The following is a 72,089-nucleotide window of genomic DNA, read 5'->3' as shown; positions in this document are numbered from 1 at the left end:
TAGTAATTGGTGACTTCGTGTTTGCCTTGCTTGCTGATTTCAATAAGTTTGAACCTCATTTTTGGTTTTTTTTTCAAATTTAGGCAAAAACTTCTTGGCAATCGACTTTGTGAGTTACTATACTTGGATGCAACCCACATTTTCGTTGGCTAATTAATGTTTTCTGATTCCACAACAATAGGGCACATCCCTATATCATCCCAAATTTTGAATTCTTATTAGTTTGGTTGATGACCACCATTCATATCCGAACTTAATTAATTGGAGTACAAATGATGGTTTCATGGTAAGCTAGTTTGACAAATTAGCCTTCGAAATGGCGATTCGCCTACCATGCATGCATGTTTGGCCTACCCGTGAAATTTTGATTTGTGGTATTGTGCACACACTGCACATGATAGCGAATAAACAAAACACATATTTGGACCCCTTTGGCCAGCAAGGGCATGTTTGGTTCCTAGCCACAATTTGTCAAGAAGCCAAAATTTGGCAGCCATGCATATAGTTTATTTGGCATGTGTTTGGTTTTTGCCACAATTTGGCTTATCACACTTCATTGCATGTATATATGGTCCATTTGTCATAGACTCAACTTTTTTTACAAAGTTTTGACAAAGTTTGGCTTTAATATTTTAAGCCACAATTTGGTGGCTAGCCATACTAGCTTTTTTTGTTGCTAACCACACTTTGGCTTTGGAAAAATGTGGCTACCAAACATGGGTCCTAATAAAAGAAAACAACACACTAATGTGTGGTAAACCAAAAATCCCTACTTTGCAAAGTTGCATATGTGCAAAAGGGGGCAATGCATGCATTATTCAGAAGTTGACTGTGGTTTTCGTAGTGTAACCAATTAATTAAGCTTACATATGGGAAGAGGCTAGCGAGGCGAACTCAAGCAGCTATGGTTCCAATGTTGTCAAGTTTGAAGTGGACACTGCATGAAGCTTGCTCAAATTAATGGGTAGAAAGCCAAAAGTAGTCCATATTTATTCTATATGTGTGTGAATAATAACTCTTCACCCCAAACCTCTATGTATGATAGGGTTTTATATTTTTTACTTGTTAGTAGTAAGTACATGTCATGTGATGGCTCCATGCACATGTTTCACAACTATTTTTTTGATTTGTTTCTACCTCATTTGGTTGGTTTCAAATTTGCTCAAACTTCCTATATATGCGCGCAATGTTGTACTATTGGGACCCATGTTTGAGCTTTGTTTGTGGTACCACACTTGCAGGGTACCTCCAAGTATTTTATTCCCAAAAATTATGAATCTAATTAAATGGTGAACTATAAACTGATCATCTAAAGTTGGAAAATAAAATCCATATATAGCTACACATCGAGATATGTGTATAAGGTAGACAAACTGCATTGCCACACATGCCTTATATAAGTTTGTTTTTTCTAGCGGAGTGGATTCCCTAATCACCCCACGGTTGTGACATTGTCAATGTTGTCAAGAAAAAGAACCTTGCGAGACTTTCCATCTTATTCTAGTTTGGACAAATGATTGTCCCATTATGGCAACCGGCCCCATTCTATTTTCAAATTAAGTAAACGTTATAGGATGAAAATTCATTGAAGTGACAAATTTTCTAGATTTCTAACTATTTTAGCTCATTCAAACAAGTTTGCAATAGGCCGACCTGTTGTCCAAAGGACAATTTTAGAGTACAATTTGATCAACATCACAAAAAAGTGCTTTTAAGGCTCGTAAGTAGTATCATACATGCCATGTTGGCAAAAATCTAATGTGTCACATCAATTATCAGGTGAGAGATGAGAGTAGTATTATAACACATAAACCTAGAAAACTTAGAAAACTTCATGACAAATACATCATGTACACACATTTGCATTGAGATTCTACAAAACTTTAAATATGACATAAGTATGAACCATATTATGATACTATGCATTGTGGAGGTAGTATCACAAACTAGTAGTGTATGATACTACGTACTACGTACTTCCCATTGTGACTAGTCTTAATCACTCTGACCTCGCCGTCTCGCCGTCTTACTATAGTACATACTACACCCCAACTCCGTCTCTCATACATCGCCCCACTCGTTTCCCACTCCGTCTCTCATACAGCGGCTGCGCCTGTAGATATCTTCGAGGATCTGGGCGATTTTGACCCGCTTTTCGGCGCTCGCCGTTTCAAGGTGAAGACCCCAATCTTAGCATGCATGTTGGACCAATTAGGAGTACAAAATTATGTTCTAAATGTTGCTCAAACTTTCCATACAACTAATATATAACTTATACTACGTAGGTTACACCATCGAAAAAGGTATGACCAGTTGAGAAATGGGAACAATAACTTGGAACCTTTCTTACTATCGAGTGGGACGTGTGATATTGGTGTGACCCTGCTTTTTTCTTCTTCTACATAATGGCTACATGATGGTTCTAGAAAGAAGTGTATGCTGTTGTGGTATCTCTTGACGCGAATCCCTCTAATCACAAGCGTTAGATTTTGGAAACCAACGGTTAGTACCTCGTTACATGTCTAGTTCAAAACTGGTGCATTTTGTATGTTGTTGTAGTAGTCTAGTAGATAGATTCAGATGCATGGTCAGAGTGCAAACATTTCGCAACTAGTTGATCCCTCATCTTATTGTCGGATGTCACATTTCGAGTTTGTAAAAAAATGTAAATTCAAATCATAGTCACGGGTTATGTTGTATCTTGCGCACATCTAAACATTTGTTTCAAAAAGTGACCATATGTGAGCTGTGGAAAAAAGAAGAGACCAAAGTGAATAATATTCCTTAACTATTCACATATCATTTGTCTTTTTTGTGCAAGCTAGAATTTTTTTTACATACTCATCTGCGACCTGTGGAGCAATACACAACATAATATGTGTCCCAGTTTTGTTTTTCTTCATATTTTTTAAAAGTGCAGAAGTGTGATATCCGATAATAGGATGCGAGTGCAACAAGTTGCAAATGAGATGCTAATGCATGCTGATATGATACTACCTCTGTCCATAATTAGATGTATGTCTTTTGTCGTGGCCCCATCCTACTTCTGCATTTTCTTTACGGCCATTTTTGAGTAGTTGGGACCTCGGACGTGATCGGACTAGTCGATACTCGATAGTAGTCGTAGTACCGTACAACTTCGCATGTGGCGTCACCTCTAGAGTAGTAGTACTAGCTAACGGATAGATTATATCTGGAGAAACCGACATGGCCATTGATATGACAAGACTATACCCGGATTCGGACGCATTGTAGTGACTCCATCAATGTTCCGCTATGATGGTGTATTTTATCGCTACACCGCATTGTCGACGCAGAGGATTCCTTGGCTTCCGCGCAAGACCCTTCCCAAAGAAGGCATCCGCTCCGGCCCGTTGATTCTATGTGGACGGTTCCAGATTGCTTTATGTGTTTTTGTACAAGATCGTATACTAGGTTTTCCTTCCCTCCATATTAGGGGTTGTTTGGTTTAGGAGATAGGTTTATGGGGTGAGAGTATCCCCAACCACCTGGCTAGGGATAGCCAATTTTTGTTGTTTGGTTGTGTAGGAATTGAGTGTAGGACGAGAGGTGGGTAGTGGTATAGATTTTTTTTTTTGCTCAAAATGTTAGGGGTGGCTATAAGATGGTGAGATTATCTCTACACACATCAAATATACCACACCTCCTATTTTTATAGCCCAAAAAAATACATAACCGGTGGTATGTGAATTGATCCTGTAGAAATATTACACAACCGTACAAATATTCAAATCCTATAGTCAAATCCTACATAACTCCTATAGTCAAATCCTACATAACTCCTATACAAATTGTACGAATCAAAGGATATGATTTTCCCCCTATATAGCTTGTTTGATTTGAAGAATTGAATCCTCCAAAATTTCTATGTATTGTTTTCTTATACTAGTACAACCCTATGGGATTTCTAATAAGAGGTTAGACCTCTTGGAAAAATTCATATGCATCTGTGACAACTATGCTATGCACTCTCAATCTATATAGAAATTTCCTTTGTCTTTCCTATGATACCATCACGCACCTAGCTCTACCGATTCCCGTAGATTTCTTTCCCGTAGGATTCAAGGAGGCATATGTCATAGCGATTCTCCATTATTCTATCATATGAATCTAACATGCACTCTCAGTTTGAGTGATGCAAAGTGGCCACTATAAGATTTATTTAGTCAGATTAATTGGTCATGCATACACTAGTTGTTTTCTATCTTTCCTACACATGTCAATTAGCGTAATTTATAAGTAAAATCCTAAAATTCAAATAAATTGCTGAAAATTGGAAATAATATTACGCTTGTAGCAAATTACTAAATCGATCCGGTAAAATATGTACATGGCTTCAAGAATCTTTTTGCCGAACTGAGTAGTCCGTAAATGATGTCCTTGTGGTAGTTTGTGAGTTAAAGAACGTCCATTTCGTCAAACTGACAAGGCCTTTGATTTGACAAGAGAACACTAATATTTTGGACCTGAATTAGAGTGGTAAAGGCGTACAGCTCGATCAATGCAATGGTATGATGGCTATGCAGCTATACCTATATAGGAGTAGACTACTAGTAGACTTTGGGACACAGAGATTTGGCTTCCGTGGCCGACCCCGAACAAGATTCTTTTACATTGCCCATCTTTTCACTGACATTGAATCGCTGAAACTTGGGGTCCGCCTGTGGAAGGACCAGCCCGTCAATGGCCCAAAGTCTTATGTGCTCCCGCCTTTGATTTTGGATGGACGGACAAGATTGCCCACCCCATCCCCTGTCCTGTTCGTTCCAGCTTTCATCCTCCTCCCCGGGAACCCTCCCCGGAGAGCTCTACACCGACCCCTTCTATCCCCACCTGCTTGTCCCTTCCTTCTTCCTCCAGCGATTCATCCATCGTTCAACAAGTTGTCTAAGAAGAACATGAAGAAGTGTAAGAAGAGGCAGGAGGGGTTGTTGTCCGAGACTAAATCCGCGGTGAAATCCATCCCGCCGAAAGTCCCGCAAACTCCGACTTTGAAAGTGTACCAGCGGCGCCGGCGGACAGGCATGTTCTGCGCTTCCATCGCAAGCTCGCCTGCGCTTCCATCGCAAGCTCACCGTTTCGGGCTTGTTGGGTCGTGGCAGAGTAATCCAGAAGAGTCCCGGTAGGTTTTTATCGCCATGTGCTTTCTTTGCCCCCATGAACGCAGATTACAAAGAAGGCAAACAGATCCAACTATTTTTTTTACCCGGGAGAACCAGCTATTTGACCGTCTTTCTTCCAGGGCCGCCTGCTCAAGTGTCGCCCTTCCTACCGATGCCGAGAAATCGACCGTGTTTCGCCAAGATGGTGGGTACGTAGCTCCCTGCATGTTTCCATGCCGAAGTTTCTCTCGCCTTCCGGCTGGCTAGCGGATCAAACAATTTAACCGTCTTTCTTCCATGGCGGCTGGTTTCAGCGCCATTCCTACCCAAGTTGAGAAATCGCTGCTTCTCGCCAACCTGGTGGGTACAAAGCTCCTGGTATGTTTCCATCGCCATGCCGGATTTTCGTTGAGTCCTTGTCGGCATGTGCGGTGCCAACTAAACCGGCTATCATCTTCCAGGGCCGACGGTTCCTGTGCTCGTGCTTTCTACCGCAGGATCCACTTCGTACTTAGCTATCGAGGACCCATTGTTTGATGAGCACTTGTTAGCTCTCAAGAGCATTAATAATGTATGCACTATAATATACGAAGTATATCCATTGCTTTTTTTTCTTCCTCTTCATCTCCGTACTGCATGAGGGCTTCTTTAATTCGTAGGACTTCTATAAGAATTGTGTAGCATTTAGATCCTATGGGTTCTTCCCTACATTAGTTGTTTGATTTATAGAAATATATCCTATGTTTGTTCCTTTTTTCGAAATGGGGGACATATCACAGCCTCTGCATCAAAATGATGTATATGGCTGCTTTATTGCTTTCTTCAGTTCATACACAAATTATAACAACTTCTCACGGATCAGCTAGAGTCGACACAAAGATCCACCAACGAAACATAGAAAACAGCAGGTGCCAAAAAGGCAAAAACACATCAGTAAGTAATTCTATGAGGAAACTGCCAGCCACCCTGGCCGTAAAAATCCCGTGCGGTCGTCTCTAGTCGGGCTGCACCTGCACTCCCCGATATCCCGCCGATCCTCGGGCCGGAGATAAGAAACATACGGATCTAGTGAATAATCATAGGGATAACCTGCAAGAAGGGATGAGATTTGGGTTTATTAAACACGACTTCATTTTGTACATTCCAAAATAGCCCATAAAATAGCGCATACACCCTCTCTAATGTATACAAAATCCTATGAATGAAAAAGGATCCCTGATTCGTTACTGGTGAATTTTTCCATGCAGGAAGGGATTATGAGATTAAAGGGCCACAACACCACCCTTCAGAACAGAAACCTCAAACTCTTGCATAGGTTTGGTATCCTGAATGCGTAATCGAGACGAATGCTCGCCTCCGGAGAGGAGCAGCCATGCACGTCTCCGTGCATCTTCGGCCGTGTATGTTTCCATTGCCGTGCCGCAGCTTTCATCGCCTCCTTGTTGGGCTGCCGCATCCAACTACTTAACCGTCTTTCTTCCAGGGATGGCGGTTCCATAGTTGAAGAGGTTCCTATGGACAAGGACTTTGCAGCTCTCAGGCATATTGAAGAGGTTGGCACTCCATTTGTTTATTTCTCCCCCTCATCTGCACTCTGCATACTTCATTGCTGTTGAATTTGCAATGCAGGATGTGATAACACGATTCTCCGCGAAACTGGACCAGATCAAGGGCCACAACACCTTCCTTCATAAGAAAATCCGCCACCTCGTGGGCAGGGGCATTTTAAATCGTGCCATATCGGCGGAGAATGCCCGTTCCGAGCAATCTTCTTTTGATAAACGGTACTCAGATGTTCTCGCGGAGTGTAAGAAGTTGAAGAAGGAAGTCGACGAACTACGCGCCCAGCCACCGATGAGTGTGGTCACTGACAAGGCTGGTCAGTGTGATTGCAACTGTGACTGTGAAAGTTTTCAACAGGAAGTGGAGTTGCATGCTGAACATGCGCAATATTTCGAGACGAAGTATTTTGAAAGTTCGCACAGAGTGCGATAAGTTGAAGAAGGAAGTCGAGTGTCTCCGCTCCCAAAGAGCCAACTATTGCGACATCAGAGACCAGGGTGTGCTAATTGCAGCCAGAATTTTGGAATCGATGAAAAGTTGAATTTGGCTTTGTTGTGCAATATAGCAAGACCTGTTCCTCCTCCTCGCCTTCGTCTTTTGGCATAATTGCTTTGTCTTCGCATTGACTCGAATGATTCGTATATTTCTGACGGTTTCTGAATTATGTACAACTTTTGTAATATTGGTCAAACTAGTTTTGACCAGGGTTTGTGTAGGGTGGTTGAATTTTTTTGGTTGGTCCAAATTGTGTTGTGTGGTCCAAATGTGATGTTTCATCACACCACCATGTGCCCCGCCACCCCCAGGTTTTGGTAATGCCATTCTGATACATGCTTCATAGAAGGAACATACATTTTTTCCGTTAGGGCATGACAATTTTGAAAAATTCAAACAAAAATGGGAAGAGAGAATGGTAACATCATTTTCCATGTGATGCCCCTGTGCCAAATTTTGGTTCATTTTAAGAATGTAAGGTGACAAATTTACTCGAGGAAGCTAGTTGGAGTAGACGGGCATGACCGGATTGGCATAGGGGATTTATTTTTTGAAGGATGTTATTTTTCATGGACAATATCTGACACAAACAATAAAATGTTAAGGTCTCATATTATTCTGAATGATTGTGAATTACTTATGACGTTTGGAAGTATTGGTATACGTGAGAATCGAGTACATGCACGACTTCACGCGTCCACAACTAATCGGCCTCATCGTCTGTCGCGTCCACAACTAATGCCATTCTTATACAGAGAGTCAGAGGCTATAAAATAATCGGCCTCATCGTCTCTCGCGAGCTCGTCCTCTCCCCTCCCATCAACTCACCGCACCTCCGAGGCATCGACTTCCTCGTTTCCAACCGCAGCAGCATGAAGACAGGTCTTGCGTACGAGGCGGAGCAATCGGCGGCCGCTCGCGCAGAGGATGCCTCTGCGGTAGTGGCCGTCGCGGCGGGTGAGGCTTCACCGGGCACCCAGGCCGCTCGTCTCCTCTGCTTGTCTGATTCTTCGACCTCGATCGAAATGGGCGTCCTGGCCGTCGAGGAGAAGGTGGATAGCAACGCCGTTGCTCCCGCCGAAGATCCGCAAGGCGTTGCAGGCCACCACGGCGAGGTCTTCCTAGACCCGGTGCTGGACGCGGACCTCGACCCCTTCGACGATTTCGGCCCAAACGTTCGGGCCTGTGAGGATGTCGAGGGTGACGACGAGGAGGTACTGCTCTTTTACCGAAACTGTCCCGATCCTTTTTGTGTCATATTACTGTTCGCGTGGTTTGTACGAACCTGGTTCTTGATTGATTTGATCCCCTACCTTGTCTTGTAGACGTACTTGATTCTACGGTTCGTACGGTCAGATTCTAGTTTAATTTCGACTAATCTGCCATGTAGTTGGCTTGATTTGTCATATAATTAATTTATGTGTTCATACTTAGTGGACTTGCAATTGTTGTGGCTTATGTTCATTGCTGTTCATAGGGTTTTCTCGTGATTTAGTATGATTTCTTCTGCCATTTACTTGTTCTACACATTTAATTTTGGGATTTCTATTTTCGTGCCCTCAGGTCCTTAGTTGTACTCAGTTTTCCCCAGCTCCTTAGTTTTTCCTCAGTTTTCCCCAAGCCCTTGTCTGAACCGCAGAAGGAGCTCGGACGGAAGGAATCCGTTAAGTTGACCGTTCCGTGCTGACGAGTGGGGTCGTGTCGTTTGTGGGGTCGCGTCGTGTGGGACCGCGTCGTGTGGGGCTGGTAGGAAGGGACCGCGTGGGACAGGACGAGGCCGTGTTTGTGTGGCCGTAGCGTGTGGGGCCGTAGCGTGTGGGTCCGGGACGGGGGCACGAGTGGTTTCTGTCTCTTTCGCCCAGATTAGCAGTTTTCAATGTACCTTTTTCCTCTCTATCGCTCGATCTCATTCATATTTGATAGCCCAAATTGGTAGCAAATCTAGAGCAGCTTCTCCTTCTGTTTTTTAACGCCATTCATTTCTTTATGCCTTCGTTTTTACCCAATCAGGTAGGAAATCTAGGGCACAAATCCAGAGAAAAAATATAGGATAAGCTGCATACAGCAACCAACATAGCATAGATATATTCAGGACAGATCCAAAAGTAGTACCGATAGATCCAACATAAGCTACATTTTACATGAAATTAAGCTGCTCTACAGATAGAGCAGTCACATACAGAGAGTGCAGTAGGCACGTTCAACGCCTCCAGGTAGCGCGTGTGACTCGCTTGGAGGTTGCGCAGGTGAATCCCAAGTGCTTTGTGTTTGGCCATGTACGCATGCACGTTCACGGTCCTTCCAACTCTAGCGCCACATCCGCCAATGGATTCAGCATGGTTCACCAGGGAGTTGAAGTCGGTGGCGCGGAGCTTCCTCGTTGCAGAAGGGGCACTTGTAAATGCCTCGAGCAAAAGGGCCATCGTAATGGCCGGACTGCAACCTCCCCGAGGACGTGACGAGTCTTGGTGTGGAAGGACTCGTCGCCGCCGCCGACGTCGTCGCCGCTTCCGCACCGTCACGTAGCACCAAAGATCGTGCAAAAAACACGGAGTCAATTGCAACGATGATGGAACAGAGAGTGAACAAAAATCATGCATGATAATATGGGCTCGAAAAAGAGGTAGCCACGCTACATTGGACACACTTATATCCAGGATTTGAGTCAAGAAACCAAAGATCATGCACAACAAATTTGTACACACCAATTGTTTACCGACCAAACCCTGAATCAATTTATGCCCAAATATTCATCATCATCGGCACAAATCTTAAACAAAAGCAAATCACAAACACTAATAACGCAAGATCTAACACAAAAGGATCGAACTAGGAACAGACGATTTAAAGAATAACGCAAGATCTAACAAAAAAGGATTGAACTAGGAATGCATTTAACCGTAATAACGGTAGATCTAACACAAAATGATTGAAATGAGATAAGAACAAGGGAACAAAGGGTTACTCTCCGGCTCGTTGTCGACGATGGTGGTGTCGTAGGGGTTCTCCGGCGCGTCGTATCGCACCGGTTCGTACGGGTCCCAATCGACGGGCGGCGGCCGATGCGCCGGCCGCTACGATGGAAGCAGCGACAGGGCCTGGACGGGGCGGCGGCTGATGTGCCGACAATGGGCATCTCATTCTTCTCCATCGCCGGCGGTTTTCTTCGGGGTTTTTCTTCGGTTGTGGAGAAGATGATGGGACAGAGAGGCGGTTGCGGTGAGCCAAAGGAGAACGTGCGTCGAGGGAGAGAAAGAGGGGCTCTATAAAGACGAAGGTGGCGTGTACCGCAACACGCGTCCGCTATGCACGGCAACACGCGTCCGCTATGCACGGCTGCAGCGTGCACCGCTACCCGAGTCTAACCCCGGGACGTTTGGTGTACTCAGTTATAACCTCGTGCCTTATACGTAAATTTTATCTCGTACTCAGTTTTCCCCTCGAGGACTTAGACCGGCAAGTGCAATATACTCAGTTTTACCCTCGTGTAGCTGGTCAAAAGAGAGTCAACAAATGAGATTAACATAGCTAATTGAGTCATTTCATGCGCAAAAATCCAAAAATAAAAACATAGTGCCAACTACTCATGGAGTCTTCGTACGCAACCCGCCACCTAGAAAACCTTAACAAACATATATAAATCAAGTTTTACCACAAATTGCCACTTCTCGTAATCACTAGTGTAGCTATGAAGATGCATGGTTTTCCACCCAAACCCCTTTGCAAAACATCTTTCCCAAAACATAGTTTGTCTAAATGATGCCATAATTGTCACACTCATGTATATTTGAATTGCAAATAATTTGATGTAGCCCAATATGAATTATATTGTACAAAACACACATTTTTCATTTTGTAATTCTTTTGTTTGAATCCCTTAGTCTATTTACTATTTATGTGCCCTTGGATTCTTAGTACTACTCAGTTTTGCCCTCAAGTACTGTCACAAATGCTCGAGAAGCCCAAACTTATCCCGATTGGTTGAGCCGTTGTCACACGGATCGACTCCACGAACCGTTGATCCACCGATCTAACGGCAAGTATACCCCTATCCGTCTCTTCGTGGCAACCTCTCTCTCTCTCTCTCTCTCTCTCTCTTCGTGGCCACCCATCTCTCTCTCTGTCGGTGGAGAATGCAATGACGAGTTTGCCACTTAATATAGTTTGGGATATAGTATTGGTATAAACATGAGGCATACATATTTGCGGATTTCGGTGATTGCATTATTTGTCAGCCCTCTAACAATTATCAACTATCTTGAGCTGTCCTTTTCTTTTAGGGAATATAGTTTGGGATATAGTATTGGTATTTTGAAAAGGCCTAAAAGTGGTATAATTTTGTTATAAACATGAGGCATACATTTTTGCGGATTTCGGCGATTGCATTATTTGTCACCCCTCTAACAATTATCAACTATCTTTAGCTGTCCTTTTCTTTTAGGGAATATAGTTTGGGATATGGTATTGGTATTTTGGAAAGGCCTAAAAGTGGTATAATTTTGGTATAAACATGAGGCATACATATTTGCGGATTTCGGGGATTGCATTATTTGTCACCCCTCTAACAATTATCAACTATCTTGAGCTGTCCTTTTCTTTTAGGGAATATAGTTTGGGTTATAGTATTGGTATTTTGAAACGGCCTAAAAGTGGTATAATTTTGTTATAAACATGAGGCATACATTTTTGCGGATTTCGGCGATTGCATTATTTGTCACCCCTCTAACAATTATCAACTATCTTTAGCTGTCCTTTTCTTTTAGGGAATATAGTTTGGGATATGGTATTGGTATTTTGGAAAGGCCTAAAAGTGGTATAATTTTGGTATAAACATGAGGCATACATATTTGCGGATTTCGGTGATTGCATTATTTGTCACCCCTCTAACAATTATCAACGATCTTTAGCTTTCCTTTTCTTTTAGGGAATATAGTTGGTAATTTCGGTGAATGCACACACTAACTTTGAAAACAACTACAAGTACATGTAATCGAATAATGGATTTGTAACAAGGTATCCCTTGTAACAACTTCTAGCGCCTGGTGAGCAATGATAAGAATCCGATCGTAATTATACAACAAAAAAAACAACCAGCCATCAGATTAGCTTGCTTCTTCAACTCGATCACCTGCCTTAATCGCTTGTTCATTTTCTTCAGTTCTCCCTTCACTTCCACCAGCTTCCGCATTGGGAGCATTAGGCATAATCGGAAGGTCCCTAATCGGAACGGCTCCTCTCTCCGCCGCATTCTCTACAAAGAAGTCCCCCTCCCAAATTGCGCCCAATAGCGCCAATTGATTCCCGCAATCGAAGCCTCTCGAACGTACACATCGATCCACTCGAAATGCCTCGCATTTCTTCAAGATCTGAAAACAACAACGTGAACCCTAAATCCCAAATTCGAGGGAATAACAAGAAAATCGAGAGAAAACAGAGAAATTGGAGCGAGATCTAACCTTATCCCCCTCTCTATATGGCAAGCTCTCGCATGCAACGAACTCACGTCCACGGTTGCCGTTCTCGTCCGTCTTGGCGTATCGACCGCTTCGAGGCTCTGGCGTGGGCGATCAGGGCATCTTGTCAAAGGCACGGGTCCATACTGCGGCCATGAAGAACGGGAGGTCGAAGAGAAACTAGACATCACCCGCCTACCGGAGAAGGGCTGCCGCTGGCGGAGAAGAAGAACAATGGGGCGCGGAGAAAGAAAGGCGAAGCAATGGCACGGGCACGGGCGCGGGGCTGGCTCGGGCTCCCATTTTGCAACGGTCACCTGGGTAAGCTGTGGGTCCGGCGCACTTAACGTGGACAAGTTGTGGGTCCCACGATGATCTGGATAAGTGAAGACGTGTCCACTGCGGGGCACCAACAGCGGCCCCACTTGCCAGCACCAACCAACGTCAACTAACGGGATTCCTTCCGTCCGACCTCCTTCTGCGGGTTTCAGACAAGGTTTTGGGGAAAACTGAGGAAAAACTAAGGGGCTGGGGAAAACTGAGCACAACTAAGGAACCGAGGGCACGAAAATAGAAATCCCTTTAATTTTAGGGTTTCTAAGGTTTGCTTATGATAGTGCAGTATTTATTCGATCTTTCATTAAGCACCTGATTATTATGTACTTTATAATTCACAGGAATATTCTGATGACATGGACGACAACAAGGAGCGCAGGGACCAGAAGAGCCGCTACGTTCTGAAGCGGCTGAAGGGTGGTGAAATTCGTTTCCGCATGCGCGGGGAGCTATTTTGCCCATTCTGTGGCAAAATCCTCCGTAAGGACATCCGCAGCCGATCCAAGATGCGACGGGTGTAGGCCTAAGTACATCGGGGAAGCACCGCCCTGCAACCAAGGCCAAGCACGCAGCATATGGCCTCTTCCTCCAGAATTACGTCTTGCCTGGCTTGTTCCCAGTCAACGCCCCTGCTGCTGGCCCTCATGCTCCTAGTCCTGCTTAAAGTTCATATGTGTAATCTTATTCCCTTTGGAAGTTCAGTATTAAACTCTACTAGTACAACCGTGGTGGTCTTGTGATGGTAGTACTCTTTTGATGCATTTGTGATGTAGTAGTACGAAGTACTAGTATTTTTTTTGAAATGGTATAGTACTATCTAAGAAAAGTACTCCCTTCGATTCACATTCATTTTACACCAAGAAATATGGATCGGAGTGAGGGAGTAAATTAAACATGGCATCTTGTGCATGAAGCTCGACATATCGACCAGGTTGGCTAGAATGGCAATACAATGCTGCTCATTAGGCAAATGCATGCCATGTAAAGAAGTCTATACTGACATAAAAAAAAGACTACATTGGGGATTAGAGTCAATTGGGGCATCTACAATACGTAAAATCTTGCTTGTAGCTGAGTTTGGCTAAGAGGTTTTTACTCACATTACACCTGCCACTTTCCTTGTCTGCAAAACAAGTACCAAGCAAGTAAGAGGAAAGAAAAGGACATTGTGGGCGAGATTGAACACCTTTTTTATGTGTTAAGCTGAGGCCTCGTTTAGCTGAGGATTTCGACTTAGGCCTAACAGCTCAGCACACCCACAAATAAATCTCCTTGCGCGCACCACTGTCAGCAAAAATAACAAAATTAGCGCGCAAGATTAAGAACGAAGTGAATTTAATTAACTTGGTTAGCTTTTCAAGCAATATATTCAGAGAAAGAGCACACATGATCGGCTCGAAATAATCGTAAGAGAAGAACAATAAATCTAAGGCACCCCACTTCATCGGAAGAAGGGGCGCGACAACGCATGGATTCATACCTTGAGTCGACGCTGGCTCGTAGAAGGGCGGCCACGCCTCGAGGATGCCGGCGACGTCTCCACCTCGGTATCACATGTGACTGCTTCTCGAAGGGCGGTGCGCCGCGCCATGTAGAAGATCTATCAAAAGAGGAGAGCCCGATGACGCTACTGACGCCTCAACCTTGATAGCACCGGCCTGTTGCTCCGCACTGAGATGCGCCACATGCAAGATTTAGCGGATCCGCCAATTTTAGAGATATGTCATGATCGTTGTAACAAATTTCACCGTGATGATGATTTGATCCTGCACTCGGCCTTGAACACAAGTACTAGTACAGTCTCACAATTTTTTTTATCATTATACTTTGCGAGATTTAGCGGATGCGCCAATTTTAGAGATATGTCATGATCGTTGTAATGAATTTCAACGTGATGATGATTTGATCCTGCACTCGGCCTTGAACATAAGTACTAGTACATTCTCACAATTTTTTTATCATTATACTTTGCGAGATTTAGCGGATGCGCCAAATTCAGAGATAGATCATGATCATGGTAACACACTTTTCAATGTAATGATGATTTGATGTTGCACTCGACCTTGAACATAAGTCCTAGTACGGTCTCACAATTTTTTTATCATTATACTTTGCAAGTTTTAGCGGATGCGCCCATTTTCAGAGGTAGATCATGATCATGGTAACAAATTTTAAACGTGATGATGATTTGATGTTGCACTCGACCTTGAACAGAAGTACTACTACTGTCTCACAATTTCTTTATCATTATACTTTACCAGATTTAGCGGATTCGCCAAATTTAGAGATAGATCATGATCATGGTAACAAATTTTCAACGTGATGATGATTTGATGTTGCACTCGGGCTTGAACATAAGTACTAGTACGGTCACTCAAAATTTTAGCATTATACTTTGCAACGGATGCACCAATTTCAGGTGCATGTCACCAGATCTGTGTCCGATGATGATCATGGTAGTAACCGATGTTCAACTTGATGATGATTTCATTTTACAGTCGGCCTTGAACAGAGGTACTAGTACGGTCTCACAATTTTTTATCATTATACTTGGACCTTAGCGAAATTCAAAATCTCATAGCGGCAAAACTTCCCGCCCACAAAATACAAAAATTTCACACGCTTCCAAATTCCGATTCTACCCCTGTGGAGATGACAGCAAAGTCGGTTGGTGGGGGGTCTAGCCGTCATTTTTTGGATCACCACCTCCCTAGCCCCGGATACCCTCCCAAAAAAATTCATTTCCCTCAGTCTCTCATCTGAGACCACCCACCGGAACTTCTCAAGTCCCTCTCTCTACCACCTCCACGACCACCGCACCGAACATCCCCGCCGGACTTCCCCGGCCTACCCGAGCCCTCGCGATCCTCGTCATCCGGCTGCCCGCCGGAGCCGCTTCATCGACGCCGTCATCAACCGGACCGGATCATCCCCGCCGAACCTCGAAACCATATGCTCATCCAGCAGTCTACCGCAGCCGCTTAAGCTGCGGTATCGTCCCACCCCACCGGAGCCGCTTCGCCGGATCCGTCGTCCACCGCATCGGATCTTGCTCACCGACACCGCCGTGCATGAACCGGATCTGCTTCACCCGCGCCGTGCATGATCTAAACTCTTCTACTGTCGCTTTTCTATTGCTTGCCCTGCAAGTTCTTGTTTAATCTTGGGGAACTCGTTTGTGCTAACGACGCGCCGTTACGTTTTTGCAGATGAGATGAGTAATCATGAAGTGTAATGGCCGTCTCTCCAACCCCAAGTAGCACATGTAGCGTACTTCATCACCGGATCTATCAACCCCAGGAAGATCTCGCTGTGACTCCCATGCAGTGCTTCTCCTAATGTAAGTCCCTTGTTTTAGCGCCATGTTCGGGGTTCGGATGCTTGTTTGTCCGAAGCTCTTTTAGTTCATTCCTAGCTATGACCGTAACACGTTGCTATTTTCTACTTCATTGCTAACTTTAAGTGATTGAACATTTTGGTTTGCATTCCCTGCTCGTAGATGTAGCCATCATAACTTCTATCTTGCTCGATCGTTGTTACAAAAATTATAGGTATTATAGTAACATCCTCGCTATTATTTAGTTCACGGCCAATTTTAAGTAATTGCACATGTTGGTTCGCATTCCCCGCTCTATAGCTTTTGGCATCGTAACTTATATATTTGGTTTACATTCCCTGCTCTGTAGATCTAGCCATCATAACTTTATCTTACTCAGTCGTTGTTACAAAAATTATGGCTTGCTACTATGTTGTTTGTGCCAATTTTTTACTCCATGAACATGTTGGCTTGCATTCCCTGTACTACGGTGATGCCATTGTTTTGTATCTAGTTCATTGTAAGCTAACAAAGTAAGGACTTAGTTTGGCATGCTATCACTCGCTTATCTAGCCCGTAGTACAAATAAACTTGTCATACTACTAGATAATAATTTTGCGTGCCATCTTGTTCTTCAAAAGCTGCATTATTGACTTGTTTCTCCGACTTGGCATGACGCTCACATATGGAAAGCTGAACATATTGGTTTGCATTCCCTCTTATACAAGTTCACGTGTGATCCCACTATATTCTCGTATCCTGGTCCATCCTAAGCTCCAGCATTAACTATACTCTATGTGTTTCTCATTACAAGTTTATATCCCGAAACATCTTGATTTGCATCCCCTTCACTATAAGTTCAGGAGTATTATTTAGTTCACGGCCAAAATGAAGTAATTGCACTTGGCACATGTTGGTTCACATTCCCTCCTCTTTAGCTTTTGCCATCGTAACTTCTATTTTTGGTTTACATTCCTGCTCGTAGATGTAGCCATCATAACTTCATCTTGCTCGGCCGTTGTTACAAAATTTATAGCCTGCTACTATGTTGTTCATGCCAATTTTGTACTCCCGAACATGTTGGTTTGCATGGGACTCGACGGTAGTAAGTCTGTCGTTTCATTCTAACATGCTCTGTTATATTGGTCGTTGGTATGCGGCATGCACTCTTTGTTTGCTTATTGTGCGCATTACAATGATCTTGTTATAACGACGAAATGATGAGTTCCAAATTCTTTGGCAAACAATATTGCGGTGTCTTTGCGTTTCCATTGTTGTTGTCTTAACTTGTAATGTCTTTGTTTCAGATATAGGTGCCGCATGGACAACTTAAAAGATTGCCGGATCGCTTCATTGTATTATAGGTTTAATTACCATTCAATTTCTCTGGGTTCTGTAATATTTTTCAAAGCCTTGCAAATGATGTAATATTTAGTTAGTTTTTATAGTTCTTTCGCGCATTTTTTTCTTTGGTGCTTGTGGTAAGTGAGGCTATCCGATAGAAATCAATGCTGCGTAAATATTCTCGATATCTAAATCATGAATTCCCATCCCTTAAACGGCCCAATTAAGCGAAATCACATATGTGCCGCCGCAAAATCCTAAAGCGCCTATTACGCTCGCATATAAACAAGAACTAAACGGGCTGGCCCACTTACTTATTGGGCCAGCCCACTTGATTTACCGTGGACCCCACACTCTAAGTGGTGGCCCACTTGCTTTAAGGTGGACCCCGCCCACAACCGGGCCGGCCCACTAACTAGTTGGGCCAGCCCAATTGCTTTTGTGGTGGACCCCACATACTAAATGGGCCGCCCTTTAAGACCAAAGTGGGACCCACTAGGGTTTTTGGCCCGCCCACTCTCTTGTTGGGCCGCCCACTTGCTATATGGTGGACCCCACATACTAAACGGGCCACCTTTTAAGAGGAAAGTGGGACCCACTGTGTTTTTGGCCCGACCCACTAGCGTGTTGGGCCGCCCACTTGCTATATGGTGGACCCCACATACTAAATGGGCGGCCTTTAACAGAAAGTGGGACCCACCTGTGTTTTTGGCCCGCCCACTATCTTGTTGGGCCGGCCCACTTGCTATATGGTGGACCCCACATACTAAATGGGCCAGCCCTTTAACCGGAAAGTGGGACCCACTGTGTTTTTAGCCCGCCCACTATCTTGTTGGGCCGGCCCACTTGCTATATGGTGGACCCCACATACTAAATGGGCCAGCCCTTTAACCGGAAAGTGGGACCCACTGTGTTTTTGGCCCGCCCACTATCTTGTTGGGCCGCCCACTTGCTATATGGTGGACCCCACATACTAAATGGGTGGCCCTTTAACAGAAAGTGGGACCCACTTGTGCTTTTGGCCCGGCCCACCGGCTTGTTGGGCCACCAGCTTGATCTAATGTGGACCCCACGTACTAAATGGGCCGGCTTAGATAGCAGAAAGTGGGACCCACATGCTAATTGGGCCGGCCCAATAATTTTTTTGGCCGGCCCACTTGCTTTAATGTGGACCACACTTTGTAAATGGGCTCGCCCGATAACAGGAAAGTGGGTCCCACATGTCTTGTGGGCCGGCCCTTTTGCCTGTTGACCGGTCAAACGAGTGCATTCGGCCCGGCCCACATGCTTAGTGGGCCGGCCCATTAAAGTTTTGACCAGTCAACTTTAGAGGTTAGGCCCGGCCCACGTAACTAATGGACCAACCCAGCTATATAGTTGACCGGTCAAACTAAGTCACTGCCCGGCCCAGAACTTAATGGGCCGCCCGCTTAAGACGTGGCAGTGCCTCGTGTGGGCCTACCATCTACCACGGGGTTTCGGCGGTTAACGCCGTTAATCGCGCTTAACGGCGTATGCCACGTGTCAGTTTGCATGACGTCAGCAGTCAACGGGCTCCCGGAAACACTTGGGCAACGGTCCGATTTTCCGTGGCGGAAGGGCGCCCAAGCGCGACGGACTGAAAAAATCGTCGTAGGACTTTGCCTGACGCAGTTTCCACAACAGAACCCATATCGTCGGGTTAGGCCCATAGGCGACGAAAAATACCCCTTAGCGGACGATTTTGAGACATTGTCTATCAGAACTTTTCTTGTAGTGAACCTTTGCGCCGGTTTGCTGAAGACATGAGAAAGATCATTGGAGAAGAAGTGACCAAGTTGCTGGTTTCCGGTTTCATCGTGGAAGTACTGCACACTGAGTGGCTAGCCAATCCGGTGCTGGTCGAGAAGAAAAAAGAGGAGGACCCCAAGACTCCAAATGTGTGGCGCATGTGCATCGACTACACCAACCTGAGCAAGGCTTGTCCTAAAGATCCATTCCCGCTACCTCGGATTAATCAAGTGATCGATTCCACTGCCGGTTGTGAACTGTTGTCTTTTCTGGATGCTTACTCCAGTTTCCACCAAATTCCCTTGAAAACGGAAGATCAAATAAATAATGCGTTCATTACCCCGCACGGGGCTTATTGCTATGTCACTATGCCTTTCGGTTTGCGCAACGCTGGTGCAACGTACCAGCGTTGTATGCAAAAATGTTTGTTTGATCAAATCGGTAAAAATGTGCAAGTCTATGTAGACGATATTGTGATAAAAACGAAGGTAAAAGACACCTTAATCGATGACCTGAGAAAATGTTCGATAACCTGCGAAGGTTCCGGATGAAACTTAATCCGGCAAAATGCACCTTCGGCGTCCCTGCCTGAAAACTACTTGGCTTCTTGGTATCGAGCCGCGGTATAGAGGTGAACCCGGTAAAAATTCGAGCCATTGAAAGAATGACAATACCGCAAGGTCCTAAAGATGTGCAGAAGTTTACCGGAAGCTTGGCATCGTTGAGCCGGTTTATAAGCCGGTTAGGAGAAAAGGTTCTACCGCTATATGCCTTAATGAGAAAATCGGATACTTTCGTCTGGACCCCGCAGGCAGACGCAGCGTTTAAGGAGCTAAAGCAAATGTTGGCCACGGCCCCACTATTGGCTTCACCTTTGGAAAGGGAACCAATGCTGCTCTACATAGCTGCAACAAACCGGGTTGTAAGCGTGGTGGTTGTGGTAGAAAGAGAAGAGGAAGGAAAAACCGTGCAGAGGCCGGTATACTACCTGAGCGAGGTGCTCTCCCTCTCAAAGCAAAACTACCCGCACTTCCAAAAAATGACTTATGGCATGTTTATGGCCGCCACAAAACTCAAGCACTACTTTGAAGAACACCCAATGAAGGTGGTGAGCGAGGCAACTATCTCGGAAATCATGGGAAACAAAGACGCCAGCGGCCGGATCGCCAAATGGGCAATTCAGCTGTCGCCATACGTACCGGCTTACGAAAGGAGAGATGCCATAAAATCGCAATCATTGGCAGATTTCCTGGTAGACTGAGCTGAGATGCAATATAAGCCGCCTAAACCGGAAGTGGACTACTGGAAGATGCACTTTGACGGATCCAAGCTCAAGGAGGGTCTAGGTGCCGGTGTGGTTCTCACCTCACCAAAGGGGGATCACCTGCGGTATGTTCTGCAAATACACTTCAGGGCATCGAACAATGTCGCTGAATACGAAGCTCAGGTCCATGGGCTCAAGGTCGCAAAATAAATCGGTGCACACCGGATCATTTGCTATGGTGATTCGGATCTGGTAGTGCAGCAGTGTTCCGGGGATTGGGATGCAAAAGATGCCAACATGGTCGCATACCGGTTCCATGTGCAAAAGATTGCCGGATTCTTCGATGGATGTGAATTTCACCATGTGCCACTGATACGTCTCCGACGTATCGATAATTTCTTATGTTCCATGCCACATTATTAATGTTATCTACATGTTTTATGCACACTTTATGTCATATTCGTGCATTTTCTGGAACTAACCTATTAACAAGATGCCGAAGTGCCGATTCTTTGTTTTCTGCTGTTTTTGGTTTCAGAAATCCTAGTAACGAAATATTCTCGGAATTGGACGAAATCAACGCCCAGGGTCCTATTTTGCCACGAAGCTTCCAGAAGTCCGAAGAGGAGACGAAGTGGGGCCACGAGGTGGCCACACCCTAGGGCGGCGCGGCCCCCCTTGGCCGCGCGGCCCGTGGTGTGGGGCCCTCGTGCCGCCTCCGACCTGCCCTCCTTCCGCCTACTTAAAGCCTCCGTCGCGAAACCCCCAGTACCGAGAGCCACGATACGGAAAACCTTCCAGAGACGCCGCCGCCGCCGATCCCATCTCGGGGGATCCAGGAGATCGCCTCCGGCACCCTGCCGGAGAGGGGATTCATCTCCCGGAGGACTCTACGCCGCCATGGTCGCCTCCGGAGTGATGTGTGAGTAGTCTACCCCTGGACTATGGGTCCATAGTAGTAGCTAGATGGTTGTCTTCTCCCCATTGTGCTTCATTGTCGGATCTTGTGAGCTGCCTAACATGATCAAGATCATCTATCTGTAATTCTATATGTTGCGTTTGTTGGGATCCGATGAATAGAGAATACTTGTTATGTTGATTATCAAAGTTATGTCTATGTGTTGTTTATGATCTTGCATGCTCTCCGTTACTAGTAGATGCTCTGGCCAAGTAGATGCTTGTAACTCCAAGAGGGAGTATTTATGCTCGATAGTGGGTTCATGCCTGCATCGACACCTGGGAAAGTGAAAGAAAGTTCTAAGGTTGTGTTGTGCTGTTGCCACTAGGGATAAAACATTGATGCTATGTCTAAGGATGTAGTTGTTGATTACATTACGCACCATACTTAATGCAATTGTCTGTTGCTTTGCAACTTAATACTGGAGGGGGTTCGGATGATAACCTGAAGGTGGACTTTTTAGGCATAGATGCAGTTGGATGGCGGTCTATGTACTTTGTCGTAATGCCCAATTAAATCTCACTATACTCATCATAATATGTATGTGCATGGTCATGCCCTCTTTATTTGTCAATTGCCCAACTGTAATTTGTTCACCCAACATGCTGTTTATCTTATGGGAGAGACACCTCTAGTGAACTGTGGACCCCGGTCCAATTCTCTATACTGAAATACAATCTACTGCAATACTTGTTCTACTGTTTTCTGCAAACAATCATCTTCCACACAATACGGTTAATCCTTTGTTACAGCAAGCCGGTGAGATTGACAACCTCACTGTTTCGTTGGGGCAAAGTACTTTGGTTGTGTTGTGCAGGTTCCACGTTGGCGCCGGAATCTCTGGTGTTGCGCCGCACTACATCCCGCCGCCATCAACCTTCAACGTGCTTCTTGACTCCTACTGGTTCAATTAAACCTTGGTTTCTTACTGAGGGAAACTTGCCGCTGTGCGCATCACACCTTCCTCTTGGGGTTCCCAACGGACGTGTCAACCACACGCATCAAGCAAATTTCTGGCGCCGTTGCCGGGGAGATCAAGACACGCTGCAAGGGGAGTCTCCACTTCTCAATCTCTTTACTTTGTTTTTGTCTTGCTTAGTTTTATTTACTACTTTGTTTGCTGCACTAAATCAAAATACAAAAAAATTAGTTGCTAGTTTTACTTTATTTGCTATCTCGTTTGCTATATCAAAAACACAAAAAAATTAGTTACTTGCATTTACTTTATCTAGTTTGCTTTATTTACTATTGCAAAAATGGCCAACCCTGAAAATACTAAGTTGTGTGACTTCACAACCACAAATAATAATGATTTCTTATGCACACCTATTGCTCCACCTGCTACTACAGCAGAATTCTTTGAAATTAAACCTGCTTTACTGAATCTTGTTATGCGAGAGCAATTTTCTGGTGTTAGTTCTGATGATGCTGCTGCCCATCTCAATAATTTTGTTGAATTATGTGAAATGCAAAAATATAAAGATGTAGATGGTGACATTATAAAATTAAAATTGTTCCCTTTCTCATTAAGAGGAAGAGCTAAAGATTGGTTGCTATCTCTGCCTAAGAATAGTATTGATTCATGGACTAAATGCAAGGATGCTTTTATTGGTAGATATTATCCCCCTGCTAAAATTATATCTTTGAGGAGTAGCATAATGAATTTTAAACAATTAGATACTGAACATGTTGCTCAAGCTTGGGAAAGAATGAAATCTCTGGTTAAAAATTGCCCAACTCATGGACTGACTACTTGGATGATCATCCAAACCTTCTATGCAGGACTAAATTTTTCTTCGCGGAATTTCTTGGATTCAGCTGCTGGAGGTACCTTTATGTCCATCACTCTTGGTGAAGCAACAAAGCTTCTTGATAATATGATGATCAATTACTCTGAATGGCACACGGAAAGAGCTCCACAAGGTAAGAAGGTAAATTCTGTCGAAGAAACCTCTTCCTTGAGTGATAAGATTGATGCTATTATGTCTATGCTTGTGAATGATAGGACTAATATTGATCCTAATAATGTTCCGTTAGCTTCATTGGTTGCACAAGAAGAACATGTTGATGTAAACTTCATTAAAAATAATAATTTCAACAACAATGCTTACCGGAACAATTCTAGTAACAACTATAGGCCATATCCTTATAATAATGGCAACAGCTATGGTAATTCTTATGGGAATTCTTACAACAACAATAGGAGTTCACCCCCTGGACTTGAAGCTATGCTTAAAGAATTTATTAGTACACAAACTGCTTTTAACAAATCTGTTGAAGAAAAGCTTGGGAAAATTGATATACTTGCTTCTAAAGTCGATAGTCTTGCTGCTGATGTTGATCTTTTGAAATCGAAAGTTATGCCTAATGAGAATCATCATAATAAAATTGTTACTACAGCAAATGCCATCCAAGTTAGAATTAATGAGAATATAAGATTAATGGCTGAACTGCGTGCTAGGTGGGATAGAGAAGAAAATGAAAAACTAGCTAAAGAGAAGAATGTAGCTAAAGTTTGGACTATTACCACCACTAGTAATGCTAATGCTACACATGTTGCTGCACCTCCTACTATTAATAATAAAAGAATTGGTGTTAGCAATGTTTCCACTTCTAATGCAAAGCGAGAAACCGCTCGAAACCGCTAAAATTGCTGAAACCGCTCGTGATAAAACTGCTGAAATTTTTTCCAACATTGGGGATGATGATCCCATTGCTTTAGATTATAATGGTTTGAATTTTGATGATTGCCACATCTCTGAAGTTATAAAGTTCTTGCAAAAACTTGCTAAAATTCCTAATGCTAGTGCTATAAATTTGGCTTTCACGCAACATATTACAAATGCTCTCATAAAAGCTAGAGAAGAGAAACTAGAGCGCGAAGCCTCTATTCCTAGAAAGCTAGAGGATGGTTGGGAGCCCATCATTAAGATGAAGGTTAAAGATTTAGATTGTAATGCTTTATGTGATCTTGGTGCAAGTATTTCCGTTATGCCTAAGAAAATTTATAATATGCTCGACTTGCCACCGCTGAAAAATTGTTATTTGGATGTTAATCTTGCTGATCATTCTACAAAGAAACCTTTGGAGAAAGTTGATAATGTTCGCATTACCGTTAACAATAACCTTGTCCCCGTTGATTTTGTTGTCTTGGATATTGAATGCAATGCATCTTGTCCCATTATATTGGGAAGACCTTTTCTTCGAACTGTTGGTGCTATCATTGATATGAAGGAAGGTAATATAAAATATCAATTTCCTCTCAAGAAAGGTATGGAACACTTCCCTAGAAAGAGAATGAAGTTACCTTTTGATTCTATTATGAGAACAAATTATGATGTTGACACTTCGTCTCTTGATAATACTTGATACACACTTTCTGCGCCTAGCTGAAAGGCGTTAAAGAAAAGCGCTTATGGGAGACAACCCATGTTTTTACTACAGTATCTTTGTTTTTATTTTGTGTCTTGGAAGTTGCTTACTACTGTAGCAACCTCTCCTTATCTTAGTTTTGTGTTTTGTTGTGCCAAGTAAAGTCTTTGATAGTAAAGTAAGTACTAGATTTGGATTACTGCGCAGTTCCAGATTTCTTTGCTGTCACGAATCTGGGTCTACCTCCCTGTAGGTAGCTCCGAAAATTAAGCCAATTTACGTGCATGATCCTCAGATATGTACGCAACTTTAATTCAATTTGAGAATTTTCATTTGAGCAAGTCTGGTGGCCTAATAAAATTCGTCAATACGAACTGTTCTGTTTTTGACAGATTCTGCCTTTTATTTCGCATTGCCTCTTTTGCTATGTTGGATGAATTTCTTTGATCCATTAATGTCCAGTACCTTTATGCAATGTCCATAAGTGTTAAGAATGATTGTGTCACCTCTGAACATGTTAATTTTTATTGTCGCTAACCCTCTAATGAGTTGTTCTAAGTTTGGTGTGGAGGAAGTTTTCAAGGATCAAGAGAGGAGTATGATGCAACATGATCAAGGAGAGTGAAAGCTCTAAGCTTGGGGATGCCCCGGTGGTTCACCCTTGCATATATCAAGAAGACTCAAGCGTCTAAGCTTGGGGATGCCCAAGGCATCCCCTTCTTCATCGACAACATTATCAGGTTCCTCCCCTGAAACTATATTTTTATTCCATCACATCTTATGTGCTTTTCTTGGAGCGTCGGTTTGTTTTTGTTTTTTGTTTTGTTTGAATAAAATGGATCCTAGCATTCACTTTATGGGAGAGAGACACGCTCTGCTGTAGCATATGGACAAGTATGTCCTTAGTTTCTACTCATAGTATTCATGGCGAAGTTTCTTCTTCGTTAAATTGTTATATGGTTGGAATTGGAAAATGATACATGTAGTAATTGCTATTAATGTCTTGGGTAATGTGATACTTGGCAATTGTTGTGCTCATGTTTAAGCTCTTGCATCATATGCTTTGCACCCATTAATGAAGAAATACATAAAGCATGCTAAAATTTGGTTTGCATATTTGGTTTCTCTAAGGTCTAGATAATTTCTAGTATTGAGTTTGAACAACAAGGAAGACGGTGTAGAGTCTTATAATGTTTTCAATATGTCTTTTATGTGAGTTTTGCTGCACCGGTTCATCCTTGTGTTTGTTTCAAATAAGCCTTGCTAGCCTAAACCTTGTATCGAGAGGGAATACTTCTCATGCATCCAAAATACTTGAGCCAACCACTATGCCATTTGTGTCCACCATACCTACCTACTACATGGTATTTTCCGCCATTCCAAAGTAAATTGCTTGAGTGCTACCTTTAAAATTCCATCATTCACCTTTGCAATATATAGCTCATGGGACAAATATCTTAAAAACTATTGTGGTATTGAATATGTAATTATGCACTTTATCTCTTATTAAGTTGCTTGTTGTGCGATAACCATGTTCACTGGGGATGCCATCAACTACTCTTTGTTGAATTTCATGTGAGTTGCTATGCATGTTCGTCTTGTCTGAAGTAAGAGAGATCTACCACCTTATGATTAAGCATGCATATTGTTAGAGAAGAACATTGGGCCGCTAACTAAAGCCATGATCCATGGTGGAAGTTTCAGTTTTGGACAAATATCCTCAATCTCATATGAGAAAATTATTAATTGTTGTTACATGCTTATGCATAAAAGAGGAGTCCATTATCTGTTGTCTATGTTGTCCCGGTATGGATGTCTAAGTTGAGAATAATCAATAGCGAGAAATCCAATGCGAGCTTTCTCCTTAGACCTTTGTACAAAGTGGCATAGAGGTACCCCTTTGTGACACTTGGTTAAAACATGTGCATTGTGATGATCCGGTAGTCCAAGCTAATTAGGACAAGGTGCGGGCACTATTAGTATACTATGCATGAGGCTTGCAACTTGTAAGATATAATTTACATGATACATATGCTTTATTACTACCGTTGACAAAATTGTTTCATGTTTTCAAAATCAAAGCTCTAGCACAAATATAGCAATCGATGCTTTTCCTCTATGGAGGACCATTCTTTTACTTTCAATGTTGAGTCAGTTCACCTATTTCTCTCCACCTCAAGAAGCAAACACTTGTGTGAACTGTGCATTGATTCCTACATATTTGCTTATTGCACTTATTATATTACTCTATGTTGACAATATCCATGAGATATACATGTTACAAGTTGAAAGCAACCGCTGAAACTTAATCTTCCTTTGTGTTGCTTCAATGCTTTTACTTTGAATTATTGCTTTATGAGTTAACTCTTATGCAAGACTTATTGATGCTTGTCTTGAAGTGCTATTCATGAAAAGTCTTTGCTTTATGATTCACTTGTTTACTCATGTCATATACATTGTTTTGATCGCTGCATTCACTACATATGCTTTACAAATAGTATGATCAAGGTTATGATGGCATGTCACTCCAGAAATTATCTGTGTTATCGTTTTACCTGCTCGGGACGAGCAGAACTAAGCTTGGGGATGCTGATACGTCTCCGACGTATCGATAATTTCTTATGTTCCATGCCACATTATTAATGTTATCTACATGTTTTATGCACACTTTATGTCATATTCGTGCATTTTCTGGAACTAACCTATTAACAAGATGCCGAAGTGCCGCTGTCGTTTCTGCTGTTTTTGGTTTCAGAAATCCTAGTAACGAAATATTCTCGGAATTGGACGAAATCAACACCCAGGGTCCTATTTTGCCACGAAGCTTCCAGAAGTCCGAAGAGGAGACGAAGTGGGGCCACGAGGTGGCCACACCCTAGGGCGGCGCGGCCCCCCTGGCCGCGCGGCCCTGTGGTGTGGGGCCCTCGTGCCGCCTCCTGACCTGCCCTTCCGCCTACTTAAAGCCTCCGTCGCGAAACCCCCAGTACCGAGAGCCACGATACGGAAAACCTTCCAGAGACACCGCCGCCGCCGATCCCATCTCGGGGGATCCAGGAGATCTCCTCCGGCACCCTGCCGGAGAGGGGATTCATCTCCCGGAGGACTCTACGCCGCCATGGTCGCCTCCGGAGTGATGTGTGAGTAGTCTACCCCTGGACTATGGGTCCATAGCAGTAGCTAGATGGTTGTCTTCTCCCCATTGTGCTTCATTGTCGGATCTTGTGAGCTGCCTAACATGATCAAGATGATCTATCTGTAATTCTATATGTTGCGTTTGTTGGGATCCGATGAATAGAGAATACTTGTTATGTTGATTATCAAAGTTATGTCTATGTGTTGTTTATGATCTTGCATGCTCTCCGTTACTAGTAGATGCTCTGGCCAAGTAGATGCTTGTAACTCCAAGAGGGAGTATTTATGCTCGATAGTGGGTTCATGCCTGCATTGACACCGGGACAAAGTGAGAAAGTTCTAAGGTTGTGTTGTGCTGTTGCCACTAGGGATAAAACATTGATGCTATGTCTAAGGATGTAGTTGTTGATTACATTACGCACCATACTTAATGCAATTGTCTGTTGCTTTGCAACTTAATACTGGAGGGGGTTCGGATGATAACCTGAAGGTGGACTTTTTAGGCATAGATGCAGTTGGATGGCGGTCTATGTACTTTGTCGTAATGCCCAATTAAATCTCACTATACTCATCATAATATGTATGTGCATGGTCATGCCCTCTTTATTTGTCAATTGCCCAACTGTAATTTGTTCACCCAACATGCTGTTTATCTAATGGGAGAGACACCTCTAGTGAACTGTGGACCCCGGTCCAATTCTCTATACTGAAATACAATCTACTGCAATACTTGTTCTACTGTTTTCTGCAAACAATCATCTTCCACACAATACGGTTAATCCTTTGTTACAGCAAGCCGATGAGATTGACAACCTCACTGTTTCGTTGGGGCAAAGTACTTTGGTTGTGTTGTGCAGGTTCCACGTTGGCGCCGGAATCTCTGGTGTTGCGCCGCACTACATCCCGCCGCCATCAACCTTCAGCGTGCTTCTTGACTCCTACTGGTTCGATTAAACCTTGGTTTCTTACTGAGGGAAACTTGCCGCTGTGCGCATCACACCTTCCTCTTGGGGTTCCCAACGGACGTGTCAACCACACGCATCAGCCACAGGCAGAAAATGAAGCCATGGATGCACTGTCCAAGCTGGGTTCATCCAGGCAAGAAATCCCTCCCGGAATAGCGTTGGCTCACCTGAGGGTCCCATCAATCAAACCAAGTCCAGAATCCGAGTTGATTTTTGTACCGGAGTCACACATTGTGCCAATGGACATTGATGAAGGAAACCCGGGGACTGCTTCAACCAACCCGGGGACTTCGGGATCTAAGCCGGAGGAAACCATGATGGTGGACTACATGGAAATTGACGTGTCAGTTTTTCCGGTTCGGGAAGCACCAACTTGGGTGAAACCTATTAAGGAATTCCTGATCAACGGTGGCTTACCGGCAGATGAGGTAGAATCGAGGAGGATTCAGAGAAGATCCAAAACCTATACCATCATCAATGGAGAAATGTACAAGCGAAGTGTTACCGGTGTCCTCCAGTGATGTGTGGAACCGGAGGAAGGAAAAGAGATGCTCCTGGAAATTCACGAAGAAGAATGCGGGCACCATGCTTCGTCCAGAGCATTGGTGGCAAAGGTGTTCTGGCATGGGTTCTACTGGCCCAATGCCTTGGAGGACGCTGAGGACCTGGTCCGGAAATGGAATGGGTGCCAGAGGTACGCCAAGCAAAATCATACCCCAGCATCCGGTTTAAAAACAATACCGATAACTTGGCCATTCGATGTTTGGTGCCTGGACATGGTTGGCCCATTCAAAACGGCAAGAGGAAGCATGACTCACATCCTGGTGATGGAGGATAAGTTTACCAAGTGGCTGGAAGTTAAGCCAATTGCAAAGTGTGATTGTCACACTGCTGTGAAGTTCTTAAAGGACGTGATTCTACAGTATGGGTATCCGCACAACATCATCACCGATAACAGAACGAACTTTTCCCAGGGGGAGTTTAAGCGATTCTATGAAGATAACAATATCTGGTTGGATTTGTGTTCAGTGGCACACCCACAGGGCAACGACCAAGTGGAAAGGATCAACGCACTTGTGCTTTCCGGTATCAAACTGAGGCTCATTGAACCACTCGAAAAGACGTCGGGATGCTAGCTTGATGAACTACCATCAGTACTGTGGAGCATAAGAACCACACCAAACCGGATACACACCGTTCTTTATGGTGTATGGAGCAGAAGCGGACATACCAACCGACATCATCCATGACTCACCACGAGTTCAATTCTATACCGAAGAAGAGGTAAAAGAGGCCCGAGAAAATGATGTCGATTTGCTGGAAGAGCAAAGAGAGCTGGCTTTGGCAAGTTCAGCCATATACCAGCAAAACCTCAGATGCTATCATAGCCAGAAGGTTAACCCGAGAGTGTTCCGGGAAGGGGACCTGGTGCTACGCCTAGTGCAGCGCACTGAAGGGCGGCACAAGCTTTCACCCCCATGGGAAGGGCCCTTCATTGAGAGCAAGGCTCTGCACAATGATGCCTATTACCTAATTGATGCACATGAATGGAAGGAAGGAAAGAAGGACATGTCAGAAGAGGAAGCTAAACGACCTTGGAACATAGCCTTGTTGTGCCCTTTCTATTCCTGAAAATGTAATGTAGGGAGTTCCTTTTTGTACCTTATTTGCTATGAATAAAAGATGTCGGCACCTCGAAACTATCTCTGGGACTGCCTATATCAAAATTGCATGCAATGTGTTTATTTTCCGTATACCGGTTTGACTATTGGACACTTTCTTTTTCCGGTTTAGTAATAATGTGCTAAACCTAAAGGAGTCTTGGACTTTCTGCTGTCCGAAACCCGGCTTAATGGAAAGCAAGATAAATCGGAAGGATCTAAGAACGCGAAAAACACGAAGAGAAACCGAAAACAAACAATCTGAAGAAAAGTTTGGCTAACCCCGGTTATACCATTTTTTTCTGAAAACATTTCGAATTATTTCTGAGTTCAAGAAAATGCTTGCTTGGCAAAAGAACTTTGAGTCTCATACGCCCAACACCCAAAAGAGGTAGGAAGAGCCAAAGCAAAAGAACCTAGTGTGCATCAGATTGGATGTGGAAACAAATCTGGAATCTTCATTGTGCAAAGATCAGAGCAAACCAAAACAAACTAGAGAGATCTCAATCACATAAAGTACAGGCTTAACATATAAGCCTACCAGCATACCGGTTAAGGTTAAAGTAGCACAACCAAAAGAGTTTAGTATCATACATTTCTCCACCCCGGCATACCGGGGGCAAATTTTACGATATTGTTTTTACCGAGACAGGATCATGGGCTGTGATACAGAGGAGATGAGTTATCTTGGCCAAGGTTCAGTGGCAGCTTCGGGCACAACCGCCGCTCCCGGGGCTTGCTCTAGAGGGGCATCACCTTCTCCTTCAGGCACCTCCACCTCGTCCTCGCCGGCCTCTTCGTCCTCCTCATCGTCAGATAGTTCATCTTCGATGTCAGCGGGAGGAGGGATGAAGGTGCTGGTAGAGGCGAACTGCGCAACCCGGTAAGCACGGTCACGACGCTTGGCGGTCTTCGCGGGGTCCGTATCTGTGGGCGCGTTCCCGCGCAGGCTGTGCAAAGCATCCAGGTCCAGATCTTCGTACCAGGAGCAGGCAACACGAAGTGCTGCATCAGCTCCGGCACGGGCGGAGGAGCGTTTCCACTCGCTGAACCTTTCGCCGACACCCCGGAGCCGCTGGGCAAGGAGAATCAAGTTGTCTGGTACGAGCTCCCGGGGCCACAAGAGCTTGAAGATCTGAATGGCAACTTCCGGCACGTCGCCAAGATGCCGGTCGATAGCCTTCATGTGGGAGAGCCGGGCGTGCAGCGCAACCAGATGCTCGTGTGCGTTCCATGGAGCTTCCGGATCGCGAGTAGGGTTCCCAACCCACAGCTCCATGACCTTCTTGTGCGCGTGCGCCTGGGAATCCGGAAAGAACTCTGAAAGAAAAGAAAGAAAACGGTATTAAGATATACCGCTGGAAAAGACAAGTTGAGAAGTATGAAAACTGAGGCACTTACTGAGTGCTCGGGCGTCGGTGTCGCTGACCATCCGCTCAAGTTCAGCCTGGTGCGCCGTAAGCTCAGCGTTCTGGTCCAGCGCCTGCAGCAGCAGCTCGGTCTCCTCCTCCAGTTTCCCTCCGCAGCTGCCCTATGGCATCGGCGAACTCGTTCCGAGCCTCCTCCACTTTGGCATCGCTGGCAGCTATGGCCTCCTTCAGCGCCCGCACATGCTATAGTCCAGCTTGGACCAGCTGTTCCTTCAGTTCAGCGGAATTGCTTCGCTGGGCTTCCAGCGCGTTGTGGTGCTCAAGGGCCACCTTCTCCTTCTCAGCTGCAATCCGGAATGATAAGAGTTCGGTAAAAGAAGCTGGTCTGCTCAAACAAAAGAAAAGATAAAGAAACGAAGTTTACCCTTCAGCGCGGCGATTTGGCCGGTAAGATCTTCAAGGGAGGCTTCTGGAAGGGCGGCTGCACGGAAGAAATCTATAAGTGTTGTTCATAATGAGAAATCTGGTAAAAAAAGCCGGGAGGCAAGAGCTAACATTTGCACTTGCCATGGGTGCGCTCGAGGGCAGAGAAGGCCTCAGAGAGGTCCCGGTGCTCCCACAGCAGCTCCTCGAATAGCTGCTTCCGGGAGTCGACTGTGCCCTGTGCAGAGTCAAAGTATGCAATGAGCTATGCCAGCTTTTTGCAGTTTCGCGCTAAGTATTTCGTGCTTAACCCGAAACTCGGGGACTAGCTATGCCGGTTTTTTGCAGTTTCGCGCTAAGTACTTCGTGCTTAACCCGAAACTCAGGGACTAGCTATGCCGGTTTTTTGCAATTTTGCGCTAAGTACTACGTGCTTAACCCAAAACTCGGGGACTAGCTATGCCGGTTTTTTTTGTAGTTTCGCGCTAAGTACTTCGTGCTTAACCCGAAACTCGGGGACTAGCTATGCCATTTTTTGCTGTTTCGCGCTAAGTACTTTGTGCTTAACCCGAAACTCGGGGACTAGCTATGCCAGTTTTGTGCTTCAGGAAAGTTTCGCGCTAAATATTGCGAGCTTAACCCGAAACTCGGGGACTAAGGATATATCTATAAGTGAAAAATTGAAACCCGGCATTGGTGAAAAGCTTACCACCACGTTGGCGTTGGTGTCGTGCCAAGCGATGTCCAACTCCTTCATGCCCCGCTTGAACCGGCTGAAATGTTGCACCGTGCTCCGCGGGCCGGAGTTGTCCACCACCGGCAGCCTGTCCTTGCCAATGCCACGCGTGGCGGCGGAGAGGTCCGCCTGGTTCCATTTCTCCACTTACTCCCTGAGCGGGCCCAGGTCGGCCTCGCCGCGGGTCAGCTCAACGATCCGGCCCAGCTGAGCTTAGGCCTTCTCGCCGGCAACAACCGCGGCACGCCCGGCGTGCAGCACCAAGGACTGAGCCTGGGAGCCGGAAGGGAGCGCGGTCGCTGCTGTGACTACGGCGCTGAGCTGCTGCATGGTTATAATGGTGCCCTCCAGCGAAGTTGGCTGGGGGGCAGGAGCTGGTTTGCCGGCAGAAGGTGCTGGCGGAGGCACTGGTGCACCCTTGGCCGGCGAAGAGGTCGCTGGCGTGGTCTTGGAAGGGGAGCTGGCAGTTGTCTTCTTCTTTTTCTTTTTCTGGAGGACGGGCGGAACCAGAGGTTCCGACCGCTCGGCATCTTCGGTGCCGGCGCCCATGTTGCTGGCGCCGGTGTCTTCATGTTCTGGAGGGGAGATGAAGTCCTCCTCCACGCGGGAATTTGGCAGATTAGGGGCCGCGCGCCCCGAACTTGTGTTTCCTCCCCGAAGGGAGGATGGAGATTTGCCGGCACCCGAAGGATGGAGATTTTTCGGCGGAGATCTCGCCGAGGTTGATCTTGAGGACCTTGGTCTTGGGGTTGGTCGTCACGCCCATGGTGGGCATGGCGATCCGCTTGGTGACGATCTTGTTGTAGGACTTGGTCTTGTGGAGGTCGCTCATGTGGGCGAGCATGGCGATGTATTTCTCCACGCCTAGAGTTGGAGCGAGAGTCTTCATGACGAGCATGTGAGCGATGAGGTCGATGATGGTCTTCATGCCTTGAGGAAGAGCTTGAGGACGAAAGGCCACCATGAGAGTAGTAATCTTGTGGCGAGCTTGATGAAGAGGAAGTAGAGCGGTGTTGGCGATGGCGACCCAAGTTGGTGATGGCGCGCTCGAGGCTATCCATGCGCTGCTCCATGTTTGCATCATTAGCCGCCATTTGGCCATTCAAGTTGTCCGTAGCTTCACGAAGAAGATCCAAGTCTTGGTTCACGGCGGAGAAGTTGTGAGCCACCTCATCGTATTGCTCATCGATGCGCGTCTCGAAGAGGGCTAGTTGCTCCTTGAACTCTTGTCGATGCGACCATAGGTTGTGTTGAGTCACCAACCTCTCGGTGTTGCGAAGGACTTCATCATCCCTTGGGGTATCTCCGTTCCTATCCATGATGGAAAGACAAGAACTATGTTGTGTATGTTAGTGGAAGGAGACTACCTCGCACTCTTACCAAGGTAAGATAGTATTGAGGCAATCCACCAAGTCGAGAGCAAGATCAAGTGTATCGGGACACACGCAAAACCACACGCAAAAGCTAGCAAATATGGTGTTAGGCGAGTGTTGTGGAAAGCCAAAAGACAAATCCAAGATCGAGTATGTTGTTAAAGGTGGGTAAGGTCCAAAGATCCAAATGTCAATGTGAAGATCACTATAAACACGGAAAAAGTTGTGGGATCACGAGGAGGAGTAGTGTGACTACATCGGGATCGAGGTGTGACATGGATTCTCTTCTGCTGCACTCCGCTTCGAGAGGTAATTCATGGCTGCATACGATTACTTTCCGGGTTGACCCGGTAGTAGCATAGCCTATCTATTCCCCTATTCTAGATTTGATTGCCATTCATCTGGTTCTGTCGGCAGCAAAACCTTGTAGATTCGATCTAGTACTCGTTTTGCGTGGCCATGGATTTTGGTGGATGTGATTGGGCGAACTGGGTGATCTGATCTACCAGTCTGTCTCGTCTGTGGACTTGGTCGTGACTAAAGTTGTCAAAGCGCCCCTGATCGTACTCATCAGGGTGCTGGACATACACACACACGAGATAAGCAGGGTTAGTGCAACCAAAAGTGAGCGAAAAAGTGTATGTATAAGTGCTCGGTGTCACACTAACACAAGGAGAGCCAAAGCTTCGGTTGCAAAGGAAGAGACAACAAGATTCACACGCGGCCTCTCTTCTCTTATCTCTCTTTGCTTAAAAGCTTTTTCTCTTTTGTATATGGTGGCACTTGCACTCGTTTGTATCTTTAGTGGCACTTGCACACTTTTGTATGTATGGGTATATGGATGTATGGATGTATGGATGTATGGTGCTACTCGCACTCTTTTTGTGTTTTTGGGGCTTTTTCACGCACTATGTTAGCGTTAGCCTCGCTTTTGCTATCTTGCCACACGAGTGTTTGCTTGGATGCTTTACTCAACACGACACACACACCTCACATTTGCGGGGCCACGTGCAATGTCTCGCAACACTAAACAAGCAATGCTCGATGGGATAGATCGCAAAAGGAAGAGGGGTTACAAAGGGAAAGTTGCAAGTTATACCTGCGATGGTGGTGGTGGTGGTGGTGGTGGATGTCGCCGGAAAACGAGCTCGAAGGAGGGCGCGAGGATGCGCCCGGTCTGTGGCCGGTTGGACCGGGCCGAGGACCGGCTGCTCCGGTTGCCGCCCGGTCGACCGGGTTCTGGGCTGGCTCGGCCGGTCTGGGGTTCGGTTGACCGGGTTCCCAACCGGGTTTCACGATTTCGAGATTTCTCTCTCCTGTTCTTCCCCAAACCAAATCCAAAAGAGCAAATCGACGGGAAACGATGGAATTGGAGGCTCAAAGTTGGGGAAATAGTAGATCAAGCACAACAACACCAGATCCACGGACCAAAACCACTCAAAACGCAACCAAATCACAGATCGGTCAAGAGGCAAATTGGGGCTATTTTTGGGGATTTTTTGGAAAATTTTCTAGAAACGAAATCGGGTGGGTGGAGGGTCAAATCCGCGGTAACCAAGAGCTGCTGATACCATATGATGAGGTCTAAGACCCCGTGTGTGGCCCGATCTCGCGGATTGACCTCGAAACCAAGGGGAGAGGTGGGAGAAGCGAGGAACACGAAGAATACGACGAACACCGAGACTCACGCACGCACACCAACCCGATACACCCGATGCTTACCTCCGTGGCTCGATGGACCACGCCAATAGAATCTCCGAGGAAGAGGCGCGCGGCAGAATTCCCGGAGAGAGATTGGGGTTGGAGAGGAAGAGCTTGATGAGGGAGAGAGAGTAACTTGTACTAGAATCTCACTCAACAAGATCAAAGTCAACAACCAAGGTGCCTTGATTACAGAGGGATGATACTCAAGGGAGACTAAGCTCAAAGGTAGGTTTGAGTTCAAAACAAGTCTAAAGGGTAAAGGAGGGGTCCAGGCTACTTATATAGGCACACATGGCCAGCAAGGGCGAACAGGTACGCGAATGGATAAGTTAAGGCAGTTTGGTGGGTCATTCCCGTCAGATCCGGTTTGGGTCCGGTCTGACCGGGCCTGTGACCGGGCTGTCCGGTCCCGGGTCCGGCCGACCGGGCGCAAACCGGGAATTCGAGATTCCGGGCTCGTCCGGTACGAGGGAGCTGCGCCGGTTGGCGCCCGGTTGACCGGGCCTATGACCGGGGCGCCCGGTTGTGGGTCCGGTCTGACCGGGTCCTGGACTGGCCAGCGTCCGTCTCTTCCTTGGAGCGCTTCGAGCGACGTCGGCTTCGGCTTCATGATCATCTCCATGTCCAGCTGCTCTTCTCCTTCCCTTGACCTTGGCGTCTCCTCCTCTCCGGGGTCTTGATGCGCCTTGTACCTAATGACACATAGCACGTCGGCATGAGGTAGCAATCCATCCAAAGGGGTACCAAGATCAAGGGTGGTGAGGAGCGAGTTCACCTCATCATGTAGAGCTTTAACTCGGGCTCGTGTCATCGGTCCACTTGGGGGACTTGTTGGTCTTGGTGTGGAGGTGTCCGAAGGCCACCCCACATCACACCCGAAGGTAGCAGACTTGCTTGAAGAGGAGGAGAGGTCTTGGCGGCATCTTCGGAGGCTTCCGGCCTCATACCTGGTGAACTCCTAGTAAGTACCAGGGGAGCCCTTAAAAAAGAAACAAGTATAAAAGATAATCAAGAGACAACGAGTAAGAAAATCTCAACCGAACAAATATAACACAAGGGGCCTTACCTAGTAGCGACCGGCATCTCATGCCAGCGCTTCCTTCCGGGAGGCCCGTCGCTTCCTTTCTTCTTGATGCGCTTGGTGGGGGGAGCTTCATCGGAACCGGCTTCGGAGGCAGGGTGATAGGGAAAAGGTGGCCTATCTTTCGATGAGTCGTGGATAGATCGATTTGTTGGTGGACTTCGTGCTTGACGATCCGACTACACGTGAAAAGCTCGTGCGCCAATGCAATCGCTAGAACAATCTCCGGGAGTTACTGATCTTGCGGATGCACGATCAGCCTGACCAGCGAGGGTCTTAATTCCTACCTGAAATCGAGAACAAGTAAGAACTAATAATGCAATCAGAAAATTGCGGATATAGCTGAAAGCTTTATTGAAAAAGGTGGGATTCCAAATAGTCGGTCTTGTTCTGGGCGTTGGCCTCAAAAGAAGTACACGAGAGTTGCAGCAATGGCTAACTTTTATTCTAATCAAAATCCGAGTCTAAACGTGACGGCTATGGGGGTATTTAAAGGAGGAAAGGTGGGGTTTCAGCCAGCCATACATATGGTGGCCGAACCAAACCCTAGAAGGCCTTTCCCCCTTCAATACGGACTCTAAAAAGTGCCTGACTTAAGGGCCTGGCCCAAAACTAAAGGTTACACAGCACCATAATATGCTATGGACGAAATTATGAAGAGGAAAACTCTATATTTCGTCCATGTGTTCATCTCTTCTTATGGTGACTTCAAAGTTCTGAAATCTCCACTTGCGGCGTCATCTTCAATCCTCAAATGCTTGCTGCCATCTCCTCCATGTGTGATCATGCTCCAATGCTTGTCCTCCTCATCCATGCTAGGTCCATCATTCCTAAGAGTAACAAACATATCTGATTTAGGCAGCATCATATTCTCATGTATGTGAGGAATAGTTCCAAGAAACGAAAGTACCTGATAGTTAAGTTGTTCGGCACGAGCTCGAGTGATTGGTCCTTGTATTTGTGTGGCTGTAGGTACATCGGTTATATCAATAGATGGGATGTCCTCATCATGCCCCCTTCTTGAATTGAAGTCATCCTCGATGAAAGATCCTCTTCTTCACCAAAGTAAGGCTTCAAATCTGCAATGTTAAAAGTAGGACTAACCGGACCTAATTCTGCAGGAAGCTCAAGTTTATATGCATTATCATTTATTTTCTCTAACACCTTAAAAGGACCAGCAGCGCGTGGCATTAGTTTAGACTTGCGTAATTCAGGAAAATGATCTTTGCGCAAATGCAACCAAACAAGATCACCAACATCAAACACAACATGCTTTCTTCCTCTATCCCCAGCAATTTTATACTTAGCATTCATGCGTTCTATGTTGTCTTTAGTAGTCTCATGCAATTTTAGTATCAACTCAGCACGGTCTGTAGCATTCAAATTATTTTGCACCGAAGATGGTAAAGGCAACAAATCAATAGGTGCACGTGGTACAAAACCATACACAATCTCAAAAGGGCACAGCTTAGTGGTAGAATGCAGCGAACGATTGTAAGCAAATTCAATATGAGGTAAACATTCTTCCCACAATTTTAAGTTCTTCTTCAAAACAGCCCGCGGCATAGTAGACAATGTTTTATTTACTACTTCAGTTTGTCCATCAGTTTGGGGATGACATATAGTACTAAACAACAATTTAGTCCCCAACTTAGCCCATAAACATCTCCAAAAGTGGCTAAAAAACTTAGTACCACGATCAGAAATAATAGTATTTGGCACACCATGTAAACGAACAATTTCGCGAAAGAACAAATCAGAAACATGTGTAGCATCATCAGTCTTGTGACGTGGAATAAAGTGTGCCATCTTAGAGAGTCGATCCACAACAACAAAGATATTATCCCTCCCCTTCTATGTACGAGCCAAACCCAAAACGAAATCCATAGAAATATCCTCCGAAGGTACACTAGGAACAGGAAGAGGCATATATAAACCATGTGGATTAAGTCGAGACTTAGCTTTTTGACATGTAGTGCAGCGTGCCACAAATCTCTCAACATCTCGATGCATACGTGGCCAAAAGAAGTGTGCAACAAGTACATCCACCGTCTTCTTCACACCAAAGTATCCCATCAATCCTCCTCCATGCGCCTCCTGCAACAACAAAAGACGAACGGAACTATCTGGGATGCGTAGCTTGTTAGCATGGAACAAAAATCCATCATTGAGGACGAATTTGTTCCATGTTCTACCATCTTTACAACTCAACATCACATCTTTAAAATCAGCATCATGCAAGTATTGTTCCTTTATAGTTTCTAATCCAAAAATCTTGAAGTCAAGTTGAGATAGCATAGTATAACAGCGTGACAAAGCATCAGGAATAACATTATCTTTACCCTTTTTTTGTTTGATAACATAAGGAAAAGACTCAATAAACTCAACCCACATTGCATGGCGGCGATTCAACTTAGCTTGACTACGAATATGCTTCAAAGATTCATGATCAGAATGTATAACAAATTCTTTAGGCCATAAATAATGTTGCCAAGTTTCTAATGTCAGAACCAGCGCATATAATTGTTTATCATAAGTAAAATAGTTCAGACTAGGCCCACTCAATTTCTCACTAAAATATGCAACAGGTTTGCCCTCTTGTAATAACGCACCTCCCAAACCAATTCCACTAGCATCACATTCAAGCTCAAAAGTCTTATTGAAATCAAGAAGTTGGATTAATGGAGCATGTGTTAAGTTATCTTTCAGAATCATGAAGGCTTCTTGTTGTGCATCGCCCCACACAAAGGGCACATCCTTCTTTGTAAGCTCATTCAGCGGCGTAGCAATGGATCCAAAATCTTTCACAAAGCGCCTATAGAAACCAGCGAGGCCAAGAAAACTCCTTTCTTGTGTGACCGTCTTTGGCTGCGGCCAACTCTCAATTGCCTCAATCTTGGCTGGATCAACTTCAATTCCCTGCGCAGTAACAACATAGCCAAGAAACGCAACTTGACTGGTTCAAAAGGTGCACTTCTCAAGATTACCATACAAACGTGCATCACGTAAAGCATTGAAAACATCACGTAAATGATCCAAATGATCCTTGATACGCGTACAACACGCGTCCGTTGGGAACCCCAAGAGGAAGGTGTGATGCGTACAACAGCAAGTTTTCCCTCAGTAAGAAACCAAGGTTATCGAACCAGTAGGAGTCAAGAAGCACGTGAAGGTTGTTGGTGGCGGAGTGTAGTGCGGCGCAACACCAGGGATTCCGGCGCCAACGTGGAACCTGCACAACACAATCAAAGTACTTTGCCCCAACGTAACAGTGAGGTTGTCAATCTCACCGGCTTGCTATAACAAAGGATTAGATGTATAGTGTGGAAGATGATGTTTGTGAAGAATAGTAAGAACAATGTTTGCAGTAGATTGTATTCGATGTAAAAGAATGGACCGGGGTCCACAGTTCACTAGTGGTGTCTCTCCAATAAGAAATAGCATGTTGGGTGAACAAATTACAGTTGGGCAATTGACAAATAAAGAGAGCATAACAATGCACATACATATCATGATGAGTAGTGTGAAATTGAATTGGGCATCACGATAAAGTACATAGACCGCTATCCAGCATGCATCTATGCCTAAAAAGTCCACCTTCGGGTTAGCACCCGCACCCCTTCCAGTATTAAGTTACAAACAACAGACAATTGCATTAAGTATGGTGCGTAATGTAATCAACACAAATATCCTTAGACAAAGCATTGATGTTTTATCCCTAGTGGCAACAGCACATCCACAACCTTAGAACTTTCTGTCACTGTCTCAGATTAAATGGAGGCATGAACCCACTATCGAGCATAAATACTCCCTCTTTGAGTTACAAGTATCAACTTGGCCAGAGCCTCTACTAGCAACGGAGAGCATGCAAGAACATAAACAACACATAGATGATAGATTGATAATCAACATAACATAGTATTCCATATTCATCGGATCCTAACAAACGCAACATGTAGCATTACATATATATGATCTTGATCATGATAGGAAGCTCACAAGATCTAACAATGATAGCACAATGAGGAGAAGACAACCATCTAGCTACTGCTATGGACCCATAGTCCAGGGGTGAACTACTCACACATCACTCCGGAGGCGATCATGGCGATGAAGAGTCCTCTGGGAGATGATTCCCCTCTCCGGCAGGGTGCCGGAGATGATCTCCTGAATCCCCCGAGATGGGATTGGCGGCGGCGGCGTCTCTGGAAGGTTTTCCGTATCGTGGCTCTCGGTTCTGGGGTTTTCTCGACGAAGACTTTTTATAGGCGGAAGGGCAGAGTCGGAGGGCTGGCGAGGGGGCCACACACTAGGGCGGCGCGGGCCCCCCTTGGTCCGCGCGGCCCTAATGTGGCGGCGCCTCGTCGCCCCACTTCGTATCCCCCTCGGTCTTCTGGAAGCTTCGTGGAAAAATAAGACCCTGGGCGTTGATTTCGTCCAATTCCGAGAATATTTCCTTTGTAGGATTTCTGAAACCAAAAACAGCAGAAAACAACAACTGGCTCTTCGGCATCTTGTCAATAGGTTAGTGCCGGAAAATGCATAAATATGACATAAAGTGTGTATAAAACATGTGAGTATCATCATAAAAGTAGCATGGATACGTTTGAGACGTTTGAGACGTATCAATCCTCCAAAGATTTGCTATAAATCAGAATATCATCAAAGTATACCACCACAAAACGTCCAATAAAAGCACGTAAAACTTCGTTCATCAGTCTCATGAAAGTACTAGGTGCATTAGTTAAACCAAAAGGCATTACTAACCACTCATATAAATCGAACTTAGTTTTAAACGCTGTTTTCCATTCATCTCCTAATTGCATACGAATCTGGTGGTAACCACTACGTAAATCAACTTTAGAGAACATAATAGAACCACTCAATTCATCAAGCGTATCATCTAAACGAGGTATTGGATGACGGTATCGAATGGTAATATTATTAATAGCTCTACAATCAGTACACATACGTGAAGAACCATCTTTCTTAGGTACCAAGATAATAGGGACATCACATGTACTAAGAGACTCATGAATGTAACCTTTATCTTGGAGAACTTGAATTTGTCGCTGAATTTCTTTGGTCTCTTCAGGATTGGTACGATATGGTGCATGGTTGGGCAGCGAAGCTCCTGGAATCAAGTCAATCTGGTGTTTTATCACACGAATAGGTGGTAATCCATGTGGAACATCTTGTGGGAACACATCAATGAATTCCTGCAAAAGGTTAGCAACCGCAGGTGGCAAAGAAGGAGGCATATCCTCAAATGAAAATAGAACTTCTTTGCAAATAATAGCATAGCATGGAGTAGTGTTCACATCAAGTTCAACAATATCAGATTTGCTAGCAAGCAAACAAGGATTTTTCAAACGAATTTCAGTAGCATGCTTCGAATCAGATTTAGTATTAGTCTTATGTGGTACAAAATCTGCAGCAACAATCTGATTTTCACTCTTATGATTTGCCTCGTTTTTTACTCTACTAGCTCTAGCAAGATCATCTTTTACTATTTGTTCAGGAGTCATAGGTTTGAGACCAATTTTGTTTCCATCATGCATAAGAGAATACTGATTAGTTCTACCATTATGAATAAATTCTCTATCAAATTGCCAAGGTCTACCAAGTAACAAAGAACAAGCTTGCATAGGTACAACATCACAATCTACAAATCAGAATATGTACCAATAGTAAAATGAACACGTGTAGTTCTTGTTACCTTGAGCTTCCGAGAGCTCTCAAACTATTGAATATAATATGTATGTGTGCGCTGTCTTGTAGGGAGAGAAAGCTTCTCCACCATGTCAACGCTAGCAAGATTATTGCAGCTCCCTCCATCAATGATGATCCTTATAGCTCGCTCTTTTACAACGCCTCTTGTTTGAAACAGATTGTGGCGTTGATCATGCTCAGATTTGCTCAATTGCACGCTGAACACACGCTATGCAACTAAGCTCCTGTACTGATCAGCAGTGTCAGCGTCCATTACCTCCATCTCTCTCTCAGAATCAGAATTGGTGCCATCACGTGGAGCAATAAGGGCCAATGTATCTTCATCAACGTCACTTGCAGAATCATATTCTCCATCTTCACGCACCAACATCACACGCTTGGTTCTGCATTCTCTCTCTATGTGTTCAAATCCCAAGCATTTGCGACATTGGATGTCGCGCGTCTTCCCCGTGGAGGCCATGGAAGATGAACTCCGAGGAGGACCAGCAGATGGTGGTGGAACAACAGCAGGTGGTGCTCGTGATGCAGGCGCAGTATACTTGGAGGTAGTAGGTGCTGGTGCAGTCCCACGAGATGGTGGCGCTGTTTGTCACGGAGACCACGACGATGTACGACCTGCAGAAAGATTAGCTCTTCTCCATGGTGGTTGACGATCCTGCACTTCACGTTCAGCTTTGCAAGCAAGATGAAACAAGCGAGTAATAGTGTTATACTCCTTATAATCTAAAATGTACTGAATCTCTTTATTCAAACCACCAAAGAAACGTGCAAGCATAGCCTCATTATCCTCTACAATACCACAGCGAATCATGCCAGTTTGCAATTCTTGATAATAGTATTCTACATGATTTTTTCCTTGTTCTAAGCGAGACAATTTTTTCAGCAAATCACATTGATAATGTGGAGGAACAAAACGAGTACGCATAGCAAGTTTTAAACCAACCCAAGTAGTAGGAATATTTGCTGGATGTGCTCTACAATATTCAGACCACCAAATAGAAGCAAAGTCTTTGAACTCACAAGTAGCAGCACTAACACGCAAGTGATCAGGGTATTTTAAACATGCAAAGCGTTTATCTACTTCCAATTCCCATGTAAGATATGCATCAGGATTATATCTACCCTCAAATGGTGGAATATTCAGTTTCAGTTTAGTAACATGATCATCATCACGTACCGGGCGTGGAGGTGGGCGAGCGTTGCGGTTCAGTTGTCGTGGACGACCCGGTGCAGGTTGTTCAACTTCCTCGCCATCTAGCACGTTCTCCTCGACCTGTTCGTCCGCGTCCCCTTCATAGTCTTCGTATCCTTCATCAGAAGGCGCGTCAGGTGCGGCTGCTGCAGCAGGAGCGGTACCCGCAGGCACATCCGCACGAGGAACGCGGCGTGCGCATCGTCGCACGTTGTCACGACGTGGCGGAAACCGAGTGAAGAGCTCCTGGAACTTGGCGTCGAGCTTGGAATTGAAAGCTGTCTCGAGGCCATCCAGGTTGTCCAGCGCGTCGGTGAGTTTGGCGTCAACATCACCAATGTGCGCATCCACGTCGCGTGCATGCCCGCCCAAAAGGTGGGCGAAGTGAGCATGCAACTCCTCAGTCGTCATCTTTGCCGGGTCAACAGCTCCCGGTGTAGGTCCTATCATGATTAGTACAGAAAAAGCATAAAAGTATATGCCTACAAACTACGGAATATGGTGGTTCACGCGCAATTCATCAAGCAAAATACAAAGCTCTTACAAGTTCTTACCAAACAGGAGGAATGGTGATATGGCAACCAACAAGGATCAGCGTCTCCAAAGATTGCCAAAGCGATTACCCGGTGTCGACACAGTGCACGTGGAGACAATATGTAGAGCTGTAGGAAGGCTAATATGGTAGCAAAACAACAATTGTCAAAACAACAATGCAATATTGAAAGTACGCTCAACGACGGTACTGTGCTGGTCCTAGGCTAGACTGTACTAGAGACGCGAGCCTAGAACACTAACGAGGTCACGGCGCGGCACACAAGCAACTAGCAGCGATGAGGTGGCGACGCGAGGTGCGAAAAATCACTATTATGGCAAGTGTCTCAAACTGATCCCCGAGGTCTAAAAATAGTATAGCCTCAGAAAAAAATTGTCGAAATTTCGGAGGTTCTCCGGAAAGCGCGCAGGCGCCAAACAAATGTCGCTATAATGTCCAGTGGCGAAAAGTGATCGCCAAGGTGAAAAACTAGTGTAGCCAGAAAAAAAATTTCGGAGGCGTTTCCAGACTTTTTTTTTGCTCTCCTTCCAATTCTTTGCTGGCGGCCGAAACTTATCTCACGAAATTTTTTCTACAACACAGGATGAAATGATAAGGCAACATCTATTAAGGAAAACAGGAAAACCTTAGTCTACACGGACTCTGTCGCGGGAGAGAAACATCACAAATCCGTGTCGTGGTAGGAACCGGGGTATATGGTAGATGTATATGGCGATGGCAGAAGTATATGGCAGGTGTATATGGCGATGGCGGAAGTATATGACAGGTGTATATGGCGATGGCGGAAGTATATGGCAGGTGTATATGGCGATGGCGGAAGTGAACTGCGTATGGTGCGAGCGGCGGCGGCGTAACTACTATGACCAAAACTCGAAACTCTAAAGGAACTAGACGCTAAGACCAGCAACTCGACACGAAGATGCAGACACAAATTCAACTATGCAAAACTGAAAAGACAATGCAAGGCGTGGCAGGGGGTTTATGGGATGAAGATCTAAAACCCTAACAGTATTTTTGGCTTTTTCGTGGTTTATGGGTATGATGGAAGATGCAATCTACACTAATAAAACAGTAAAATCTCACCGAGCAACCTGAAATCTGATACCACTTGATAGGGCAAAGGTGGCCGATCTTTTGATGAGTCGTGGATAGATCGATTTGTTGGTGGAGTTCATGCTTGACGATCCAACTACACGTGCAAAGCTCGTGCGCCAATGCAATCGCTAGGACAATCTCCGGGAGTTACTGATCTTGCGGATGCACGATCAGCCTGACCAGCGAGGGTCTTAATTCCTACCTGAAATCGAGAACAAGTAAGAACTAATAATGCAATCAGAATATTGCGGATATAGATGAAAGATTTATTGAAAAAGGTGGGATTCCGAATAGTCGGTCTTGTTCTGGGCGTTGGCCACAAAAGAAGTACACGAGAGTTGCATCAATGGCTAACTTTTAGTCTAATCAAAATCAGAGTCTAAATGTGACGGCTATGGGGGTATTTAAAGGAGGAAAAGGTGGGGTTTCGGCCAGCCATACATATGGTGGCCGAACCAAACCCTAGAATGCCTTTCCCCTTCAATACGGACTCTAAAAAGTGGCTGACTTAATTCCTGCGAAAATGACATGGGCCTGACCCAAAACTAAAGGTGACGTAGCACCATAATATGCTATGGATGAAATTATGAAGTGGAAAACTCTATATTTCGTCCATGTCTTCATCTCTTCTTATGGTGGCTTCAAAGTTCTGAAATCTCCACTTGCGGTGTCATCTTCAATCCTCAAATGCTTGCTGCCATCTCCTCCATGTGTGATCATGCTCCAATGCTTGTCCTCCTCATCCATGCTAGGTCCATCATTCCTAAGAGTAACAAACATATCTGATTTAGGCAGCATCATATTCTCATGTATGTGAGGAATAGTTCCAAGAAACGAAAGTACCTGATAGTTAAGTTGTTTGGCACGAGCTCGAGTGATTGGTCCTTGTATTTGTGTGGCTGTAGGTACAGCGGTTGTATCAATAGATGGGATGTCCTCATCACAGGGGCCTTGCGGACTCTAGAAGCCCCGCTGGTGCCGGCACCGTTGGCCGGAGCCTTGTTCTTCCGTCCTCCTCAGGCCAAAGCGTCCAGAAACTCCTGGCCAACCTCGGCCGCCAGGGGAGTCACGTGCTCATGAACCTGAGGGTTCTCATCAGCTGAAGGAGGTACTACAGAGGAAAAGTTTTATAAGGAAGAGGAGCTGAATAATATACCTCGAGGACAATAACCTCATCATCAGTATCGGAATCGTTTGCCGGATACTGAGTGGAAAAGTTACCGGGGCGCTTGAAGTGCGTCGGGCCCATCTTGTGCTTTCCCTTCACGTAGGGATCTGCATCCACGTCGTCGTGAAACTGGCGGCTAGGGGCGAAGCAAGCCGGCTCCTCCCTGGCGATCCGGGCAAAATTCTGCAGCATAATAGAAAACCAAGTCAGAACAAAGGTTTACAAACACACAGGAAGAAGTCGGAAATCCCGAGATCTTACTCGGGGCGGAGGAGGATCGGAGCGGCTGTAAGGCTTCAGGCCGAACTTCCCGCTAGCCCGCAAAGTGTTCCGGTAGATCTGCTTGGCCTTAAGGACCAAGTCTGTTGGGCTCAGCGAGTAAGTGGTGATCCTTGTTAGATCCCTCAAACCCGACATCTGGCTCATCTGGTGAGCGCGACGCTGGAGGGGCAGGACCCGGCGTCAGAGAAACAACCAGATTATATCATCAGCGCAGAGGTTGGTCTCCTCCTTGCTCTTCTCAACAAACAGAGCCACCAGCCTGGATTCCTTGTCATCCTTGGGGTAGTGCAGCCAGTTGGTCATGGCGGGAGGCCCAGGAGCGTATGCCGGTAGATTGATAAATCTTTCGGGCCCCCGTTCCGCACGTAAAAGAAGGTTTTATGCCAGGTCCGGACTGATTCCAGACCGGAAAACTTGAAAAAGATGCTTCCTTTGCGGGGCGCAAGGATGCACCCCCGCATCGGACAAAGGGTTTGGGGAGCGGAAGCTTCCGATCTTGGATCGAATTCTTCCGCAAGTTGTAGAAAAAAGAGAAATTATCAACAGAAGGAGTGATACTAGCGTATCCCTCCATGAAAGCAGTAAAGGAAGAAAGGTAAAAGATAGAGTTGCCCGGAAGATGGTGGGGTTGAAGCTCGTAGAAGTCTAAGAAGTGCCGGAAGAAATCCGGCACTGGAAGGCCTAAGCCGCGCTCAAAATGGGCGGCGAAGACAACATATTCTCCGGGCTGGGGCTCAGGCTCCCGCTCTTTGCCGGGGATCCGGCAAAACACCTCCTCCGCTATTCTCCTAGACCGGTAGAGCCAGTCTATCTCTGCTTGGGTCACGTCGGAACCCATCCAGGCTCCGCGTGTGTATGAGTTAAGATCTATACCGGAGCAGTTGGCATCGGTGCCCTGGCTCGAGCTGCCGGCGTGTTTTCCTTGACCACCGGTAGCTTGACCAGAGCTACCGGCCTCTTCCTCGAACTGGGCGAGGTCCTCCTCGAGCTCATCTGCAGATTGATCCACCGGAGGTTCTTCTCCGAAAGAGATCTCCGGGCTTTTGCTGTGCTGGGTGCTGGCATAAAGTTCCGGTAGAGAGTCTTTGGATGACATATTTTCGCTAAGTTCGGAAACTAACTAACAACAGGTTTCCCCGAACCTATCCCTTCGCGAAGATCTACGAGAGAGAGAGAAAAACGAGAAAAAAGAGGGGATAAATACCCTATCGGACCCAAGAACAATGCTGAGAAGGGGGAAGTGAACCAGGTCAAAGGGACTAACCAGAGAGTGGCTACGGAGATCCTCAGGGTCGAAGGGCCCGAGGGTGCGCTCGAGTTCGTCGAGGAGCTTGTCGACGGTGGCGAACGCGGAAGCAGAGGAGGACGCCGTCCCTGGGCAGACCAAGAACCACACCGCGAGATCATGATGAAGAAGGGCGAGCAAGCCCCGTAGCGTGCTCCTACGGAGGTTCGCCGGAGAGCTCGAGATCGACGACGGGCGGCGGCGCTGAAGGCTCGAACGACTCTAGGCGCTGGAGCACTGGAACTTGGAGGATGCGAGAATGGAAGTGTGGGGGATGGAAGGGAACCGTCGCACCCTTTATAGCGAAGGGGTTCGTGGGCCGCGATGTGGCCAGGCCCGCTCCACTTTGCCCGTGGGCTGCCACGTGGCGCAAAGGTACACGCGCTGCGCGAAGGTGCCACACAGGGGCCGCAAGGATCCGGTACGGCCACAAGGATCCGGTGCGGGACATTAACTGCGTACGCGGGAGACAAAGGATTTGACCCCTGATACTGGCACGTCAGAAACAGTGCGCATGTCTCTGACAGGCACAACTTCCAACATATTCTCAACTTCGCCGAGGAGGGTTTAATGGTAAAGCAACCGAAAAAAGATACCGGAAGGTTTTGCTGAGAACGGTATACTGATGTGAGTCCGGCAAAGACGCCGGGGAGTTTTAATTTGAAACCGGAAGGATTAATCCGGTACATTTGGAGTAGGGAACCTGGCATGGTCCGTCGGAATAGAATCCACCGGACAATACCAGCTTCGGGGACTAATGTTGGGGGGATGGCCCCCGGTAGGCCAAAGGCCTGGCAATTGCCCTATTTCAGCTATCAAGATACCGGGTTAAAGATTAATTTGGATAACCAAGTTAAGCTGGCTAGTGCCAAGTGAAAGTATACTGGTATCCCAGGAGGGGTATACCGGAATGCGGTAAAGATGAGAGAGGCCAGAGTATCAGCATGAACTCAACTGTAGCATGTCGGCACTCTGGTCAAAGATTCCACGAAGGACAAGATGACAAAGATGAGCGAAGCACATCAGCTTTAATCGAAGCCCTGGAGCTAAAGCAGAAGGTGACGTAAAAGATACCGGACGAGGTCACCGTTCCCTGATTAAAGACATGAGCGGTGTCATCAAGGCCAAAGAAGCTTTATAAAGTAGTTTAGCTCATCAAAAATGCCATTAGGGTTTCTTCCCTTGTAAGCCACCCTCTCCCCTATATAAGGAGAGGGGGCACACCCCTGCGCGGGAGGACTCATGAGACAGATCGTTAGGCAGTAGAGAGAAGTAGAGCAGGATAGAGTTGCTCACCTTGTATTCCATACGTTCTTCAACCTCTAGCCAGGGCCAAGTTCATCGAATACATACCGGGATTCCTTCCCAAATTCACTCCCTTGTTACCAAAACCCTCCCCCGAATCCTCTAGCGCACATTCGGCCCCAACTCAAGCCATCCCATGGCATCTGTCTGTTCACCACGACGACAGGAACATATATAATGGGTTAGTTCATAAAGCATAATTGGCACAGCTTACCATACCACATGACTTCTCGTGGCACATTCTTCATGCTTCATGTGTTGACCAGACTTGAATCTATTATTCACTCTTTGTATTGTTCAACCTTGTATCTTCTCATGCTCTATCATACTATCTTGAGGTGTATATAGAATTCTTCATTTGTTTGCATGCTCTAAATCTTATTCAACCATAGCTCAACTTATGATACTATCATGACACTGACTTAGATCCATAACTTGAATTCTTCACTTGGAATCAAGCACTCATGATTTTGATCATTTGTTGCTTATTGATAACCCACAAGTATAGGGGATCGCAATAGTCTTCGCGGGAAGTAAAACCCAAATTTATTGATTCGACACAAGGGGAGGTAAAGAATACTTATAAGCCTTAACAACTGAGTTATCAATTCAGCTGCACCTAGAAAAGCACTAGTAACAGGGGTGATGTGAAAGCGGCAGTAATATGAGAGCAATAGTAATAGTAACACAGCAGCAGTAACACATGAGCAATGGCACCGAAAAATAGTTGATACTACTTCCAGTGACATATAGAACGAGTATATGATGATGAGAGATGGACCGGGGTTCCCAGCGATCTACACTAGTGGTAACTCTCCAATAACAAGTGACAAGTGTTGGGTGAACAAATTACAGTTGGGCAATTGATAGGATTGAAATAGCATTAAGATAGAACATCAAGATTATTAATTATGTAGGCATGTTTTCCATATATAGTCATACGTGCTCGCAATGAGAAACTTGCATGACATCTTTTATCCTACCAGCCGGTGGCAGCCGGGCCTCAAGGGAATCTACTGGCTATTAAGGTACTCCTTTTAATAGAGCACCGGAGCAAAGCATTAACACTTGGTGAAAACATGTGATCCTCATATCACATCCTTCCACTCCGGTTGTCCCAATTTCTGTCACTTTGGGGCCTCGGGTTCCGGACAGCAATATGTGCAAACAACTTGTAGATACAATCTAAGCAATAATTATAGAGCTTAAATCTAAGATCATGCCACTCGGGCCCTAGTGACAAGCATTAAGCATAACAAGATTGCATCAACAATAACTTCACAAACTTTATAGATAGACTAATCATAATGTATCATCCATCGGATCCCAACAAACACAACATCGATTACATCAGATGGATCTCAATCATGTAGGGCAGCTCATGAGATCATTGTATTGAAGTACATGGGATAGAGAGTACCAACTAGCTACTGCTAGAACCCGTAGTCCATGGGGGAACTACTCACGGAGCATGATGGAGGCGGTGGCGTCGATGGAGATGGCTTCCGGGGGCACTTCCCCGTCCCGGCGGCGTGCCGGAACATAGATTATGTCCCCCGAATTGGAGTTTCGCGATGGCGGCAGCGCCCCTGGAGTCTTTCTGGAGTTTCGTCAATTCGTATCACGTTTTTAGGTCTAAAGGGGTCTTATAGGCGAAGAGGCGGCGCAGGAGGGGCACCAGGGCGCCCTCCCCATAGGCCGGCGCGGCCAGGGGCCTGCCCGCGCGGCCCTGTGGTGTGGGGGCCCTAGGCCTCCTCTCCGTCTCCCCTTCGGTGTCCTGGTCCGTCTCGGTGAAATATGATGTTTGGTCTTCGTTTCGTCGAATTCCGAGAATATTGCCCGAACAGCCTTTCTGGAACCAAAAACAGCAGAAAACAAGAACTGGCACTTCGGCATCTTGTTAATAGGCTAGTTCCGGAAAACGCATAAAACATTATAAAGTGTGAGCAAAACATGTAGGTATTGTCATAAAACAAGCATGGAACATCAGAAATTATAGATACATTGGAGACGTATCACTTATCACATAAGCTAGAGCATGGCTAATATTGAGTTTCACATAAGAACTCCATCTACATTTCTTCTTCTTGATCATATCACATATATATCTTCAAATCGATAATCTTGATGCCAATACACAAGGTATATCTTTATCTTCATGGCACCCATCCTTGAATTCAACACATGGTATACAAGTAGTATCTATGCAATATTCCTTCATATAAACTCAATAAAAACATTAGTCCATAGGGGTTGTCACTAATTACCAAAACCACACATAGGAACAACATACCCTACCCTCCGTGGTTCCTTCAAACATCTCACTAGAATTCAAGTTCTTTGCATATGAAAGCAGGAATTTCATAGACTGCTCAATCGTGGCATCTCCTTTTGCATGAACAATGTTATCTCTTAGGTTCCAGGATCTCGACAAGGTGGGAAGGATCCCCTGGTGCAACTCCTTTTCTGTGTTGTCCAGGAGGATTAGGAGCCAATCATCACCAGATTTTGAGAATAACTCTTCCTTTGGTAAGGCCCAATAATCTCATTCTGGATCGGAGGGCCTTCGCTTTTGTGCACTGAAATGCAGCATGGTGACTGTCTTTGGTACCAATACCACATATGTTACATGTATTCTGCATCTCCAGTGTTCTACGCAGTTGGCATAGCTGTACGAAATGTGTTTTTTTCATGAACAAGAAATAATAAAATATCTTTTCTTTCGTTGTTGAGTTGCTAGGTCTATATGATCGATCATTCAGATATGTTCTACCTTATATCCACCCCGTAGCGTTGTAAATATTTTCGGCAATTGGCTAAATGAGGTTGACGCTAGGTATAAAACGCTTATCAGGATGTGCACGATTGTTGTTGTATGGTCGCTTTGGCTATGAAGAAATGACAAGATTTTTAATGACAATTTTTTTTTCTCTTTTGCAGGTTGTTTACCGCGCTACGGCTTTGCTCCGTTCATGGTCGCCACTCCAGCATTTAGAGGATCGTGACCTCTGTACGGAGGTGTCTACACGATTGAAGAACACGTCGAAGGAATTTATTTTCCAACATGAGTGACAACATAATAGGCGTCTTGAGGCTAACTAGGCTGTGCGTGAATTATCTTATGTTTTATCTTTTATTCGACTACGAGCACTTTGTTTGATCCTATTGATAATTTGAACGACTGTGTGCATCTTAGCTATGCAGAGGCTAGGAGTAATGCTTAAACTTTTTGAGTAATAAAGCATCTTTTTATCGAAAAATGTTAATCCAGACGAAAGTAAATTGGAAGTGCTAAATATCTGGATTCCATTTAGAACACATATACAAATGTGGTACTATATTGAATTTTAAGTAAATGTGAAAATGGAGATGGATATATATCCATATGCAAGTAAAATTATGTTAGCCAATTTTAGTAATTATAACCCACATGTCAATCACCCAACCCAAAAAATTAACGAAGTGGTCTTTTTTTTGCGTATTGAACCAGAAGCTATTGTGTATTACTATAATTATATTTATCTCTATATTATTTTATAATTGATTCACTATAAGACACAAGCCTATTATTTTATTATATTAGTATCCGTTTCGAACGGAAAAAACATCCTACCCGCTTGCATATTTAAGGAACATCCGCTCCACATTCATATTCGACAACATCTGTATTCATATTTATTTTGAATATATGAAAACATATGTGAAAAAGTGCTATCTGATTCGCATTCAACCCGTTTTTGAAAACAAATTAAGTACTACTGCTCGAGCTTCAACAAAATGTTCAAAAGGTTCGTGGCCACAGGAAAATCGTGCTTTCACTGGAACAAAATTGAGAAAATGCTTCCGCGGATGGATCGGCGAAAACAAGAGCATGCTATGAAAACATGCTCTGCGTCAAATACTATTAGGGTTTCGGTGCGTGCCTGGTAGCGTTTGATTCACAAAATTGTTAGAACATAGGAATAGGGAACTAGTAGGATTAAAAGGTCATGTTTGGTTGAATACTACATAATTCAATACTACAGAAGTTTGAACCTATATGATATTTCTTGAAGTATTGTTTGACTCACAGAAGAAACAAAGAAATTGTAACACAAGATTTGAGTGGATGCAGTGAGGGATATTTTTATCTAACATGGATGGCAGTGTAATCCATGGATTTGTCCTTCATCATCTTAGACGCTCTTACAATTTCTGTCATGATTATTTGTAGAGAGTCCTAGTCTTTTCTATTTTTATGATGTAATTTCTACATTTGTGCATCCTAATTATGGACATGTCGGAGGTAATGCTTAAACCTGTTAAGTAATAAAACGTCCTTTATCGAAAAAAATAAGATTTGAGTGGAAAGAAGTATTCTTTCAAAACATAGTGCAATGCAATTATATTGAAAAAATTCAATGCATTTCGAAGAATTTCAATCCCACGAATCAAACAGTACATACATATTTTTTTCTAAAACTAAAAATCCTGCAAAATTCTTGTAGCATTCCTTTGAATCAAAAGTCTTTCTTGGGCCAGTTCCCTCTCCTAAGTTCAACACATGCAGTTCTCTCGCACGTTCCCTCTCCGCTAGAGAATCGCAAACTGAAAGCAGCTTCAGAATGAGCAGAACGGCATGCTCCGTCTCCATTTACCCCAGCTTCAAGACCGAAGCTAATCTACGCAGCTCCAAACCTTGGCCCCTCACGCTTGAGTTCAAATCTCCCCTCTCTCTCTCTACTACTACAAGCGAGTGGAGGTGAGGCATGGCGGAGCTGCCCCTGGTGGGGGGCTTGCTGGACCTGCGTCCCTGCAAGCTCTCCCCGAAGCCCCCACCACCGCCGCCGCTGCCCATGCCGGCTCGCCGGAGCCCGTCCCGTTCCCAGGCCGCCACCGCGGCCATACCATCGCCCCGCCGCGCCGTCCCCGAGCTCCACTCCACCACCCGTAAGTAATAGCGCCCTCTCTTTCGGCGCCCCTTGGTCTTCGTCCCCCTCTCCGGCTAATTTGGTCGCTTTCGCCCCCTATAACGTGGACGCAGAACTGGCGGACGGGAGCATCGTGTTCCACTTCGGGCACCCGCCTGCGGAAGAACCAGGGCCGGAGGAGGCCTGTCCTGACCCTGGGCGCGCAGATGCCTCGGCCTCGCCGCAGCCGCAGCTGGGCGTCGCCGGCGCAATATTATTGGGCGACCCGGCGCCGGTCCACGAGCCAAATCTGTACATGGCAGCTGCGGGCAGTGAAATTTCCCTGGCCTCGTCGGACGCCGGACCGGTGGAGGCGCCCGAGCAGGCCATCAGTTCGATTGTCGGTGTTGAGGCAGTCGCAGAAGCAGGGTTGGCTGGCGGAAGGGCGGTTGCCGCGGACGAACCCGGGCCTGCGAATTGTGGCAATGAAGTCGAGCTCGGTGTGCGGGCTCGCGGTACCGTGGAGGCGGGCGTGACCGGGCCGGCCAGTTTGGAAGGCATCGAAGAGGCGGAGGCGGATGCGGATGCGGCGGCTTCATGGGAAGGCTCTACCTGCCAGAATTTCGACACCGACGTGGATACGGAGTCTAGCGGCTCCAGCGGCGACGAGCAAGGGGCGACGGAATTCGGAGTCCCCATCCCAGCAGCGGTATGTGTTCCCCGGCGAGCTTAATTGCTCTCTGATATTTTTTACTCGCTGTGTTCTCATTATCTTGTAACTTGATTTTTCCTGAGCTCCCTGCGAATTTCATATGTCTACCACAGAAGATGGTAAGTTTGAGGCATGGTTAATGAGTTCATTTAGGGTAGTAGTTCAGTTCAGATCACTTATAATTTGGTTTTCTGGACTCTGTTTCGGAGAAAATTGAAAAACATTATCTTTTTTTTCCGAAACGGAGGCAAAAGCTTTGCTTCATTCCATTAATTAAGAAGAAAGTGCCCAATTTTTAGGAGAAAATCGGGCGAAAACCAACAATACACACTTAGCACCCCGGCCAATCTGGCTACCCACACGAAGCACACGAAGCAAAGACGCCATCGAGGAGAAAGGCCATCGTTGACGATGTCACCGAGCGTCATCGTCGTCACTCCTCCACGAGACAGCGATTCCGACTTCACCTTAGACAACCGCCACCGAGACCCTCGCCGCAAACGGCATCGGAACCCAAGTGAGCCTATGCCAAACAGTCGGCCCCCAAGCACGTCGAGGAGGAGGCAGCTCCGACTTCAACCGTGACCTTCATAGGAGAGGTTGCACGCCTTGCACCGACGCAAGCACCAATCAAGTGGCATCGTTGCCACAAGTCGCCTCGCAGCTCCGACTTCACCATCACGGCAGGGGTGACGAAGGACCTGCCGCAACTCCGATCCGCTCACCATTGTCATCGTTGCCATGCAACCCATGACGCCAACACCATCCAACTTCCACGGTCCCTCCGACCTAAGCAGCTCCAAATCGATGCCCTCAAGAGGGAGGACGACACAAGAGTGCCGCCATCGACCGATCACGATGGATCTAGGGATTTCCCCGGAGCATACCCAGACAGGAAGTCACAACGTCACCTCGGCGATGCCTTCAAGAAGGGAGCGGCGTCCGAAACCGCCGCCATCGCCGGCCTCGGCCAGCTGCCGGCCGGTCAGCAACCGAGACAAGGCGTTAGCCCGGGACTTGTCGCGTCATCCTGCTTCGTGCCCAAGACCGGACCACCTTCTTCCACCTTGCCCACCAGCACCTCGCGGCATCTGCCGAGCCGCCGCCACGGCCCGCCTCCCCATCAGATCCGGGCGAGCAGGCCCCTGATCCGCCACCCCACCATCCCGGAGCCGCTGCGCACACAGGGCCGCCGCCCCGCCATCCACGGTATCGATTCACAGGTCCCTGCAGCACCTAGATGGAGCCCAGGCGCGGTCACACCACCTTCCCCTCCACCACAGCCGGAAGGCCGACCGTCGGCAGCGCCGGGAGAGGCAGAAATGACACTGTGCTGCCTCCACCAGCTTGTCTGCGCCGCAGCCCTGACGAGCCAGAACGGGCCCAGATCGGGCCCGCACAGCCGCCGCCGACGAACCCTGGCCGCCTCGCCTAGCACCACAGCCTCGCCTTGCTTTCCCGCCGCGCCACCACCACGCCGTCGACGAGCCGAAACGCTCGCCGTGCAGCCCCTGGAACCGCCGCCGCTCCGCGCGTAGAGAAGGCGCAGGGGAGCGCCCGCCATGCCCTCCGCCTTTGGCAGCCGGGCGCCGCCACCACTGCCGGCACCGGCGGCGGCAGCGGCCAGGGGCGCTGAGATCTTGGGGCTTTTTGGTTCTAGGGTTGGGGGCTCTCCGGAGCCGCTCCACGCGAGAGCGACCCGGGAGATGTGGGTCGTCTTATTGAAAAACATTATCAAGGATACTAAGATTGCAGATTTGTAATGGTTAACATATGATGTCTAAGTATCCTCAAGGCACTAGTAAATGCATGCTCTGGATTTCTATTTCCCGGGAGCACCGACCAAAACATTTTATGTTTATTTTGTGAGAAACAGTTGCCATACCATCGTTTTCCCCATCTGTTGATGTTCTGGATCATGCTTCATTTTATGTGTTGCTATCATGATATTTTTGGATAGCTCTCCTCATCTAATGTGACCACATATTCTTATGCACCACATCTTTTACTTTCTTTTCTCGAACCACATCTTATACTAAAAAATATACTGCTGTGTTTGAAATTGACACATGAGACAGCTATAGGAAATGAAGCGATACATACATGCACCTTGAAAGTGTGATCTGGAAATTTGAATGTAAAATGGAAATTTCCTTGACCATATCTTCTTAGCGACAACATATACAAAAAACACTGCCGTGTCTGAAATCAACACATGAGATACGTATACCAGTCGAACTGTCGTACACATATACCTTGAAAAACTATGCTCTGGCGATTTAACTGCAAAGTCGAAATGTCCTTGTAAACAATATGTGTACTTGTTGCTTGTGGGCATAGAAATTATGCTATGAAATACATATCTCTTCATTGTGTTCAGCTGGGTAAATCCAGGTTCGGGGCTAACTGTTGCTCCTTCTTTCCCAATAGGGTGAAGTTCGCAACCTTGTGGATTTGGAAAAAGAAATTTCAGAAGGGAGGACCTCTGATGGGTATGACTTTGTTGCCACACTTTTGTTTCAACATTTTCAAATTTTGAAACCATACTTGTTCAGTAATCATCTTCTCCAGTATAAATGCTTGCGTGCTTCTATTGCTTGTAAAGCTGGATAAGTCCTATATTTTGTCTTCATATTGTTATGTAAATCTCTGTAACGAAACCTATGTTATGGTGCTTACCTGTCTTTATGCCTTTAATCCAATCCTTAAAAATTGCTTTAGTCATTTCGTCTTGTTCAATATTCATTCATAGGAGAGTTCCCGTGGCCAAGTCATCGCTTGTGTTGATGTCAGGTGCTGCCATCTTGCCTCATCCTTCTAAGGTAATAACTGTCCTGCATCTGCATGTGCTCTTTTAGACAATGCGTCATTTGCATGTCTTGAAAAAGTTGCAGAAGCAATTTCCCCTTTTTTCTCCGAGAAACCCAATTCTGCTTCATAGTTATGTTAATTGCTGAAATATGTGAATGTTGGTTGATTCCGCATTCTGTGTACCTATCTTTCCGGCACTCCATCTGATTACTCAAAAGATGGTTCTTTTCCAAAAACTCAAAAGATGGTTGTGTTTTGCAGTAGAGTTTGTCCAAGATTGGCCAGTAAGTTTTATAAAAGAACAAAGAAAAAAATGTAATGTGATACTATGGAAGCATGTTTTCTTTATGATCTCCCCTCACAATTATTTAACAAGTATATATATAGAATAATATTTCTGGTAAGAAATGGAGGTGTGTGGTGGTATATATCCCACTTTGAGAAAAAAATGCCTGGAGGAAATTAGTCGCCTGGTAGTTTTATGTTAGGTTCAAGAACATGCAAAAGTTGCATGAAAGCACATTTTAGTTATCAATCATAATTTCTGCCGTAAACTGGCTGTCATTGGTACCAAAGCATACGTTTAATTATCTCTGTCATCAGCCATAGCTTTGATAGTCGTATAATTTTCCCAGGTAGCAACAGGCGGAGAAGATGCTTATTTCATTGCACACAATGGTTGGTTTGGTGTGGCAGATGGAGTTGGTCAGTGGTCATTTGAAGGTTTGTAAGTAGATTTTCCCTTGGTCTTGATTCTGTAGTTTTATGCATCATGTCTCGCCTTATAAACACGAGTTACCTTTTCTATGTCAAGTACTCCACCATAGCTCGGGCGACTGCCGCTTCCGCCTCCAATTCCTCTATCTTGGTGGCGCTCTCTTGCCTCTCCCAATCCTATTGCACAGGTTTATTGGGATCACAAGCAGAGCCGGCATGGGCATGGTGATTTCCGCTGCGACCGACGGACGACAAGGCGCCAGGATCCAGCGGCGTTGCCACGTGGATGGGCTAGGGACTGGTGTTGGCCGTGGGAAGAACCACAAGGCCAGGCTGCCGCCACAGTCCGTCGAGCGCAGTCCCGGTCATGCCACCGGTGGGGCGCCGTCCCCTCCCGGCTACTCGGGTCGGAGGGGTCGGGGAGAACAGGAGGAGCGGCGCGTTGGCGGAGCAAAGGAAGCAGTGCGAACCTAGGATTTCAGTGTCTGGGGCGCCACACACTACACATAATTTAATTATTGTGTATAACAGACCACCACAAATACAATGTATAAGATTAAAATAAAAATAGTATACAAATAGTCGAATTTTTTGTCCTCGTTGTGTGCGCCAAAATGAGCAGCGGGGGATGAGTGGAAAAGTCGTGTGCGCAAAAAACATACAAATCTAGGGAGGCCCATAGACCACACGCAGGAGAAGGGGCCGTGGGGTGTTTTTTACTGGTCTCCCTATTGTAAGTGCTGGTTTATGGGTCCTGCCGGAGCAGTTGTTTTACCTCCAGCCCTTATAAACGGTATAAGGGCCCTACTGGGGATGTTCTTAGGAGCGGGAGAGAGGGGGAGGGAGGGACTCAGCCTTGCAACCTAGGGTGCCAATGATGACAGCAGCTTGCTTGTCGGCGTCGCTGCAATCGATTGGAAGGGCTGGGGTGTGAAGCCCTGAAGCAGAAGCAGATCCCAAGAGCTGCAGCACCTGCCTGACAGCATCCAAGTTCTGGACCGTCGGGTGGCAGAATACCACAACCCTTGCTCACAGCCTCTACCACGAGACATTAGGCACATAATTTCTCTTCTTGAGATACAGTCTGCAGGATATCAAGTTAGGGGGCAATGCTGTTTATATTGGTCTTATACTCCGGGCAACATTCAAAAGAGTTGTATCATATATCTCAGGATAACTATATTTCTGAGCTTGGGTATCATAAATTTACCTAGCAAATATATATTTGGATCTTTGTCAAGGTTAGTTGGTTATTCGTGCGAAATTCCAGTGCTAATTTTGATATTTGTACCCAGGAATCAATGCGGGACTTTATGCAAGAGAGCTAATGGATGGCTGTAAAAAAATCATTATGGATAACGAAGGAGAAGCTGAGCTTACACCTGAGCAAGTTCTCTCCAAGGCTGCAAATGAAGCAAGTTCTCCTGGTTCTTCAACTGTCTTAATTGCTCACTTTGATGGCCAGGTCTGTTATTTTATGAAAACTGGCTCATTTCTTAACTCTCATCGTGACACTCATTGAGGCTGTCAGTATTGCAGTTCCTTCATGCATCAAATATTGGGGACTCCGGGTTTCTAGTGGTAAGAAATGGCAAAGTATACACAAAATCAGAACCAATGGTTTATGGTTTTAATTTCCCACATCAAATTGAGAAGGGGGTTGATCCCTTAAAGCTTGTGCAGGTGCAAATGATTACTGAATTTCTCCTGTCAGTCCTTGCACCTTGTGAATAATAAAAAATTAACACTTGAATTTCTACTATGTTTCTAGAATTATACAATTGATCTAGAGGAAGGTGATGTCATTATAACAGCAACAGATGGCCTTTTCGACAATGTCTATGAGCAAGAAGCAGCAGCCATGATCTCGAGATCTTTACAGGCAGATTTAAAACCGACGGTAAGGATCAACTTTCCTTTAGATAATGTGCCCAACGCTGTCCCAAGATTCAACCATGACATGATTGTTTTACTCGCAGGACATGGCCGAGCACCTGGCTGCTAGGGCACATGAGGTAGGGAGGTCTGGAGCAGGGAGAAGCCCATTTTCAGATGCTGCCCTTGCAGTGGGTTACCTAGGTTTCAATGGGGGGAAGTTGGATGACACAGCTGTTGTTGTGTCCATCGTCCGGAGATCGGAAGTTTAATTATAGAAGACCCACATGTGGAGAGAAGCTATTCTGTTTTGGTTGAGGCTCACTGCTTGGAAGCGCTCCATCCGTCGGCCATCACATTCAGGTACTGTCGTCATGAAGTTTAGTGGCGAGAATGGTGCTTCCCCCTGGTACAGACACCTGGGCTTACGACCAAAGGTTTCAAATTGGGAAGTGGCCTATGCACTCTAATAGTTTTTTTTTTTTTTACTTGGTGTGAGTGTTATGTGCAAATTTTGGGCTATAGAATGTGAATATGTGATATTGTATCCTGATCTCCAGCTTGAGTTATAAACTAGAGTAGCCAAGAACTAGCCATCTAGGGATGTCCAAAGCCAACCATGCATAGGAAGTAATATTCATAAAATACATTTATTGGAACATTGTGATGTTAAGTTGTTACTGCATACCTTGCCACACTAGTAAATATGGGTGTTTTTTTTTCATTTATGTCATATGTTTTACTATGAATGGAAAGCCATGCAAGAAGGTCGGTAATGAGAATCTGTTAGCATGCCCATTACTCTCAATTTACCATTAGAACAACAGGACCACTCAAACGTCTAGCTCTTTTGAAATTTCTGTTAGAACAAGAGAGCAACTTCTCAAACTCCGAGCTCCTTCTCTATGCTGTATGTGTTTAAATTCCTCTCTTCCCCACCCTTTTGAAATTCTAAAACATCTACAACAAGGATTGAAAGAACATAGGAAAACACTACTCTGAAGCCAGAGAGAAGAGTTTATCACCAAACAATAAAAAACCAAGAGCAAGAAAATGTTGATTTGACAATTGCAATCCGTTCTTTGATTTAAGGTTTCAAATATTAGGCCGGCCGATTCTACTAGCTCAATGATAAGAAAATAACCGAAGTACTAATTCCTTTGACTACAATACATGAATCTGTCTCCATCACGAAAAGTAGTCTAAAAAATAGAGAAAAACATGAGCAGAGGGCCAACTAATAATGAACAATAGGATCCATGCTTTGTCCTGATCTCTACTTCACCTTTCCTCTTTCATTGGCCTCTTGTTATTCCTTCCTGTGCTGATACTTTGGGTATGTTCGGATTACGCCTGTGCATGCTCTACCAAATCGGGGCTCGCCAATTATTTGGCGATGTTTTCGCCGCCAATGGCTAGCCCCACAGCTTGGCGTGAAAAGTGAACACGGTTACCAAAATATTGGCTAAATCCGAAAATTTGAGAAGATTCACTTGGCATGTCATTTGTGCTCAAGCATCATGAGCGCGTTTGGTACCTGCAGTTTCCTGCACCATTGACGCAGTGGGAAGAAGGCCCTTGCGTATCGTAGGAGTCATGGGCCATAAAAGCCACGTTGTTTGGTGGCCTGCACACAGTTTTTTTTTGGCCCGTAGAGATTCGGGATCTGCCCGTTTGGTAGATCGGTTTTCAGACCTAGTAGCATCCCATAACGATGTCCCTGTTGTTTGATTGCAACCCATAATATGCTTCTGCTTACCTCTTTCCTTCAATGGTGAGGTTACCAACGATCAACAGCAGCAGCAAGAACACAATCACAGTTCAGACAAACTTAGCACTGATCATAGACGACACAAGTAGATGACACAACATTGTTGTCGTTGCCTATTCGATGGTACCTCGGAGGAGGGATCCTCACGAGGGGAAGAAGAAGAAGGGGCCATCAGGCGGAGAGTCCTCGGGACGGTGGTACGCGGTTTACCCAGCTTCGGAATACCTGCACGATGACAGGCCTACTGCTGCTTGTCTGAAATTATCTGGACGCTTCGCGTTGTTACAATGAGTTGTGGTTGTGCCTCTAGGGCTCCCAGGATCCGGCTTATAAAGGCGTCCGATCTAGGGTTTACATGGAGAGTCCTAACCGAAATACAAGATGCCTAACTACGGAATAGTATATTGTCGTGCACGTCAAGGATCCACCTTTCCTTATGCGATGTATTGGATCCGGATACTTCATGGACCGTCACGGATCCGACTACCTGCAAGATCGGTTGAGATCCGGCTCCTGTTCCTGGGCTGGACTTCATCCATCTTCTATCATCAGCAACTGGGTCACTCGATGGGCCATATGCCACCATCACCATCTATGGGCCACCCGGACTTGCCGGATCTAGACCACGTCATTGATATACCCATAAAGTATACCCACAACAGTAACCCCAAAGTTCTTCAAGATTTGTCATTCTTCCGCCTACTTCTGTTCGGATCCGAAGAGAATCTCGAAGAGCTTCCAAAAATTCATCGTCTTCGACTTCATTCAACTGGAAATCATTTGTTCTTCAGTAACGGCAACTTAGCAGATTTTATGCCCAGATCGCACGTTACTCCTCTTTTCCCGCGCTAAATTTTCGGATATGCGTATCTTTAGCCGGAATTTTTGGAAACGTGCAGTTAGGTCACCACTATGTTCATTTCACCGCTTTTGACCTTGGACACATGACGATCATCCAACGGTGCGACCGTTCTGTTCCTACCGTAGGATCCGACTCACGAATCTCCATGCGCGGCCTATAAATACCTCACGCGTGCGGTCATTCTCACTTTTCCACCGCGGTCACCACTTCGTCTTCTTCCTCGCGCCAGCGCCACCAGCCAAATCTCACTTCCGGCGAACTCTTCCCCGGAAAGCTTCAAGCGTCGCCGCTCCAGGGCCTCCCTCGACCCGAGCTGCTCACGGTTGATCGGGGTTTGATCTCTGCCACCGATTCGTGGTCACGCCGGAGCTCTGCGCGTCAAGTCCGACATCGTCTTCCTCGTCGGCGTCACGGGGAACCGCCACACCATTGTTGGTGAGTTCACCGGACTTGTAGAACATAGAGTTAGTGAGGATCCGACTTTTTAAGCGTTTTACCATATGCATGCAGCCAGAAAAATTTCCACTAGCTCCCCTAGGTCCACTGATAGCTCTCTGAATAGTCCACCACCAAACTTGACAGAACCAATATACATTGAGCCTTCACCATTCCTTCCGCTTAATATTTCCGATATTAGGTTAGCTCAACCTTACTCCGCCTCTTCCAGCAACATCCTTGGTCGGATCCCAACAGCTGAGGAGCTTCAAGCGGAATTAGAAGGACAAGCTAGAATGGCTGCCAAAGTTCTGGAGGCGGAACAAAAGAAAGGTTCGAAGGCCCGGAACCGCGAGGGGGAGAAGGGTCAGTGGTGGCCCAGTGAAGTGACAGAGTCGGAACTGAGAGCCTTCGAAAAGGAAGGTCGCATTGCTCCGGATACGTGGAGCTTTAATGAGGACTCAAGCACTCCGACTCCTGAGGCTGATGAACGAGTCTTCACCAAGGCCTAGGTGGAGCGCGGTCTCTCTCTTGCACCTTCCGAGTTCTTGTCTGTACTCAGCACTTATGGCCTCCAGCCTCACAACATATGCTCAAACTCCTTTCTCCTCCTCTCCAACTTTGCGACTCTGTGCGAGGGTCACCTCAGAGTTCGTCCAGATATCCGCCTATGGCAATTCTTTTACCGAGTCAAGAAGGAGACCAAGGACAAAGCCATGGTTCCTCCCACGAATCCGTTCGGTACTGGAGTGCCGGATGGTTTTACGTGACGAACATCCCAGTTCCGTGCGTCCATGATGGTCTCCATGACTTAACTTTGAGCTGGTTCACCCGCCGGATCCAGCCGCTCAAATATAATAAGGGACTAATCTGTGAATATTCTGGGGTCGACGATCAACTGCGAGTGACCAAGGACAACCTTCTGATGGATTCTTTGAACAAGGGGATCCAGACACTCATGAAGTTTACCCGAGGCCAAGAGGTTCCGGATATCAACAAAGATATCTTCATCAACAACAAGTGTCCTCCGGTACATTTTTCTCACTTAGCCATTTTTCTTCTTCTTTACTTAGAATGTTCTAATCTTGTTCAACATTTCCTCTATCCGCTCAATTCTTTGGCGGAGGATAGTTTCAGAGATGTGTTCTGTCTACCTGCTGCCGGAATGGCGGAGGAGGATCCGGAGGACGACAACGAGGAGGAAGAGAAAGCTCCCAAGAAAAAAGTTGCTCCTCGCGTTTCAAAACGTCCCCGCGCCAAGGTTTCTGTCACTGATGCTGGAGCCAGCGGCGAGGCCTCCGCCAAGAAGGCTAGGACCAAAGCTCCTCAACAACCTCACCCTTATCATGTAAAGATTCAACCACCTCCTCTTCTTCTTAATATTATTCATCTTTATCATCATGAGAAAGATTAGCTTCCAAGATATGAGATACCATAGAAGCCTTAGCCATAAGTCATATATGGGGGTGATGCCCACAAGTATAGGGGATCGCTGGAATCTTCGATGGGAAGTATTACCCAAATTTATAGTTCGACTCAAGGGGAACACAAGAATACGAATAATACTTTAGCAATTGAGACATCACTCTCAACCACACATGTATATCAATAAACTCACAAAGCATGTGGTGATTTTATAGCAGTTGATTCGAGGCAGTAAAAGCAAACAGTAAATAAAAGCAGTAGATTTCCAGTTTTCACCGGAATAAGTAATGTGAAACTTTCAGTGGCTAAAAGCGTAGGAATGAGGCAGCAATGGGGTAATGTATGGATGATATTGATCATGTAATGTATTCCAACTAACATAGCACTCATCTCTAATTCTGTTGTGTGTAGGTGTGTGATCCAAATATAGTTATGCGTACTAACTAAGAGAATTTACATAACATATTTTGTCCTGCTTGCCCATTTCACCGGGGCCAACTTGGAACTACAAGAAATTAAGGTCTACCCTTTCGAATAGACCGGAACAAAGCATTAAGATTCATTAACACACATAATCCTCAAATTATCACATCTTCGTCTTGTTTTTCCCCATTATCACCTTAGGGATTCGCAGGGTCAATATAACAACAAGTAATACACCTTGCAGATAAATACCAACCTCATATATATGATAAAGAAATATAGGTTTAGTAATGAAATCATGTCACTTGGGCCCTAGTACCCAGCATTAAACATAGCAAAGGTGTACCAACATTCGTACACAAATATCTTCAAGACAAACACCTAAATTCTCGATACATATGGAGGATTACATGATCAATATCATCCAAAACCCATCCACCTCTTAAGCCTACAGAGACCTACTCGCTCATGGTGATGGATAGTGAGTCCATAATGGTTGGTGAGGACGTCGATGGCGGTGATGATGAAGAAGCCCTCAAAATCCCTCTCTCCAGGGTGGAGAGCAGGACCAATCTGACCCCCGAAACGAAGATCGTGGTCTTGGCGGTGCTCTTTTCGCGAAACGTCGTCTCTTCCAGGGGTAGGTTTTTTGGGTATATAGGGCACCTCACGAAGGGGGAGGCGAGACGACGACCGAGGGCCGAACGGGCCTGGGTGGCATGCCCAAAGAAGTAGGGCGCACCACCTGGCCTCATTCGGGCCTCGTGGCTCCTCTCTCGTGATCCAAAGCTCCAGGTACCTTCTTTTGGTGAAAAAATTATGTGCTATTTTTCCCCGACTTTATTTCCTACTAAAAATTGACAAAAAGGAGACTTTGTTTAAAACAACATCAGATTCAGCAGTTTTTATCCAAGTATGGTGAGATTCCAGAGTAAATCATTGAGCAAAGTGCTTGGAAAAGTAGGTACATTTGGGATGTATCAACTTCCCGAAGATTAGCTCGTTGTTTGTCCTCAAACAACTCAAACATAGTGTAGAAGCGATAAATGACTTTGACAAGAACTTTGCTCTATGCATGCATAAATAATTTAACATGGCAAGTATTCGATACATAGCTTCACAAATGAATGACAAAGTGCTACTAAATATGCACCATGTTCATGTTCCTCTATTTATGCATGGTGTAAAGGAGGTACTATATGACAACACTATTTGGACAAGATTAGTTGGTAGTAGCAAAAAGTAAAGTTCTAGCATCCCATTTGATTGAATCATGCAAGGTTGTTGAGACCTTTTGATTCCTTCAATTATTGACTAGTAATTTCATCGTACTTGTATTGCAAAATCAAATAATGGGAGGATGTCGTATCCTTCCAGTCCTTTAACATTTATACTCTCATAGAAGACTCATACATGAGTAAGAAGCTACTACCTCCATCCCAAGGCTTAAGGCCTATATTTTTTTCAGAAAGTCAAACGAAGTAAAGTTTGACCAAATTTTTAGAAGAATTTATGAACAAATATGATATTTTGTAGGTACCATATAAAAATATATTTCATTATCTATCTAATGGTATTGATTTTGTACTTTTCATGTGAATGATTTTTTATAAAAACTTAGTCAAACTTAACATAGTTTGACTTTCTGAAAAAAAATAGGCCTTAAGCCTTAGGATGGAGGTAGTAGTGTTTTTGGTTGACCGTGAAGTGGAGTGGCAAGGTAGGTGTTCGCTTATTAGCTTTAACACCTTATGAGGGTGGAAGGGGTGCATCCCTTTTTAGCGTAAAGGTGCAAGTCAGTGGGAACTTCTCAGCTTTAGCCCTCTCTGACTTCAAAGCAGCCAACTCATTGGGTTCTATCTCTTCTCATTGTTTCATCACTTATTTTCAATCTCTCATTTTTTTCACTCTTATAAGTTAGGATGCTCTTTGCTGAAACTTTCACCATGATTAGGCATGTATTTTGTTAGCGGCCCATTGCTCTTCTCTCACGAGTACCGCGATGAGGTACCTCCATGTCGCATGTACAAAGGACCAAAGGAGATAGGTATCTCTACTATTGGTCATCCATACCGGGACAACATTAACAACAGACGGTGAGCATCCTTCCTAACTCTCTCTCGCTTTTTTCTCTGAATCTTTTTCTTCTCTTTTTTGCTTTTCTTTTTTTCTTTTCTTTTTCTAGGATGTGGATCAATGGTTCAAGGCTAAAAATAAAAATGGTTGGTGATGTCTACGCATGCTTCTTTTCCTGTAGACAGTGTTGGGCCTCCAAGAGCAGAGGTTTGTAGAACAACAGCAAGTTTCCCTTAAGTGAATCACCCAAGGTTTATCGAACTCAGGGAGGTAGAGGTCAAAGATATCCCTCTCAAGCAACCCTGCAATTACGATACAAGAAGTCTCTTGTGTCCCCAACACACCTAATACACTTGTCAGATGTATAGGTGCACTAGTTCGGCGAAGCGATAGTGAAATACAAGTAATATGGATGAATATGAGTGGTAATAGCAATCTGAAATAAATATGGCAGCAAGTAAACATGCAGTAGAACAGTAAATAAACGGAGATTCGATGCTTAGAAACAAGGCCTAGGGATCATGCTTTCACTAGTGGACACTCTCAACATTGATCACATAACTGAAACTACTCTACACTCTCTTGTTGGATAACAAACACCATTCATTGTGTAGGGCTACAAGAGCTCCCTCAAGCCGGAGTTAACAAGCTCCACAACATCCGGAGTTCATATTTAAGTAACCTTTAGAGTGCATGATAGACCATTGCAATTTAAACCGAGTACTAACATAGCATGCACACCGTCACCGTCAGGCTATGAAAGGGGGAATAGATCACATCAATACTATCATAGTAATAGTTAACTCCATAATCTACAAGAGATTACAATCATAACCTATGCCAAGTACTACATGATGCACACACTGTCAACATTACATCATGGAGGAGGAATAGAATACTTTAATAACATCACTAGAGTAGCACATAGATGATATTCAACTAGATCACAAAGAGAGAGAGATGAACCACATAGCTACGGTAGAGCCCTCAGCCTCGGGGGAGAACTACTCCCTCCTCATCATGGGAGACAGCAACGGCGATGAAGATGGCGGTGGTGTCGATGGAGATGCCTTCCGGGGGCACTTCCCCGTCCCGGCAGCGTGCCGGAACAGAGACTTCTGTCCCCCGAATCTTGGCTTCGCGATGGCGGCGGCTCTGGAACTTTTCTCGTATCGTGGCTTCTTCGTTTCGAAGTTTTAGGTCACGGAGGCTTAAATAGGCGAAGAGGCGGAGTCGGAAGGGTCCTGGGGGCCCACACAGTAGGGGGCTCCCTCCCCCTCTGGCCGCGCCGCCATGTTGTGTGGAGGCCCTGGGCCTCCCATCTGGCCTCTCTTCGGTGCTCTGGAAGCTTCCGGCAAAAATAAGATACTGGGCGTTGATTTCGTCCAATTCCGAGAATAATTCCTTTGTAGGATTTCTGAAACCAAAAACAGCAGAAAACAGGAACTGGCTCTTCGGCATCTTGTCAATAGGTTAGTGCCGGAAAATGCGTAATAATGACATAAAGTGTGTATAAAACATGTGAGTATCACCATAAAAGTAGCATGGAACATAAGAAATTATAGATACGTTTGAGACGTATCAAGCATCCCCAAGCTTAGTTCCTACTCGCCCTCGAGTAGGTAAACGATAACAAAGATAATTTTTGAAGTGACATGCTATCATAATCTTGATCAATACTATTGTAAGCATATGTAATGAATGAAGTGATTCGAAGCAATGGTAAAGATAATGATTAAACAACTGAATCATATAGCAAAGACTTTTCATGAATAGTACTTTCAAGACAAGCATCAATAAGACTTGCATAGGAGTTAACTCATAAAGCAATAGATTCTTAGTAGAAAGTTTTGAAGCAACACAAAGGAAGATATAAGTTTCAGCAGTTGCTTTCAACTTCAACATGTTTATCTCATGGATAATTGTCAACACAAAGTAATATGATGAATGCAAATAAGCAAGTATGTAAGAATCAATGCACACAGTTGACACAAGTGTTTGCTTCTAAGATGGAAGGAAGTGGGTAAACTGACTCAACATAAAAGTAAAAGAATGGCCCTTCGCAGAGGGAAGCATGGATTGCTATATTTGTGCTAGAGCTTTTATTTTGAAAACATAGAAACAATTTTGTCAACGGTAGTAATAAAGCATATGTGTTATGTATAAGACATCCTATAAGTTGCAAGCCTCATGCATAGATTACCAATAGTGCCCGCACCTTGTCCTGATTAGCTTGGATTTACATGGATTATCATTGCATAACATATGTCTCAACCAAGTGTCACAAAGGTACCTCTATGCCGCCTGTACAAAGGTCTAAGGAGAAAGCTCGCATTGGATTTCTCGCTTTTGATTATTCTCAACTTAGACATCCATACCGGGACAACATAGACAACAGATAATGGACTCCTCTTTAATGCATAAGCTTTCAACAACAGATAATATTCTCATAAGAGATTGAGGATTGTTGTCCAAACTGAAACTTCCACCATGGATCATGGCTTTAGTTAGCGGCCCAATGTTCTTCTCTAACAATATGCATACTCAAACCATTTGATCATGATAAATCACCCTTACTTCAGACAAGACGAACATGCATAGCAACTCACATGATATTCAACAAAGGTGAAATAATTGATGGCGTCCCCAGGAACATGGTTATCGCTCAACAAGCAACTTATTAAGAAATAAGATACATAAGTACATATTCAATACCATAATAGTTTTTAAGCTATTTTTCCCATGAGCTATATATTGCAAAGACAAAGAATGGAATTTTAAAGGTAGCACTCAAGCAATTTACTTTGGAATGGCAGAGAAATACCATGTAGTAGGTAGGTATGGTGGACACAATTGGCATAGTTTTTGGCGCAAGGATTTGGATGTACGAGAAGTATTCCCTCTCAATACAAGGCTTAGGCTAGCAAGGTTGTTTGAAGCAAACACAAGTATGAACCGGTACAGCAAAACTTACATAAGAACATATTGCAAGCATTATAAGACTCTACACTGTCTTCCTTGTTGTTCAAACCCTCACCAGAAAATACCTAGACTTTAGAGAGACCAATCATGCAAACCAAATTTCAACAAGCTCTACAGTATTTCTTCATTAATAGGTTTAAAGTACATGATGCAAGAGCTTAAACATGATCTATATGAGCACAACAATTGCCAAGTATCAAATTATTCAAGACATTATACCAATTACCACATGTAGCATTTTCTGTTTCCAACCATATAACAATTAACGAAGCAGTTTCAACCTTCGCCATGAACATTAAGAATAAAGCTAAGAACATATGTGTTCATATGCAACAGCGGAGCGTGTCTCTCTCCCACACAAAGAATGCTAGGATCCAATTTTATTCAAACAAAACAAAAACAAGAACATAAAGACGCTCCAAGTAAAGCACATAAGATGTGACGGAATAAAAATATAGTTTCACTAGAGGTGACCTGATAATTTGTTGATGAAGAAGGGGATGCCTTGGGCATCCCCAAGCTTAGATGCTTGAGTCTTCTTGAAATATGCAGGGATGAAACACGGGGGCATCCCCAAGCTTAGAGTTTTCACTCTTCTTGATCATATATCATCCTCCTCTCTTGACCCTTGAAAACTTCCTCCACACCAAACTCAAAACAATCTCATTAGAGGGTTAGTGCATAATCAAAAATTCACATGTTCAGAGGTGACACAATCATTCTTAACACTTCTGGACATTGCCCAAAGCTACTTAAAGTTAATGGAACAAATAAATCCATCCAACATAGCAAAAAAGGCAATGCGAAATAAAAGGCAGAATCTGTCAAAACAGAACAGTCCGTAAAGACGAATTTTTCTGGGGCACTAAACTTGATCAGATGAAAATGCTCAAATTGAATGAAAGTTGCGTACATATCTGAGGATCACGCACGTAAATTTGCCAATTTTTCTGAGTTACCTACAGATAATACTACTCAAATTCGTGACAACAAGAAATCTGTTTCTGCGCAGTAATCCAAATCTAGTATCAACCTTACTATAAAAGACTGTACTTGGCA

The 72,089-nt window shown here is 45.2% G+C and overlaps 1 protein-coding gene across 2 annotated transcripts; it reads left to right on the top strand.

The window, feature by feature from the left end:
* The first annotated feature begins 54,611 nt into the window (after nucleotides 1-54,611).
* LOC127304207 (probable protein phosphatase 2C 71) lies at nucleotides 54,612-61,784 on the top strand. Of its 2 annotated transcripts, none has more exons than XM_051334913.2 (9): nucleotides 54,612-54,981; nucleotides 55,076-55,650; nucleotides 58,084-58,145; nucleotides 58,406-58,475; nucleotides 59,100-59,187; nucleotides 60,477-60,646; nucleotides 60,721-60,762; nucleotides 60,953-61,081; nucleotides 61,161-61,784. In XM_051334913.2, exons 1-9 carry the CDS (start codon nucleotides 54,801-54,803, stop codon nucleotides 61,326-61,328), a joined length of 1,485 nt encoding a protein of 494 aa, XP_051190873.1. In that variant the 5' UTR covers nucleotides 54,612-54,800; the 3' UTR covers nucleotides 61,329-61,784. The 2 variants fall into 2 exon arrangements, with proteins under 2 accessions (XP_051190873.1, XP_051190867.1); XM_051334907.2 differs by having other exon boundaries at nucleotides 54,615-54,981; nucleotides 60,721-60,864.
* Nucleotides 61,785-72,089: the final 10,305 nt, after the last annotated feature.

The sequence above is a fragment of the Lolium perenne genome, chromosome 1, assembly GCF_019359855.2.
Source record: "Lolium perenne isolate Kyuss_39 chromosome 1, Kyuss_2.0, whole genome shotgun sequence".
NCBI classification, from domain to species: domain Eukaryota; kingdom Viridiplantae; phylum Streptophyta; class Magnoliopsida; order Poales; family Poaceae; genus Lolium; species Lolium perenne.
Note: the sequence above shows the minus strand (reverse complement) of the source record. Positions and strands in the feature narration are given on the sequence as shown.

Coding starts and splice junctions, on each gene's coding strand:
- LOC127304207 (XM_051334907.2), top strand. CDS start 54,801: ATGGCGGAGCTGCCCCTGGTGGGGGGCTTGCTGGACCTGCGTCCCTGC. Junction 60,647..60,720: donor TTGCTCACTTTGATGGCCAG/GTCTGTTATTTT, acceptor TCAGTATTGCAG/TTCCTTCATGCATCAAATAT. Junction 60,865..60,952: donor ATCCCTTAAAGCTTGTGCAG/GTGCAAATGATT, acceptor CTATGTTTCTAG/AATTATACAATTGATCTAGA.